The 70338-nt window shown below is 39.8% G+C and overlaps 8 protein-coding genes across 12 annotated transcripts in view; 2 read left to right on the top strand and 6 right to left on the bottom strand.

Annotated features, from left to right (window-relative positions):
• The window catches only part of LOC112185813, a 4866-nt gene extending 1552 nt beyond the window's left edge, over nt 1-3314 (bottom strand). Inside the window, exons 1-2 of the mRNA XM_024324123.2 lie at nt 3184-3314; nt 393-2908 (exon numbers count right to left, since the gene is read on the bottom strand). Of these exons, the coding sequence (XP_024179891.1) occupies nt 393-2866 (2474 nt within the window). The 5' untranslated portion in view covers nt 2867-2908; nt 3184-3314. The remainder of the gene's footprint in view (nt 1-392; nt 2909-3183) is intronic.
• Nucleotides 3315-5783: 2469 nt separating this feature from the next.
• LOC112185812 (G-type lectin S-receptor-like serine/threonine-protein kinase At2g19130) lies at nt 5784-8696 on the bottom strand. Its single transcript, XM_024324122.2, has one exon. The coding sequence runs from the start codon at nt 8450-8452 to the stop codon at nt 5927-5929; it is 2526 nt and encodes an 841-aa protein (XP_024179890.1). The 5' UTR covers nt 8453-8696; the 3' UTR covers nt 5784-5926.
• Nucleotides 8697-32629: 23933 nt separating this feature from the next.
• On the bottom strand, nt 32630-35394 carry LOC112191020 (G-type lectin S-receptor-like serine/threonine-protein kinase At2g19130). Its single transcript, XM_024330549.2, has one exon. The coding sequence runs from the start codon at nt 35297-35299 to the stop codon at nt 32795-32797; it is 2505 nt and encodes an 834-aa protein (XP_024186317.1). The 5' UTR covers nt 35300-35394; the 3' UTR covers nt 32630-32794.
• Nucleotides 35395-38858: 3464 nt separating this feature from the next.
• On the top strand, nt 38859-40188 carry LOC112183304 (universal stress protein PHOS32). Of its 2 annotated transcripts, none has more exons than XM_024321646.2 (2): nt 38859-39631; nt 39973-40188. In XM_024321646.2, exons 1-2 carry the CDS (start codon nt 38989-38991, stop codon nt 39981-39983), a joined length of 654 nt encoding a protein of 217 aa, XP_024177414.1. In that variant the 5' UTR covers nt 38859-38988; the 3' UTR covers nt 39984-40188. The 2 variants fall into 2 exon arrangements, with proteins under 2 accessions (XP_024177414.1, XP_024177413.1); XM_024321645.2 differs by having other exon boundaries at nt 38859-39643.
• Nucleotides 40189-40336: 148 nt separating this feature from the next.
• Nucleotides 40337-44379, bottom strand: LOC112183303 (probable serine/threonine-protein kinase DDB_G0278509). The gene is made up of 5 exons (XM_024321644.2): nt 43928-44379; nt 42875-43322; nt 41525-42761; nt 41234-41380; nt 40337-41154 (listed from the first exon to the last, which is right to left on the bottom strand). The coding sequence occupies exons 2-5, from the start codon at nt 42923-42925 to the stop codon at nt 40529-40531; spliced, it is 2061 nt and encodes a 686-aa protein (XP_024177412.1). The 5' UTR covers nt 42926-43322; nt 43928-44379; the 3' UTR covers nt 40337-40528.
• A 1753-nt stretch (nt 44380-46132) lies between these two features.
• LOC112183978 (frataxin, mitochondrial) lies at nt 46133-50397 on the top strand. 4 transcript variants are annotated; one of them, XM_040513136.1, is made up of 7 exons: nt 46133-46333; nt 47965-48258; nt 48524-48596; nt 48708-48770; nt 48863-48957; nt 49761-49810; nt 49980-50397. In XM_040513136.1, exons 2-7 carry the CDS (start codon nt 48038-48040, stop codon nt 50051-50053), a joined length of 576 nt encoding a protein of 191 aa, XP_040369070.1. In that variant the 5' UTR covers nt 46133-46333; nt 47965-48037; the 3' UTR covers nt 50054-50397. The 4 variants fall into 4 exon arrangements, with proteins under 4 accessions (XP_040369070.1, XP_040369068.1, XP_040369069.1 ...); XM_040513134.1 differs by lacking the exon at nt 49761-49810 and having other exon boundaries at nt 46141-46333; XM_040513135.1 differs by lacking the exon at nt 49761-49810 and having other exon boundaries at nt 46141-46333; nt 47961-48258.
• A 10475-nt stretch (nt 50398-60872) lies between these two features.
• On the bottom strand, nt 60873-61277 carry LOC112185053. Its single transcript, XM_024323264.1, has one exon. The coding sequence runs from the start codon at nt 61275-61277 to the stop codon at nt 60873-60875; it is 405 nt and encodes a 134-aa protein (XP_024179032.1).
• A 6696-nt stretch (nt 61278-67973) lies between these two features.
• LOC112189579 (zinc finger protein CONSTANS-LIKE 4) lies at nt 67974-69336 on the bottom strand. The gene is made up of 2 exons (XM_024328925.2): nt 68597-69336; nt 67974-68484 (listed from the first exon to the last, which is right to left on the bottom strand). The coding sequence occupies exons 1-2, from the start codon at nt 69101-69103 to the stop codon at nt 68224-68226; spliced, it is 768 nt and encodes a 255-aa protein (XP_024184693.1). The 5' UTR covers nt 69104-69336; the 3' UTR covers nt 67974-68223.
• Between the last annotated feature and the right edge of the window lie 1002 nt (nt 69337-70338).

Below are 70338 nucleotides of genomic sequence, written 5' to 3'. Positions count from 1 at the left end.
CATATATGCATCAACCTACTGCACGGTTGTTTTATTTTATTTAAGGTACAGTGAATCCCACTTAAATATCTTTAGACGTGACAATAGCGAACTTCTTTTTTCTTTTTCTTTTTTGACAAGGGAAAAAACAGAGAAACAGAGAAACAAAAAACCTAAAACCACCCCCCAGCCAAGAGCAAAACAAAAGCACAAGGAGGGGAAGAGGCACGTCATACATCAGAATAATAAGCAAAGGAAGAGGAGGCCGAACAACCCAATCAGGAGGGCAAGACCTCCGAAACAATCAATCTTAGTACATTGCTGTATAAATCTCCCTCTATCTATGACTTTATTTTGTGTGACATAACTAAAATAAGCAACATATCTTCTCATAAAGAGTTGCAAGGACATACTTGTTGTAAAAAGACCTCCGGTGGTGTGGCAGTTCAACCTCAAAAAACTCAAATATGAGCTCAGCATCAGAGGAGAAGACAGGTGAACAATCCACACTTTGAACACAACTTCCATCATGTAGGGCAACATCAAATGAACCAACCCGAATATGGTTGAGATGTACTGCTTCTGAAGAATTGGAAAATGATCTTTTGCAACCAGGGATGTGTGGTCCAAACAATTGAATAGCAGAAAGGGAAGGAACAAAATAGGCTTGGAATGACATTGAATCATTTGGAAGGCCAGTGAGGGTTTTAGGACAAACTGCCTTGACATCCAACCCATAATTCCCTGGTATCTCATACCAGTTCCAAACACTGTGAAGTGATACATTTGGTATCTGGTCCTTGGATAGTAAACTGTGAGATGGCTGAGTACCCAAGGAAACAGAATATTCTTTATGTACAGACGAAGAAGGAATAACAGGAACAGCGCAGTGGATGAATGTTTCAAACTCTGCAAGTGGACAACCCATTGCGAGCTGAACAGTTTCAGATGCTAATTGCATTTGGTAAGCAGCATTTAGAGCTTTCATTCCCATATTTGAACCAATTAGAAATTGGTCAGGGTCCTTTAGTCCTCTATTCTTTGCATCATAACCTTTTCTTTCTATTTTTTGACCTATTTCAGCAGTAGACTGATAAACCTCTGGATCATCATAAGAAATCAGTTGATTGCAGGATATTGCGTTTCCTCCCAGATGGCTATTATTTAACTCCCTGCTTAAATCTGGTAAGAGATTGAACTCATTGGAGATACTGGCAGATGAAATTCTGTCCACTGGCCTGAACTCTTTTGTACCAACAGCTGTCTGCTCCATAATATTTGCTCCAGAAGTATCTTTCTCAAGTTTATGATCAGTATGAAAGCATGGTATACCGTCCAAGGATACATGTACCAACTTACCAAACTCATGTTCCATGCTTGGTATCTTCCTGAATTTGTGTTGTTGAATACCATTCATCACTCCCTGAGTAGACATTTTAGAATACATGGAAGGTGAGGTTATACAGTGTCGATCACCATGACTTGCAATCTGCTTGCCATTTGTTCCTGCAGCATCTCTCTTGTAATCGTGCATATCAAAACAACCCATTGACAATTGTTTACACTTACCGTGTAACTCAGAGAAGACTGCTTCATAATTGCGGGGTCCTTTTTTCATATTGCAATTCACAGGCTTAATTGAATTAGGTGATCTTCCTACTAATTTTTCAGAGTCACTTTCCGAGCCTTCCGTTTGACTTTTTACTGAAACAAAAAGTGTCCCATTCAACCTCTGTGGAGAAGCAGCCCCCTGTGATGATTCATTCAATAGTCTTGGAGAGGTATCCCTTTTTCTATATCCATAAGCAGCATTTTTGTGTCCAGAGGAATTCGACGGATTAGGTGAGATGGCATCATTGGCTAATGAATTCCGCTCAGACCAAAAACGATTCTCTGCCAGGTTGACATCTTTCACACCATTTCTGTAACTTGGTTTCTTCCCCCAATTCACATGTCCTTCCCTAGCATTGTACTGCTTCCTGTTCCAACCAATATGCCTATTTTCTTTTCCATTGTTGTATCCAGATGAAATCAATGGATAAGGTAAGATACCATCATTAGCTAATGAGCTACGCTCAGCCGGAAAACGATTCTCTGCTGGGTTAATATCTTTCACACCATTTCTGTAACTTGGTTTCTTCCCCCAATTCACATGTCCTTCCCTGGCATTGTACTGCCTCCTGTTCCAACCAAAATGCCTATTTTCTTTTCCATTGTAAGTGCAACCTGTGTGGCTTCGATTATTGGAATCTTCAAGTTCAACCTGCTTGTTACACTGAACTACAACATCCTCAACAACACTAGTACTGCTTAATTCATCAGACCCTTGTTTGCTTATCTTTGAACAGTCATCAGAACTCTGCGTTCCAACTGATAAGCTGTACTGGGTATGATCAGGAGACGAAAGTTTCTTGGAAATGTGGACTGTTGAATCTTCGGAAACCTCATTCCCATGTGATACAGATGGAGAGGCTACACCACCACCACTGCTCTGAGATGACTTTCCAACCCTCTTCTTGTTCATCATCTTCTTCTTCTTTTTCTCAGCAATACTTCCATCAGGTATGCCGGAGCTCAAAGACAGAGGATCGGGTTCAGAATTCCGATGCTCATGTGTTGCAGGTGGAGAGGCTACACTAGCACTGCTCTTAGATGACTTTCCCACCCACTTCTTGCTTTTCTCAGCAAAATCTCCATCACAAAAACCAGTGCTTAAAGATAAAGGATTGGGTTCAGAATTCCAATACCCATATGACACAGACGGAGAGGCTACACTAGCACTGTTCTGAGATAACTTTTCTACCCACTTAGTGTTCATATTTCCATCACAAAACTTAGTGGTTAAAGACAAAAAATTGGGTTCAGTTTTCCCAGTTCTTTGGCTCATTTTCTGTTCCTTCGTATCGTTCAAACAAATCTACCCAAACACCTAGAGAAAACAAGAGAAAAGAACAATGTGGGTTCATGTAATTCTCAAGAAACCAGCTCAAGAAACTAGCATACAAGCAATTCAATCTCGTCTAAAGAAACCCTAGCATACCCAACTAGTAAGTTTGTCTCAATTTCAAGAAAAACCCAAATCTATCTGAGGGTAAAGTTCATACAAAGGCAGAAATGCATCAACAACTGAAGCTAAGAGGAGTGAGATGAAACCATTATCGAGTGCATTGCAAAAACATGAAGTAAATAATGGCAGAGAGGTACCTGAGCAAGATTGCAGAGCTTGAAGAACCAAGAATTAAGTGCCTTGGGGTTTTGGGTTTCTGGGGGTTCTGAGGTTCAGAGGGCTCCGCTTCTTGGTTTTATACTGTGATGAGCGAGTAGCACTGTACTAGTGTTCATGAGGCAGCCACGTGGACAGAGCTCTAACTTTCTAATTAAGTCACGTAATTATAGAGATTTTAATTTATACAAAACTCAATATTATTGAAGAATTACTGAAGTAAAGTTATTTTTGATTTTTTTTTTTCCTTTTAGGACCCACTTTGTTTTTATTTTTTATATTTCTTAAGGCTTCTAAATGCATTCTAAAAAAAAAAAAAAAGGCTTCCAAATGCCTTTAGGTTCTTGGTGGTTTGACCATTATTTGGGATGTTTTCGGATTCAATAGACTTCATCTCGAACTGATCATGTTTGCGTAGTGACACAATTTCTGGTGGTTTGACCTTTATTTGGCATGTTTTCAGGAATTCAATAGACTTTTTTTTTTTTAACAAAAAGATAATAAAAGAATTTCACTCCTACTCCAATGAGAATTCAATAGACTTCATCTCTAACTAGTCATGTTCGCATAATGATACAATTACTAACTATCTCTAAGTCAACAAGCATAGATTCAATAGTGTAATAATATTTATGCATCATAGAGCAACCGAGGGTTTTAAATGCACAAACAAAGTCACAAAGAGTATAGACTTAGAAATAAATAATAAATAATAATAATAAACCAATCTTTTAATTGAAATAAAATAAAAACCTGGATATATATATAATTTATAAAATGGTATTTTGTTTATTTTATAGTCGTATACTAAATCAGACTGGGACACCACAACTATATTGGAAAGGGAAAATCGTCCAAACAGTGTCTGAACTTTTCTAGACTATTAATTTTCATACCTATGTTTTAAAAAACATCAAAATGGTACCTGACGATTTAAACTCGACCTAATTTCCATACCTAGCAACAGTAAAATCGTTAATCCCGTTAACTTTTCAAGGGTATTTTCGTCCCTTCACTTGATTCCCAATGAATCCGGATTCTCTCCTTGGCAAAAATCTCCTTGTTTCTCCTTGACTTTAATTCTAGACCATTGATCTAACATCAAAGGGCTATCATATTAACACATCAGCGAAAAAAAAACTACGCCGTTGCCCAATTCTCTCCCTCCTCTCTCTCAATTCTCTTCTTCGACCAAAAAAATCTGCACTTCTTCGGCAGCCCAACCCATATCCTCTTCATCTTTGAGCTCTATAGTTATTTGTTATGAATAGGATTGGGAGTATATATTCATCAACTAAATTCACTGCAGCAAGGTGGAAATCGATTTGGTTGGAGGAAGGATGTTCTTCGACATCGATTGCAGCATTGAAATTCTGGATTACTGCTCTTAATTGATAGCGTCAAGCTTTTGGGCATAAACAAGGAAGTTGATACCAGAAGCATGAAAAAAATTCCATCCGGCCTGTGAACCCAGATCAAATTCTAATTAATCATGTAATCATCAATTTGGGAGGAAGCCAATTAGGACTAAAAAATAAATTAAAGAAGGGACCCATTAAAGAACAAAAAACTGAACAGATGGGGGATAGCCATCATCAATGGCAGAAAAGGTAGAACTTTTAGAGATCAAAAATGAGAGAGAGAGAGAGAGAGAGAGACGGTGAGAAATGATGAAGAGATGAAAAAGAGAGAGAAAATCATGATCATGATTGATATTACTTGCTAAAAGAAGATTAACCCAGATAAAATTGAAAGAGAGAGAAAACCCAGTTATTAAATTGGATAGAAATTGCAGATGAACCCAGATCCAATTGAGGGAGAGAGAGAGTTGTGAACAACTCTTCTTCTTACAACCACCATTCAGTTGAAAAAATTTCATCAGCACCAATTGTCAGTGCAAAAACTCCAAAACCAGTCCACCCAATTACAACATTATTAGCCACCATGCCCACCCATCAGTAGCCCAGATTCCAGCAATTAATATCCCCTACCAATCCAAATTCGATTAATTATCATCCTCATCTGCAGAAACCAAACTTGCATTCCCACCCACCGCTCAACCTCCGACCGCCAAAAGATAAACCCCGCAGCAGCAATTACCACCATCTGAGAAGAAAAGAAAACCAGTCAGTGCATCACCATCACTATGGCCCGTCCGACGAGGCGAGAAGCAACCGTCGTAGCGGAGGCGCTGCAGGACAACCTCGTACGTCCAGCTTCTCGGCATCTCCCACACCATTGCTCCTCACCATCTTCGACGAAATTAAGGGGTTAGCGTTAGGATTCAAGTGAAGGGACGAAAATGCCCTTGAAAAGTTAACGGGGTTAACAATTTTACTGTTGTTAGGTATGGAAATTAGGTCGAGTTTAAATCGTCAGGTACCATTTTGATGTTTTTTAAAATATGGGTATGAAAATTAATAGTCTGGAAAAGTTCAGACACTGTTTGGACGATTTTCCCTATTGGAAACTTTGATTTAGAGCCAAGCAATAATACAATATCATGTTAAACGCTCAAAAGAATACTACAATATCATATTCTTTATAAAAAAAAAATAATAATAATAATAATCATAAAAAGTAAAAATAAAACTTCAATATCATACAATAACTTTATTTTTGGTTGAAATATCATACTAATAAGTAATAACTAAACTATTGTTTAATTACATATATCTGACAATTACTTGCGGATCAAACCAAATGACCAAGAGGAAAAGGCCATTATGTGCTCGTTTGATGATCTTCAGATCTCTTGGAGATAGTTGAAGATGCAGCGCTCTTGGTCTGAGATGAAGCTGTTGATGTGTTATTGCTTGGTGCATGTGAGCTCTGGCTTGAAGATGACTCTGTGAAGAAAACTATGTCCTGGCTATCTCCAAAGAGTTGGAGTGATCTTGGAACTGAGGGCAAGTTCACATTCAAAACCCCCTCGAGAATCTGCACCACTTGACCCATTGATGGTCTATGAGCCTCATCATCTTGTACACACCAGCAAGCAACTCTAAGAACCCTCATGATCTCTTCCACATCACCGTTTCTCCCTAATTTCGGGTCCAATAGGCTCAGCACATCGCCTTCTTCGTTACTCGTGATCACGCCAGCAGCCCAACTTGGGAAGAATCTAACTTTGCCGTCTTCAGATGGCTCAGAGTTTCGTCTTCCTGATACAATTTCGAAGAGCATCATTCCGTAGCTGTAAACATCAGCTTTTGCTGTGACTGCCACTCCTGAAATCCACTCTGGTGCAAGATAGCCTCGTGTGCCTCTCATTGTGGTCAGGACTCGGCTGAACTCTCTTCCAACAAGCTTTGCCAGGCCAAAGTCTGCAACTTTGGGACAAAGTTCGGTATCTAGGAGAATGTTTTCTGGCTTTATGTCGCAATGTATGATACAATCTCTACATTTCTCATGAAGATAAGCCAACCCTCTTGCTGTCCCCAGAGCAATTTGGTATCTTGTATTCCACTCCAAAACATCGTTTGGACAATTGAAAAGGTGAGCATCCAGAGATCCATTAGGCATGTAATCATATACCAACAACCTCTTAGAACCTTCAGAGCAGAACCCACGAAGCCGAACAAGATTGACATGTTGGATTGTCCCAATTGTGCTGACTTCTGTTCTGAATTGCTTCTCTCCTTGGCTAACACTTTCGAGCTTCTTCACTGCTATGACTGATGAATCACGCATTGTGCCCTTGAAGACAGAACCAAAACCTCCTCCCCCCAATTTCTCCGAGAAGTTCTTTGTTACTTCTTGAAGATCTCTATACTCAAATGCCACCAATGAACCCTCCACTGATTTTCCAATCACTCTGTTTCTGTCTCTCAACACTGCAACCACAATAAGGCCTAAAAGAACTGCTATCCCAACAGCTGAGCCTACTGCAACACCGATAATCAATCCCTTTTTACTTTTTGGATCCTTAAACTCGGAAGCTGCAAGTCTGAGGTACAAAGTTTTTCCATTACCGTCATCTGCTGTGAGTTGTTGCAGATCCAAGAGATCTCCAGACCAAATTGAACATTTATTGTCGACATATGCATAAGCAGTGCAATTGCAATCATTGAAGCAAAAGGATTCACATTGCGAAGTACTCCCAACCTCCACAGATTGACCACCCACAGGCAATGACATGCTAGTCAGTTCTCGAAAACGGTCTTTCTTCAGTTTCTTTCCATTATCAGTAGTACCATTGGTACCATTCCCACAATTCAGCGTAGTCCGTCTGTTGCAGCCACCAGAATAATCCTGCAAATCCCAATTCATCTTCAATTTCGGCTCAAAACCATTCAAACAATTACAGAAGGGCAAAGAATTCTCATTGCAACTGCCAAATGCCCCACAATAAGCATAAACCTCACATTGTTTCCTTGGTTGAGACCAAAACAAGTTCCATCCCTGAGATTTCAACCAGGATCGTTGCTTAATCTGACCCGATACATCCATTATGAATCGAGATGTGATGCTAGGATCATAAACAGAATAGGTGAAGTAGCTCTCATTTTTGTTTTTAACATAGCTGAAGTTGTAGATATAGTTAAGCCTCATCTCAGGAACCAAACTGAAAATACGACTCTTTGGATCCCAAGCTCCACTAGTCCAATACCGAATAGACCTATTCCACAGTATGAAGTATGCATCGCTTCCATTCGGGTCAAGCTCAAGAGAGAAAAGACCCGGTGCAGGATCATCAGAATTCTTCCATGAAGTCAGGACTTGGGTTTGGTTTGTAACAGTGTTGAACCCAATTCTAGCTCCTGGTAGCCAAGTATGAGCTGGATAATCAAAACTTTGCCATAAAGGCAAAGATGAATCAGACCCAGCTCTTAGCACAAGGTTTCCATTATCTGAAAGAACTACATGTATAGAAGAAACTGAACTTGAACTGACATTTGTGGACCAAATTGGGGTTTTGGACTCATTAAACAGCACCAGATTACCATCTGAGATTCTCAACTCTGAAGAAAATCTATCAGAGACTGGCTGCACCCTATTGGCCACCCAGACTATGGTTTGCTCTGGTACTACTGTCTTGTAGTACCACATGCCTATGTAGTAGTTTGAAGTATTACCTGCCTTGAAGAAACCCAGCTCAAATTTCCCACCAGCTGAAACAATGGTTTGGTCACCAGAGAGAGACTGGTTTGCTGTGATGGTGTCAGCTCCAAAGCAGATACGGGACTTGAGGCATAGGCTTAAGAAAAGCAAGGAAAGCAAGAATTTTGGGTTTGTTTTGGTCTCCATGGCTGCAGAGAAATATTTGCAGGCGAGGTAGATATACTGGTATTTGGTCCCAGAACTCAAATTTAATGAGTGAATGAATGAAGAGAGACAAGACTAGAAAACCTCTACCCCATGTTTTGGTCATTTGCAAGAGTGGACGACTTGGCAGCTGAGTCGTGCAGCTGCCAAGTCCTCTATGACTAAAAGTCACATATGGGCCTTTTCTGTTTTCCCAAATCCCACTATAAACCTCCACTCTTTATGCAACAAAAAACGCCAAGCTTCATTCTTTATACAAGTAAATGTTTCTGATTGCTTGGGGTCAAGCATGGAATATGAACCAACGAATATTATTGGAATACATAGCAATGTGGTATGTGAATAATTTTGAAGCACTAGAAGATTTGTCGCCGCAAATGACCAAGTCAAATCCCCATTTGCATCGGCATTATATGGAAAAAAGGGTAAATATGAATCTAACATATGAGCAAAAATCTGGAAATTGGACCCACAACCAGGTTTTTCCTTAGAATTCTGCCGTATCGGATAGGCTACACACTTTCTTGGATTTTTGGCTTTTTCATGCTGATTTTTGTTGTTGAATGACAGATCAGGTAATTGGTATCCCTTTCTTTTGGGCCAGAATCTTCCACAATCCAAATAAAGAGGTCTTTGCAACGTGAAGATGGCGGTTCACCAATAATCATCAATGGAATCACACGGAACCAATCTGAGCCCTTCATCTGGTGTTTATAATGAATATTGAAACCATTATCGATTGCATTGCAAAAACGTGTGGTAAATAATTGCAGAGATGCACCTGAGCAAGATTGCAGAGCGTGCGCAGTGGGGGAGAGCATGCAGAGCCTTTGGGGTTTTTCGGTTTGGTGGGTTTTCTGGGGTTTTGAAGTTTAGGAGGCTCCGGTTCTTGGCTTTGGCTATGTTTGGTATGGCTGTTCCTTGAGAAAAAGCTGGCTTCTGCTTATTTCTGAGAATAAGTGGCTGAAAAGCAAAGCTGCTGAGTGTTTGGTAAACTGGCTTTTTATAAGGGCTGTCAGTGACAGAAGCAGTGGCAAAGTGTTTGGTAAATCAAACTGGCTTGTGCTTTTTATTTGTGGAATGACCGAATTGGACATGAGAGATTATTTTGCTTAATTAATTGTATATAAAACAATATTGTTCAAATGATCTTGTTATTCTTTTTAATCTTTATTATGTCCGTATTAATTTTTGTTAACTTTGAATTTTTATAAAGCATGGTGACTATTTGATTAATATTGGACAATATGATTTTAAATCATGGTGACTATATTATTATAAATCATAGTTTCTAGTTCACATCAAATGTTCACGTTATTACACGCATTCATCAAACTTTGAGTAATGCTATTTCTTATTGCTTCCATTTCTTGTGCACCGTGACCATGATATTCTTCTTCTACATCATCATCCATTTCTATCTCACCACTTGACCCATAACCTTCTCTTTCTTCACTGCGGAAAAAATGTCTATCACCATGTGCATGTATCCGTATATAATTATGAAGTGTCATGGTAGCAATGACAATCTTCACTTGCAGAACTGCGACAATAACAACAATTAGAACAACAATTAGAATCTTTGCAGAACTGCGAATTTAACAACTACGAAAATAACAACAATTAGAACAACAATCTAAATCTTTGCAGAACTGCGAATTTAACAACTACGAAAATAACAACAATTATCACAACAATTACAATAACAATTAGAACGAAGCAGAACTACAAATTTAACAACAATTTATAACAACAATCTGCGAATTTAACAACAATCTGCGAATTTAACAAGAACTACGAAAATAACAATAATTATAACAACAATTAGAACGAAGCAGAGGGAGACTGACTTGCTTGATTCGAAAAGAGGCCGAGATGCGTTCTGTGAGAGGGAGATCGAACAGAGGGAGACTGGTTGGGTTCTGTGAGAGGCCGAGATGCGTTCTGTGATTGGATGGGTTCTGTGAGAGGGAGATCGAACAGAGGGAGACCGAGCAGAGGAGATAGACCGAGCAGGGAGACCGACCGGAGACCGAGCGGAGGGAGATCGACCGGAGACCGAGTAGAGATCGAGCGGAGATCGAGACCGGAGACCGAGAAGAGGAGAGCGGAGATCGAGCAGAGGAGAGCGGAGATCGAGACCGGAGACCGAGCAGAGACCGAGCAGAGGAGAGCGGAGATCGAGCAGAGGAGAGCGGAGATCGAGACCAGAGAACGAGCAGAGATCGAGCGGAGATCGAGACCGGAGACCCAGCAGAGACCGAGCAGAGGAGATCGACCGGATGGAGATGGGAGATCGACCGGAGACCGAGCAAAGGGAGATCGACCGGATGGAGATGGGAGATCGACCGGAGACCGATGGGAGATCGAGCAGAGATTGGATGCGTTCTGTGATGGGTTATTTGAGAGAGATCGGATGGGATGCGTTCGAGCAGAGGGAGAAGGGAGATCGAGCAGAGGGGAGAGGGGAGATGGGAGAGAGCAGAGGGAGATGAGAGATGGGATCGAGAGACCGATGGAGATGGGTGGCATCGGCTGTAATTGTTTCAGCCAACGGAGGATAGAAAACGGGATTTTCAAAAATTCATTAATGAACAGTGTTACCGCTACAGTAACACCCGAGCTTCTGGCTTTTAAAAGCTGGGGGGAGCCAGCTTCTGCTTCTCGCCATAAGCTGGGGCAGCTTTTTTTAAAGCCTGAAAATAAGCTGGGTTACCAAACGCCAATAGCTCTTGTGCTTATAAGCAGGGGAGCAAAAAAGCCCCCCCAAACATAGCCTTTGTAGTGTAATGAGTGTACCACTGTACTAGTGTTCATAAGGCGATGTGTGTTTGCCACGTGGTTGAACGTTTTGTTCTAACTTTCTAATTTAGTTAAATAATGATACCGATTTTTTTATATACAAAACTCAATATTATTAAAGGAATTACTTCATATTTAAAAAAAAAAAAGGAATTACTTCATTTAAGTTATTTTTGTTTTTGGGAATCAAAAATACAGAGAAAATCGTTGTGTATTCTAATTGATAATAGGGGTCTCTTTATATAGAAGATTACAATACATAGAATCTAAATCATACAAGGAAAGATAATCTCTAGATTCTTCTAATTAAACCATATTACCACTAGGTCAAGTAACCTAGAGTTTGGGCTAAACACAAATTAGGGTTTTACTTGAACACTCCCCCTTGTGTTGCCCCAAACGCAGTGCTTCTCTCGTTGCCTAGTTAAAAGTCTTGCCGAGTAACAAAAATCCAGTGGGACAAAAATAACCTCGGTCAAAGGGGAAAAAGAGCACAACACACCCTTCACGTTTCGAGACCATACATGTAGACATGTCCCCCTGATTTCTGCATCTCCCCCTGATGATTACGGTCATGGGAGTTCAGGTAACTTCCGCAAACGATGCTACCAACATGTCTCTCGAAAGTGGAATTTAGGCAATGACTTAGTGAGCAAGTCTGCCACACTGTCCTAAGATTGAACCTAGTTCACTTTGATCTCGAGGAGAGTCTGTTGTTGCTGATTATGCTTAGTGTTATCGCTTTTGATGTAGCCTTACCTCATTTGTTCAAAACAAGCAGCATTATCCTAAATGCTCGTAGGCTCATCTGTGGTAGACTTCAAACCACAATTGTTCGAACATGCGTAATTATGGATCCAATCCACATACATTCACGAACCACTTCGTGAAGAGCAATGATCTCTGCATTGTTCGAAGATATAGCGACTAGAGTCTATTATGTAGACCTCCAAGATATCACGGTCTTTTCCCATGGTGAACACTTAACCGAATTGGGAATGACCTTTGTGTGGGTCAGAGAGATACACAGTATCAGCAAAACCTTCCAAAACACGTATATCGTTTTGGGGTGGGGATAGAGAATGCAGGCCAACGTTGGCGGAGTTTCTAGTGTGTGATGGGTCTGAATCCATCATTTTTCTGTAGGGATAGAACAAGCCCAAATCAATCATACATCTCAAGTACTGAAAAAATATCTTTTACACTAATCCAATGGTGTCGCGTTGGCGCAAAGCTATATCTAGCTAACAAGTTCATTACAAACGAGATGTCTGGTCTTGTGCATTTAGCTAAGTACAATAATGCGCTTATTGTACTCAAGTAAGACACTCCTGCCTCTAGCACATCTTCATTATCATCCTTTCAACGAAGAGGATCTTTTTCAGGATCAAGACTACGGACGATCATGGGGGTGCTTGAAGGCTTGACCTTGTCAAAATGCCTAAGCATCTATCGACACGATGCTCAAGTTCCAAACAGAGACATAATCGTGTTCTCCCATAATCATTCATCTCAAAATCGGATTTCAAGTGTTCAGCGGTTTCCCTTAACTCTTTAAGGGCTTCTAATGAAGATCATATCCAACATGAATAGCGATAGAATCCGAAACTTGTTATGGAAACGTGTGGGTGTGTCCATTCCCAATCAAGTAGTCACTTTAGTGAGCGTTCCAACCTTATTGTAAATGCGCTCCGTGTTCTAGAGTCACTTGACTTGGGTAAATGAAGTTCACCTTGAACCTTCATGTATATTCCGTATCTAAATCCCCATAGAGATACGTAGTGACCATATTTGTAAGCTGCATGTTCAGTTATTCTGAAACTACCAAACTGACAAGGTAGTGGAGTGAAATGACATCCATTACGAGAGAATACGTAGTAGATTCCAGGGCGTTTTGTGAGAAGCCTTGTGCCATAAGGCGAGATTGCCATCTCTTTTTCTCATCACGCTTTCTAACGAAGACCCATTAGTCAATAGGTTTTATGTTAGGAGGTGTTAGCATCACTGACTCAAAAACCTTCCTCTTCGTTTAGAAAATCCAACTTAACCTGGATCGCATCTTCCAATTTAGGCAAATTTCTCTACGTTGGCATTCATTCATCAACGGAGCGTGGTTCGATATCATCAGACTCAACAAACTCATGTGCAACGAAATGCTCAACTACATCATCAATTATGATGGAGTTTATATCCCACATCTCATGTACACAAGTGTAAGTTTCATAGAGCTCTATATTCTCAGGAATAGGTTCTGACGTTGAGGCGTCCCCCAACGATAACCATAACCCGGAAGATACTCATGAGACAGATTTTGAGTGTCGATGATCCAAGGATTGGTTTGTGCCAAGGTATCCTTCGAACCCATGGGCCTCGCACGGATCCTAGCTGGGGCCATGGCCTGTAATGCCAGAATGCCACTCTCTTTGGCGTTGGCACCATGCCTACCTCCTTGTAGAGTGACGCTACGTCCTTTCGTAGGGACGTCCTTCCTTGCAGGCATTTTTGCAGCATATTTGTGTGATCTCGTCACTTTAATAGGGATCGAGATGAGACATAGTGGGGATAGACCACGACAATTCCTGTCATTCCTGCTGAACTTTCATGTTCTTATCTCCCCCTAATGACATGAAGACTGTCTCATCAAAGAGACATATGCAAATCTAGCTGTAAGGAGATCGCCGTGCAAGGACATTAAGTGTAGGACGATTGTTGGAGTCTCAAATCCAACTGAGTTGCCCATTCTTCTGTAAGGACCTATCATAGTGTGCTGTGGCGGAGCAATTAGCACATAAATGGCTCACTCAAATGTGTGTAAGTACAAACTACTTGTACCCAATCACTAGCTGTAACGCAGAGATACATTGAGTGTTTGTAGGTCGTAGACGAATTAGCATAGCTGCATGCGATATTGCCTCACCCCAAGCTGATATAAGGAGAGTGGTGCGCATTACTAATGTACAGACTATCATCGTAGTCATTTCCGCGAGACCATTTGGGTGTGTACATGGGAATGTGATGTCCAACATCAGTCCCATTGCAATAACCATCGAAAGTTTTCGATGTAAACTCTCTAGTATTGTCAAGTCCAACTGACTGAATAGATGATCCAAGATGTGAGCCTGTTGTCATATGATATGTGCTAGGAGTGTAGTATAAGCAGCATTTACAGGTGGACAATGGCACCACACGTGACCAGCGTGTTTGCGTGTCAACCAACATTATGAGATATTTAAACGTCCGCAAGTTGATTGAATCAGTCCACAGAATCCCTACGGATTCTATGTAAGAACAGAATGAGTATTTTCATATCTTTTGCATAGGACGGTCTTAGTCCTAATTTCTCGAAGGAACAGGCTTTGCAAAATGAGCGAGAGGCCTTAGAAGCAACCAATGAGGATTTTGGTTGGGCCTGAGCGTCTGTAGCGCTTTTAGAAGCAAAATGTGTGATTACATCTCCCATCATGGCGTTGGAGCCATGAAAATTAGCATGTATGGCGTCATGGCCACTAGGAGGAACAACCATGGCGTTATGCTCATGGTTGGCGCCATTTATCGCGTCATCAGATTCTTGCTTCGTTTTGCTAAAAAAGATGGATGTCCGTGTGAAGTCTTCAGTAGACGGATCATCAAGTCATGACTAGGATGATCTATCCTGTCATGACAAAGCCAATATGTGTCTAAATCTAAGAGATCTTCTCTCATAACTTTATTGGATTTAATAGCTCGAATAGTGACATAGAGTCCACTAGAGAGACACATAAACTTATCTAAGATGCTCCTTTGTTCGCAATCATTAGAGGTATTGCAAAGGAACTCATTTCCGTTCTCTACATGTATTTTCGCATGGAATCCATTGGCTATTCATATGTGCGATTAGCCTAGGAGCGTATAGAGTTTCAATGACAGTAATTAAGCCAATATGTGTCTAAATCCAAGAGATCTTCTTTCATAACTTTATTGGATTTAATAGCTCGAATAGTGATATAGAGTCCACTAGAGAGATACATAAACTTCTCTAAGATGCTTCTTTGTTCTCAATCATTAGAGGTATTGCAAAGGAACTCATTTCCGTTCTCTACATGCATTTTCGCATGGAATATGTTGCCTATTCATAGGTGCGATTGGCCTAGGAGCGTAGAGAGTTTCAGTGACAGTAATTAAGGTGCCATTTTTGGCAAGTGGAACTTGGGCTATTCCATGTCCTTGAATTAATACTGATGGCCCAGCCATCGTACTCACAAAAGTAATATGCTCAGAAATAAAATTGAGTCATAATGAAAAGAACTCGAAATTTTATTCATAAGCCAACGGAGTACATCATTGTCTCTTAACCATTAGGAGAATCTAATCCAAATACTAGCGAATGCAAAACAAAGGTAGTCGTTTGACTTTTTTCGGTAACTCCAAAATAAATATGACCCGGTGAGTAGAAAGATATCGGTGGAGCAAAGCTCGCCTAAGTACCACTTATCTCAAAACCTTCTTAGACATCACACTCATTTTGGATGAGCCTATGTGAAGAAAAACTAAACCAATGACATTTACTACATAGTATGGCAATTGCCTATTACATTTCTTGGAAAATAAAGACTTGAACATAATTGGCGATCTATTGATCCCAGCCAAATTTATAGTCTTTAACCCTTCTACTAGATCATCTTCTTGATCTTCTTGTCCACATCGTGAGCTTCTCTTGCTTCACAATATGCTTTGTAGGCGGTGACAATTTCTTTACGAGCTTTACAAGTGTGTGCCCAATGATCAGACAGTCCACATCGAGAACATACATCTCTTTGCTCAAACTCCATTGATTAAGGCGCTTTGAAAGCGTCATTTAGATGTCTCTTAGTGTTGGTGGCGCCACCAACATGGCCAAAGGCGTTGCCTCCCTCTCTCTTTCCATGTTGACCTATTTGGTTATGTGTTCGCCTATATTGGCGGTTACCTTCCCAAGTAGAGCGATTATATGGACCAGAACGTCCAGAAGTATCCCTAAGGTTAGGGTTTCACTCTTGGCGCCTTCTCTTAGGGGCACGACTACAATTGGATTCCGGAATATGCTCTATTTCCACGAATCTCGAATTATAGTTCTTCACAAGGTTGTTGTCATGCTTTTCAGCGACATTCATAGCTCCAATGAGCTCATGAAACCTTGTGATCCGTCCTGCGGTAACATCGATTCGATAGTTCTTAGCAACCATCAATGCAGAGACGGGGAATGTAGAGAGAATCTTCTCAATCAACATCGCATTTGTGATATCTTTATCAAAGAATTCCATTAAGGATTTAATGTGAAGTGCTTCCGAGTTGTAGTCTGACGCGCTAAAAGCAAGCGCATAATTTAACCCTGAAAATATCGTTAGTAGTATAAGCAAATAGGGATCGTTCTATTCCGGGGATTGAGGGTACACCTGTCATTGTCAAACAATTAAACAATTAAAATTAAAACAAAGTATAATATTCACAAATATATTCACAACTATAAACATTATTTACGAAAAAAGGGAGGATTTTGTTTTTGGATTATAGAATTTGAAAATTAAAATAAATAAAATAAAGAAAATATAAAAACACATGTACAAGAATGAAACATAAGAAACAAAGATCAAAACCAATTCCATATGAATGAAATCCAATTACAATTCCTATAGTTGATTATCTAATGTCATGAGAAATAAGTTGACCATGTGAAACGTTAATAAGCAAACGATTTCCCATATTTTACTTTCCTTGAATAATTGATCTAACTGAAAGCACCTAAATCAATCCTATTGAACATGCAATCATAGTCTAGAAAGCTAGCTAATCAAGAACACATTCAATGCATGAAGAACAAAGAAATGATGTCAACCAAAGTGCACAACCTAGTATGAAAAAAGTTCATCTATTTGCAATCCTCCTTAATTGATTTCGACTTTTGTCCAAAGCCTTTACTGCTTATGAAATAGGTTCACAAAGCTATTAGGTGAATTGTTTACCTAATTCTAGCACCAATTACATGCATATATCCCAAGTTGGCCACCAAAGAACACATACATATAAGAGTTTTCTATAAACCAAAATCAATTAAGCAATCTCACATAAGCAACATAGAAATCAACACAAAGAAATTACAACTTTATTTCAAAACATATAAACGGGCTTTAAACTTTGCCCTTAACATTATTTGTTAACTAGAATTCATAGTCTTACAAAATCAAACAAAGAAAACAAGAGAAATGATATAATACACCTTGAAAGATGAATGATAAAGCCTTGAGACGAAGAACTTGAAGATCCTTGAAAGCAAGCAATCTTCTAGGGACGACACAAGGGTGGATGACGGTTAGGAAATTAATGTATTGCATGGCTTCTCTTTCTTTTGGCTTGAAAATGAAGAACAAGAAAACTAGAGAATGAAAAAGAAATATGGAGAGGAAATGGAGAGATAAAGAAGATGAAATGGATGAAGGAATGTGTGTCTTAGAATGAGAGGAGAAGGTGTTTATATAGGGAAGAAAAAGAAGAGTGAAATGATGAGTGGAAGAAAAATAATGAAAGTGGATCTAAGTTCACTTGTAAAATATGGAAAAGATAGAGAAATGATGAAATGAAAGCAAAGCATGAAGGTGCAGCAACATGGAAGTGATGATGATCTATTAAAGAGATTGTAGAAGAAAAATATATCCAAGGAAAAAGAGAAAAGCATCTAGCTTTCTTCATGTGGGTAGGAAACATGAACATGTGAATATTGAGCTGTTTTTAGGTCAGTTTCTGCCCCTTTATTCCTTCAATTATTTCTCCAACAAGACTTCATATTGGGCCTCCGATTTCTTCATATCAAATGTTCCTCTATGAGTGTAGATCATCCTGATCAATTTTCAGAGCTTCAATCCATGTGGTTGGGCCAGAAATTCTGCTGGACTCCTCACAGGTCTAGTTTTCCAGTTTTGCTTCTGCAGAAAATTGGACTAATTGTTTGAAGGCCTTCCACTTCTATCTGGATCTTGCACTCTTCATATGAAATGTTCCTTTGGGTGTCTAGAATGGATCTGGAAGGTTTCAGCTCATTTGAAGTTCATTTGGTCAGGCGGCCGCTCCTTCTTCTTTGCTTGGCTTGGTTTCTCCTAGCCGGAGTAGGAATATGTGCAAAATTGATCTTTTAGTACATTTCCATTTTTCTCCATCATTTCCAGGTAATTATGGACCTAACGCTCATTTCACCTTCATCTACTCCAATGTACCTAAAAATAGAAATTGAATTAAAAATCGATTCAGTTAAGGAATTAACTAAGTAAAATGTGAGGAATTAACTATTAAAATATCACATTAAAATGCTCCTATCATAGTCAAGAACTGACTTGAAATCACAGAAGCGGAGGCTATGCCATCTCACTTCTAGGTCAGGAATCAGGGAGTCACGGACTTTGCCAAATCTATCTTCGAGTGAGACCCACAGCCTTTTGGGGTCTTTTTCATTCATACACTCGTTCTGGAGCGAATCATCCATATGACGAGTCATTAGGATGATGGCTTTCGCCTTATTTGACTATAAGGCTGCTCTATTTGCTTCCAAAGCTTGAGCTTGCTCAACAATTAGCATGTCCTGGCTAGGCTCGAGAATCATATTCAATATTCCATCAGCCTTGAGATGCTGGCGGATATAACGAACCCACTTGTGATATTCAGAGTCAGTTGTTCCCAATGGAGCAAAGTCCAATTTGTTCAGGTTACTCATCCTGAAAGAGAACAAGAAAAAGGGTTAGTTTTGGAGCGGAAAAAGCTACCACGAAAACATATAAAATTTCTAAGCGTAGTCGCTTCCAAGAAATTAGGAATTTCTGAGCGTAGTCGCTTCCAAGAAATTCTATTCCAAGAGGGGTTGGATTAGATCGAAACAATGATGTTTGCGGTCGATCGTTTTTTCTCAACAAACTCTAAGTTTGGAAAACTCTACAAGCTCTAAGCTTGGAGTGAGCACGAACCCCCACAGTTCGGCTTAATTTGGTCTCCCCTATGATAAAGAAAGGGGGTAGAAGAAGAGAGGTTGCAAGTCCCGGAGAGAAAAGAATGAAAAACTTCAAAAATGGGAACTTTTAGTAAAGTTTACCTTGAAAAGTGGCCGGAAATTTTGACCAAAAGTTATTGTAGATGGTTGGAAAACTTTGCGGAAGTGGCCGGAAAAAGTGGTGGTCGGACGGTGGTCGCCAGTGGTCAGAGCTGAGCTTGTTGTGGCTGCAGGCGGAGATGGCAGAACCTTGCAGGGCTTGTGCGGAGCTGCTGCAGGGCTGATGCAGATGCTAGGCGGGGCTGTCGATAGGCTGTCAGTAGCTGTCGAGTGCATGCTGGGGATCTATCGACAGATGCTCGGCAGGTGTCAGCAGGAGCATGCACAGGTCTCGGCAGCAGGTGCGCAGGGGCTCGGCAGGTGTATCGGCATATCTCGGCAGGAGGTTCGCAGAGGCTGTTAGCAGATCTCGGCAGGTACTCGGCAGATGCAGGCACAAACTTCGGCAGATCTCGGCAGCTGCTCGGCAGATGAGCAGGGGCAGGCATAGGGGCTTCCGGTAGAGAGGCTAACCCGAGCGGTTCAGCCTATTCAGGCGACCGGTTCCAGTGGTTCCGTCACCGGTTCTGGGTTCCTTGAGGCTAGGGCTTCAATATGTAGGGCGGTGGATGTTGGAATTTGAGGGCTACAAAATTAGGGTTTCAGGGTTAGTGCTTCGTGCTGATAACGTGTTTTAGGGAATCATAAATAGAGAGAAAATCGTTGTGTATTCTCACTGATAATAGGGGTCTCTTTATATAGAGGATTACAATACATAGAGTCTGAATCATACAAGGAAAGATAATCTCTAGATTTTTCTAATTAAACCCTATTACCACTAGGTCAAGTAACATAGAGTTTGGGTTAAACACAAATTAGGGTTTTACTTGAACAATTTTGGATTTTTTTTCTTAGTTTTAGGACCCAGTTTATTTTTGTTTTTATATTTCATAAGGCTTCTAAATGCTTTAAAGTTCTCTGTGGTTTGACCAAAATTTGGGATGTTTTCAGATTTAGTAGACTTCGTCTGTAGTTGGTCATGTTTGTGTAGTGATTGTTTGCCTCAAAATCGTCTCGACCTAAATTAGAGGTCGAGGGACTTATGGTTCAATTGTCCTTATGGATTGCGCAGGCGTGCCAACTAGTAGGCGATTGGTCAAGCGAGGTTTTGATATGATTTGTGCTTGATCTGACTTCTTTCAAGTGACTGTGGGCAGAGGAAGGAACTGTCTCGGCCACTGGGTTCTCTTGCCTTTGTTACAAAGACTTTCGGCGTTTCCACCAACTTTTTTTTAAAAAAAAATTTTGACATAAGTTTGCGAGAAATAAAGTGCATGCAGAAAGTAAAAGAGCAATAATCTAAATGCGAGAATTTAAATTGCAGAAAATTTAAAGAGACTGAAAAGTCAATTGTAGGAAAGATATAGTGCATAAGGTAAAGAAAGCTAAAAATTTAACTAGGCTAGAGCAAGAATGAAAAGATATTGTAGAAAATTTTTCTTTTAATGACTATATTGTAGAGAATTTGATGTATTGAAATTAAGTTGTGTTGGTCGGGTACCTTTTACAAAGAGCTAGGAGAGTCATATTTATACAATTACAAACATAAGATTTAGGAAGAAAGAACAATTAAATTAAGTGATATATCAGTGTTAATGACCAAAATCAAGATATGCTCAATATTGCTTTATTCCTTAATCACACTATTATTACTTCTTTCTTGGGGCTCCATTATGCTTGATTTCTTTTTAATTCTGCAATATTGTTTCAATGCCTTCAAACTCAATAAAATTTCGGATTAATTATTCTGAGAAATAATTATCACCATTATCTCTTTTCCTTCCAATTTCTTTTCCAATATTTAGTACCTAACAAAATCTCATAAAATTAAATTTTATTGAGATACCATCAATAAAAATACCATAATTTCCTCATCTATCGGCCAAATATTTAGGGTCCGATTTTCCTACAAACAGTGATACAATTTCTAGTGTTTGACTATTATTTGGCGTGTTTTCGGATTCAGTAGATCGACTTCATCTTTAACTAGAAATGCTCGCGTAATGATACAATTCTAACTATCTATATGTTACGTCACTTATCTCAATTTACCGGTTTACTAGTCATTTGGATGGTAAATGGCAATTACTTTCGCTTTTTACTTTGTTTCGATACTTTTAGTGGCCTTAAAAGTTGACTTTTTATTCGGGTCAAAATTTGAGAAAATGTTCTTCATGAAAGTTGTAGAGGATGTTAAACTGAGCCCGTACATATATGGTATGTAAAAATCGGAGTTCGTATGTAAAACTTATAAACGAAAAATAGAAGTTATTGTTCATGATAGAATTCAGGCCTCATCAAAAAGCCCGCGGATCAAGTGGGCCGATGGAGGCCCGCCGGCCCGGAGGGCTTTTAGCCCGGCCCGGCCCGTCAAAAAACCCGCAAAAGCCCGCCTTGGTGGGCCGAGGGCCGGCCCGCCTAAAGCCCGCAAAAAACCCGGCCCGGCCCGTAGGCCCGGCCCGCCAAAGGCCCGCTAGGCCCGGCCCGTAAAAGCCCGCTAGGCCCGGCCCCGTAAAAGCCCGTAAAATATTATATATATATATATATATATATATATTTGTAGTTATGTGTGTGTGTGTTTATAAATATATACACACACACACACATAGATATATATATTTGTGTGTGTTTATATATATATATATATGTGTGTGTGTGTGTGTGTTTATATATATGTATATATATTTATATATGTGTGTGTGTTTATATATATGTATATATATATTTATATATGTGTGTGTGTTTATATATATAATATATATATAGAGATATATATATGTGTGTGTGTGTGTGTTTATATATATGTATATATATATTTATATATGTGTGTGTGTTTATATATATGTATATATATATTTATATATGTGTGTGTGTTTATATATATAATATATATATATAGAGATATATATATATATATATGTGTGTGTGTGTGTGTGTGTGACTGTGTGTGTGTTTATATAGAGGATATATATATAGAGATATATATATATATATATATATATATATGTGTGTGTGTGTGTGTGTTTGTTTATATATATAATATATATAGAGATATATATATATATATATATATATGTGTGTGTGTGTGTTTATATATATGTATATATATTTATATATGTGTGTGTTTATATATATAATATAATAATATATATAGAGATATATATATATATATATATATGTGTGTGTGTGTGTGTGGAAGTTCTTATACTTCTATTATGCTATATAGAATATTATGTGCATACACTACTACACAAAAGGCTTCACACGACGGTTTAAAACTGTCGTCTCACGTTTTGCATTTCCGTGGTCTATCGAGGCGTCGTCTGATAAAACGCTGTCAGACGACGGTTTTCAACCGTGGTATACCGATCATTGGGTCGACGGTTTGCAGCTAAATTCGTCGTCTGATAGACCGGCAGATCTGCCGACATGCTGTCGACATAAATATGTCGTGGTGTGACTTCTACTCATACCACAGTTTTTAGGATTCCAGCGTGGTGTGACTTCTACTCATACCACGGTTTGTAGGATTCTAGCGTTGTGTGACTTCTACTCATACCACGGTTTTTATTTTTAAGACGTTGTGTAAATTGTATACACACGACAGTTCTTCCAGCATAAAATGTGGTGTGATGACTTAAAAATTCAGTGCGTGCGCTTTCACACGACAAATATAACTCTAACCGTTGTCTTGTGACATTTGAGACGATGGTTTTTGCTTACTTGTTGTCTATGTGTGTATCCAACAATGATATCAGTAAGAACCATCGTCTGAATTGTAGAAATTTTGTTTGATTCCATCCTATAATCCTCATAATAAGCTGAAACCAAAAATTGACCAAATAAACAGTAATTTTCTCATAATAAACAGCTATTACTAGCGAGGTACCCCGAGCAATGCTGCGGTTTTGTTTGCTTGCTAAATTTCACATTCAATCTTAAGAAACGTTGAACATTTACATACTCTGAAACGGTGCACATTTACATATGCTTAATAGAGTTTTGCATTTATACTTGAAAGAAGATAAGGAGTGAGCATTTTGTGAAGTCTGCAGATCTGCTCTTGGTTAATACCCTTAAATTCTTCTTCAAACTCCTCTAGATATGCAGACTGCATAAAGGTACAAAATAGACAGCAATCTCGAGCCCACTATCCGTCTCTTCCTACCACATACAAAGGGAACAAAGATAACGTTACGTGCCATGGTGGGAAATGTAAAACCCAAAAAAAAAAAAAGAAGGAAGATTTCATATGTAAGTGTTTGCATTCTTATATAATTTAATGCTATTTGCTTGAACAAAAACAAAACAATGAAAGATAATATTGTTGTCAAGGTCTACCACCTCAAGAAAACTTGATACCAAGAACAAATGAGAAACAAAATTCACAGTTCAGAAAGGAATACCCCGAGCATTACTTCAATATGCCATATCCTCTTCCTTTATATTTGTGTACACTTTCCTGCAAATAAATTTGTGACCATTGTTAGCAATATACACAATAAATGACTCATTTTCCAAACAAATCGATCAAACAATATCCAAATTTTAACAATGATATTGCATAAACAAGGTTAAAAAACTTCAAACTCATTTTGGTCTTCTTTAAACGCAATTCCATAAGCTCTCATACTTCTAACAAATCCTATCTTGTAGAAATCAGGATATGCTGGCTCTAACTATAGGCATGCTAAATTATAAGGTGCACGGGACGATGGATCACATAAAAGAACTTTAGATAATGTTCACAAGCTTGAATCGAAAGTTTGAAACTGACCTTGGTTCAACAACCTGAGAGTGTAAACTTCCCAAGTAACTCAGATAGATATCTGCACAGAAAATTAATCACAACAATCAGTTATGCAAGAAACCAATCAAGCTCTCTTGTTTGACAAAAATCAACACTACTGCAACTAAGAAGCATCAGCAGTTCTTTGAAGGCATGAGCAGATGAAAAAGAGTCTAGCAATAGTGTCTAGCTGGTGAAGGTTGTATTAGATATTCATTACACGAAAAAAATTAATTATAGATTTTCAAGAGAGCATATTTTCAGCAGCAAGCAAATCGATATTTATTTTTCGTATAATGGATATAGAGATTGGTATACTTATGAGCCACGGGAGATTTCTCATGTTAATGCTCAATAAACTAAAGCACTCAAAACACCTTTAGAAGGAAATGGAGCAATTGTAACAACCTTGAGTCATGCCAAAATGAACGTTTATCCAATTGAGGAATGACCAAGGTCGCATTCATAATGTGTGCCACAACCACCATGTCTACAATCAAAAAATTTGAGAGCTGAGATATATGAATGTAACTAGACCAAAACGGATACAAAACTAAAAATACATAAGATAGGTGAAAACAGATGTAGAAGTATGGAACTTACAACAAACTATATATATTGCACAAGTATAGAAGAAATCCTAATTTATTTTATTTATTTGATTTGTGATACATATTCATATGATTCACAATTTACAACAGAAACTAGTAGCCAAAGACAGGGATAAGAGAAGAAAGAAAAATGCAAAAGAGTCAAAAACAGATCTATAAAATTAGATAGAAGAAAATTGTGCAAACAAAAGGAGTTCCAAACCTCAACAACATGACCATGGTTATTACACAAAAAGACAATGACCTACACCAAAATGCACCTGAGATGGCCTTTTTAAGTCTGAATCTGTGATGCATTTACAATATCCAACATTGAGAGACTGTAGTCTCGTCAAACCTGCACAATCATAACTCAAATGATTTAAGAACAAAATCAAGGTATATAGAAAAATTATGCAGCAGACTGTACACCTTAATTACGTCTGGAAACAAGATGAAACCATAACTGGCACTTGGAGAAGAATCTCACCCTTAAATGACTACAATTAACTACTCCTGCTTATACCTGCACAACAAACAAATTGGTCGAGTGCAATAAGCAAGCTGCAAATTCATCCTAACGTTGCGGCATCTTTGGACCAATTTCAATGCAAAAAGCTTAGACGAGGTGCCATCATTAAAAGCTAAAGAAGAAAACCGTTAGCGGTGGGGTTCTAAATTTATCTTTCATGTTTAAGCAAATGTCCTCAGTGTGGGAACAAATTCCACAAGTTGACATAGCACAAAGTTACCAAAAAATAAATAAATATATAAAAGAGTGCAGTGGTCATGTTCCACATTGAAGGAAGAGGTTTTATTGAACAAATGAACAAGATAAAAACCACAAACTAGTGGCTTCGAGTGCAGGAATACAAAATGAAAATCATATACCACAAACTCCCTATATTCATTGCATAACTAACCCAAAAGAGATTTGTGAATTGATCATTACAAATGGTCTCTATTTTTACCATATAAGCATTCAAGCACACACAAATTTGAAACAACCTGATCGGTTTCTTCCCATTAAACACAACATCAGGTCACAAAAAAGAGGTTTTTCCCGTTTGGTAGTTTCCATGATGTAATGCAACCACTGAATAGATACACATCTCCCTCACTGCAACCCAACAAATTCAATTACCATCAGCATAAAAATATCAACTTTTCATTCCCATATGCAAATTCAGCTATACATTCAATAACCTATTAGTACAAAAATCTCAACTTTTCAATTGCATATGCAAATTTAGCTACAAATTCAATGACCCATTAGAATAAAAAAGTCAAAATTTCATCAGCCTTTTCTAAATTCATCTAAAACGTAAGAACCCACAAATCATTAGAATGTACCTGCCATTTGAACCGGTCAGAACTCAGAACAACCTTGGGTAAGTTTATGTCTACTTCTGTAAACTACACTCTAGAAGTAGTAATCTTCTTGTGTGAACTCGCCATAGCAATAACTGGAGACCTTTGAAAACAATACTTGATTAAGTTCAAAGGAACAATCGCAATGGGGGACAAGGAGGCTTACTATTTGATGTCAGTAAGCACTTCTGCAATCAAGCCCAAAAGCCAAAATTGCACAAAGTCTGCTGAACTCTTACCCAATTCCTGCATACCAAAAAATGTTAATCATAATATCATATACCCAAAATCATTGACAACCCGAAACCAAGCTCAAAACCCCCAAATTTTTACCCAAAATCAAATGCCCAAACTTTGACACGAAATCAAACACCCAATTGAAGTTACCAGATTCGAGAGGACGAGAATTTATCATATTCGAAGACAAATCATGGATTGGTACCAAAGAGGTTTCGGAGGGGGTGGAGTCATGGTCAAGGGCTTCAGGGATTGGTACCAGACAGATCTCAGAGGTGGTGGAGTCGTGGTCAAGGGGCTCGGAGTTGGGGATTGGTACCTGAGAGATCTAGGAGGCAGCGGATTCGTGGCCAATGGCTTTGGAGTCGGGGATTGGGAAAGGGAGTGTCGGAGTAGCAGTGGAATTCTGGAAAGAGAGTTAATGCTACCACGAGAGTTGGGGATTGGTACCAGCGACTTGGGATTGAGGGATTCAGAGGCGGTGGATTTAGGGTTGACGGCTTTGGTGTCGGAGAGAGTCGGGCTCGGTGGAGTTTTGGAAAGATACTGCTGTGCTACCGGAGGCTCTGGGGAAGTCGAAATTGGAGCACTCATCTTGGGGTGGTGAAGATTTGGAGTGAATGCCGCCGTGTGCCTGTATCTAGGGCTGGTAGTGATGGAGTGCGTGTGTTATTGGGGGCTTTGTTTTTTAAATTTTTTTTCCTCTAACTTGGTCTAAACGTGTAGTGGTTTAGGACACATGGCTAGATAAGTCATTAGTTAATGCATGCATGTACAAGGCATCAGACCATGGTTTTTCACATATACGTTGTCTGAATGCCATTTTTAAAATTTTCAATTTGCCTCCTCTTGTTGCGCATGGGAGGGAAATGGAAGACAATGGAGGGAAATGTGAGAGGGAATGCCAGTGAACATGTTTTGGCTTGCAAATCTATCAATTCACACCACAGTTTTAAAGTAACCGTCGTATAAACACTACATGCTGAGGAAATTTAACTGGTGCCAATTGGTGCGAAACTTGCCGCCTCTATGACAATTTAACCTCACACCACGCTTCCATTTATAAACGTCTTCTGAAGCAATGCATAATTTCAGCATGAAAAACACCCGTTGGTTGAATTCATATTAGAAGACGGAAATTTTACAACCGTCGTCTCAATAATGAGAAATGATTCACACCACGAAAAACAGTATGGCGTCGTCTGAGAGGTGTCGTGTGATTCATTTTCTGTAGTAGTGATATATATATATTCTACATATCGGTAATCGGTTGACCAATTAGATCGGGTTCAAAACTATGGTGAAATTGACTAAATTTTTAACCCATGCATAATTTATTGTAATAAACTCATCCAACGGTCGGTTTTTCCATTTTCTTTGAATTGATAGGGGTTGCTCTTTGGAGTGTATGATATATAAATATAGGTTTATAAGAGTAACTAAGTTTGACCTAGTTGATCGAATTCGAAACAATAACGAAATTGGCTAGATTTTCTACAATCACCATAAAACATTACAATCTCTCCATCGAGCGGTTGGTTTCTCCGAATTCATTTTCTACTTCATGGTTGCTTTAGAATGAACCTAAACAATTTAAATGCAATGTATAAGTCATACAACTAAAGGAATAAAATTGGTATACACCAATGTGTTTGTAATTAAAATTAATTTTTTTTTATCTTATGTCCACGCACATCCATCGATGGAATATATACAAACGTGATGTGAAAAAATAAGCACGTTTCGCGGTTGCCACGCCATCGGTCAACCAATAAAACATATAAGTGACTACGGTTGACCAATCCGATCGGATTCGAAAATATGGTGAAATTGGTTAAATTTTTTACCACACTCATAATTTATTGTAATAAACTCATCCAACGGTCGGTTTTTTCATTTTCTTTGAATTGATAGGGGTTGCTCTTTGGAGTGTATGATATATAAATATAGGTTTATAAGAGTAACTACGTTTGACCTAGTTGATCGAATTCGAAACAATAACGAAATTGGCTAGATTTTCTACAATCACCATAAAACATTACAATATCTCCATCGAGCGGTTGGTTTCTCCGAATTCATTTTCTACTTCATGGTTGCTTTAGAATGAACCTAAACAATTTAAATGCAATGTATAAGTCATACAACTAAAGGAATAAAATTGGTATACACCAATGTGTTTGTAATTAAAATTAATTTTTTTATCTTATGTCCACGCACATCCATCGATGGAATATATACAAACGTGATGTGAAAAATAAGCACGTTTCGCGGTTGCCACGCCATCGGTCAACCAATAAAACATATAAGTGACTACGGTTGACTAATCCGATCGGATTCGAAAATATGGTGAAATTGGCTAAATTTTTTACCACACTCATAATTTATTGTAATAAACCCATCCAACGGTCGGTTTTTTCATTTTCTTTGAATTGATAGGGGTTGCTCTTTGGAGTGTATGATATATAAATATAGGTTTATAAGAGTAACTACGTTTGACCTAGTTGATCGAATTCGAAACAATAACGAAATTGGCTAGATTTTCTACAATCACCATAAAACATTACAATCTCTCCATCGAGCGGTTGGTTTCTCCGAATTCATTTTCTACTTCATGGTTGCTTTAGAATGAACCTAAACAATTTAAATGCAATGTATAAGTCATACAACTAAAGGAATAAAATTGGTATACACCAATGTGTTTGTAATTAAAATTAATTTTTTTTATCTTATGTCCACGCACATCCATCGATGGAATATATACAAACGTGATGTGAAAAAATAAGCACGTTTCACGGTTGCCACGCCATCGGTCAAACAATAAAACATATAAGTGACTACGGTTGACCAATCCGATCGGATTCTAAAATATGGTGAAATTGGCTAAATTTTTTATCATACTCATAATTTATTGTAATAAACCCATCCAACGGTCGGTTTTTCCATTTTCTTTGAATTGATAGGGGTTGCTCTTTGGAGTGTATGATATATAAATATAGGTTTATAAAAAATTAGTGTCTTTAAAAATTTATTTATCAATAAATTAGTATCTATATATAAATATAGATTTTTTGGGTACAATATAGTTATATAGATCTATTATCTTTGGTTGTATTTGATCATTATCCATTGAATTTCCAAAGCTTGATTAAAAAAAAACTTGTGTCTTTAAATATTTATTTATAAATAAAGCCCGCAAGGCCCGGCCCAAAAAAGCCCGCAAGGCCAAGCCCGGCCCGGCCCGAAAAAGCCCGCAAGGCCCGCTTTATATGGACGGGCTTGGATCCTTTGATTTTTAATAAAGCCCGGCCCGGCCCGGCCCGCAATTATTTAAAAATATGGCAAGGCCCGGCCCGGCCCGGCCCGAGCCCGCTATGAATGGGCCGGGCCGGGCCCGGCCCGGCCCGTTGACGACCCCTATGATAGATGGTATAAATTTGAATTTCTACAGTGCCCGGGTAACTTTTTCTTTCTCTATCTCCTTCCCTGCGTTCTCTCTCTCGCTCTCTCTCTTTCTCTCTCTCCCTCTCTCCTTCCGCGTGACTCTCTCTTTTCGGCCTCACCTCTGCAACTTCCTCCTCCGGCCACCTGGGAACTTGAGGAGGGCACCGTTCGACTCCTCTGCCCGTACCCAACCTCCCCACAGTGGTATATCAAGGCGTCTTGGCCGGAAAACGAAGACCCAAGGCCGAGAACACCACGGTGCTGATTTCGGTCAACGTCTCATTCTCCAATTTCCGGCCACCAAAACTAGCCAAACTTGGCCAATCAGAAGCGTCTTGGGACGCAGACTATCCTCCCCAAAGCTTTTGCCGAGAATCGATATGTGGAGGAAGAACTGACGGCTGGAAGCTACGGGTCACTATTCACGATTCAGATTCAAACTTCTCCTTAATTGTTGAGGTACTTCTAGTCCTTTTCTGGATTTGTTGTAGTTGCGAAAGTTGTTCATAAGGTTGAGACGAAGCTACTGCCAAAATTTGGTGACCATTGGAGCTGGTGGCGGTGGCGGCGCTTAGGGCAGCTTTTTAATTTCAATTTTTAGCCTATTAAATCCTATAAAGGTTGTACAGCTTATATATGAAGTTTGGTGAAAATTGGGGAAGTTTTGAATCGATTATAAATCTCTGGAAATTTAGGATTTCGATTATCGATTTACCAGAATCCGACCGTCGGATTTCTCTCAATTCTGCCCTAAAAACTTTGAATTAAAGAATTGGTGTTAATGATGAAGTTTTGGTTAAATCGGAGAAGAAATAGAAAAGTTGATTTTTGAGGATTTGATGTGGGAATCGTACTTAATTTCCGGATTGTTATTCAAGAATTGTGATTGTATACAGGGCGACGTACTGAGCTACTGCTCGACGTAGGAAATTGGTAGCATGGTCGCCTAAATAGTACTGTGAGTGGACCTTTGTTTTTAAATTAATTATGCATGCAGTATTATTATTATTTTCCAATTGAGATTTAAATTATGATTTGAATTATTGAGTTTTGATTTATTGAGATTTATATTTGAATTACGAGATTAGTACTGAAATTCCTTCCCGAGGGTTTTTAGTAGATTTTCGAGATAGTTATTTATGAGTTATTGAGTTGGGAAATGATTTTTGGGAAGTGATTGATTAAGAAAATATTGTAAGAATTATTGATTTCGAATATCGATTTATATGGTGATATACAAGTACGAATGATTTAGTAAATATTTGAGCATGATCGAATTATCGAGATTTCTTGAGTTTGGAGCTCCGCACTTATCAACTTTGAAGTTATATTGAGATTTCTTTCCGAAAGCATTTATTGATTTACCAAGGATTTATGCTTTCAAAGATTTATTGAGATATTGAGCATTGAGTTATCGGGATATTCTTAAGTTAGGCTTTCGGTGAATTATTGATGACTTATTGTATTAATATCGGATTTCTTTCCGAAAGCAATTATATTAAAGAGATTGATTCCAGTTCACTGAGGAGGTAAATAAGTCAGCACATGCATGTATTACCTGGTTGGTAATCCCCTCCAGGTAATAGTCTGGTCGGCAGTCCCCTCCAGACAATATTCTGGTCTGCAGTCCCCTCCAGATGACATGAGGTACTTAGTCGGTAGTCCCTTCTAACTACTTATGGTTAGTCGACAGTCCCTTCTAACTACCTATGGTTAGTCGACAGTCCCTTTTAACTACCTATGGTTAGTCGGCAGTCCCCTCTAACCATCATCTCCTTGTCCGATCGGCAGTCCCCTCCGATGTGTCACTGGTCAGAAGTCCCCTCCAGGTGTCATGAGATGACTAATCGGCAGTCCCCTTCAGTCATCGTCTATTTTGGGATATGATTTGAGATATAAGTAATTTAACGAGATGTTTGAAATATCATCATGTAATTGAGGGATTTGAGATTTTAAAGAGATTTCGAGATGTTCTATTTTACGTTATTGAGATTTCAGTAAAGATGATGATTAAGAGTGTTTTCAAGATTTTTTTACTGCATGCGAGGTTTTAGAGAATAACTTGGGGGAAAGCATTAAGTTTCACTTGTTCATTCGAAATTACCTATTTTTTTTGTCCACTCACTCTAACGATTTACAAATGCTTTTTCCCTGGGCCCTTCAATTTCAAATGCCCAGTTTGCAAGCCAGATTAGCTTGAGGTCGAGCATACATGGGGTTGAGGCATAGCTATCATAGTTTCCACATTATAAAAGTATCAGTCTTTTCTCTTGTATTCTATCATCTTGTACGCCCTGTACATTATATTGCTCTGATAACTCGTGAGATTAATATTCTTAAGTTCAGAATTGTTTGTGAAATGGAAGATGTAGTGATTTAGGGAGCAGAGTGGCTCCAGAAGAATAAGGGTGGATTATTTTAGAAGTGTAATTGTCTTTCTACAGGTTTTGGGTAGTCTACTTTTAGAGGAAGTTCCGCCAAATTTTTAGTAAAATTTCTTCTAAGATGGGCCCTGCAGGGTCACATCGGATTTCAAGGTAAAATCCAGGGTGGGTCCTGTCACTATAAGTCGATAAGCATAGATTCAACACATGCATCGTAAAGGAGCCGAGAGTTTTAAATACACAAACCAAGTCTAAAAGAGTCTAGTCTTAGAAATACAAAATAATAATAAACCTTTCTTTTAAATGAAATAAAATAATAACTTGGATATATATAATTTAGAAAATGGTATTTTCGTTTATGTAATGATCATATGCTAAATCAGACAGGGACACCACAACTATACAGGAAACTTTTATTTAGAGCTAAGCAATAATACAGTTTCATGTTAATTGCCCAAAAGAATACTACAATACCATACAATAACTAAACTATAAAACAGTTACATATAGACATATATCATACAATTACTTGAAGATCAAACCAAATGACCAGTAGGAAAAAACCATTACGTGCTCGTTTGATGATCTTCAGATCTCTTGGAGATAGTTGAAGATGCAGCGCTCTTAGTCTAAGATCGATGAAGTTGTTGATGTAGTATTGCTTGGTGCATGCGAGCTCTGGCTTGCAGATGACTCGGTGAAGAAAACTATGTGCTGGCTATCTCCAAAGAGTTGGAGAGATCTTGGAACTGAGGGCAAGTTCACATTCAAAACCCCCTCGAGAATCTGCACCACTTGACCCATTGATGGTCTATGAGCCCCATCATCTTGGACACACCAGCAAGCAACTCTAAGAACCCTCATGATCTCTTCCACATCACCATTTCTCCCTAATTTCGGGTCCAATAGGCTCAGCACATCGCCTTCTTCGTTACTCGTGATCACGCCAGCAGCCCGAGTTGGGAAGAATCTAACTTTGCCGTCTTCAGATGGCTCAGTGTTTCGTCTTCCTGATACAATTTCGAAGAGCATCATTCCGTAGCTGTAAACATCAGCTTTTGCTGTGACTGCCACTCCTGAAATCCACTCTGGTGCAAGATAGCCTGGCGTGCCTCTCATTGTGGTCAGGACTCGGCTGAATTCTCTTCCAACAAGCTTTGCCAGGCCAAAGTCTGCTACTTTGGGACAAAGTTCGGTATCTAGGAGAATGTTCTCTGGCTTTATGTCACAATGTATGATACAATCTCTACATTTCTCATGAAGATAAGCCAACCCTCTTGCTGTACCCAGAGCAATTTGGTATCTTGTATTCCACTCCAAAACATCGCTTGGACGATTGAAAAGGTGAGCATCCAGAGATCCATTAGGCATGTAATCATAGACCAACAACCTCTTGGTACCTTCAGAGCAGAACCCACGAAACCAAACAAGATTGACATGTTGGATTGTCCCAATTGTGCTGACTTCTGTTCTGAATTGCTTCTCTCCTTGGCTAACACTTTCGAGCTTCTTCACTGCTATGACTGATGAATCAGGCATTGTGCCCTTGAAGACAGAACCAAAACCTCCTCCCCCCAATTTCTCCGAGAAGTTCTTTGTTACTTCTTGAAGATCTCTATACTCAAATGCAACCAATGAACCCTCCACTGATTTTCCAATCACTCTATATCTGTTTCTCAACACTCTAAACACAATAAGCCCTAAAAGAACTGCTATCCCAACAGCTGAGCCTACTGCAACACCGATAATCAATCCCTTTTTACTTTTTGGATCCTTAAACTCGGAAGCTGCAAGTCTGAGGTACAAAGTTTTTCCATCACCGTCATCTGCTGTGAGTTGTCGCAGATTCAAGAGATCTCCAATCCATATTGAACATCCATTGCTATTATAAGCATAAGCAGTGCAAGAGCGGTTACTTAAGCAGATTGATTCACATTGCGCAGTACTCCCAGCCTCTACAGACACTTCACTGTCAGGCAAAGACATGCTAGGCATTTCTAGAAACCGGTCTTGCTTCCCATTGTTGGTAGTAGCATTAGCAAAATTCAGCACAGTCCGTCTTTTGCAGCCACCAGAATAAACCTGCGAATTCCAATCCACCTTCAATTTCGGCTCAAAACCATATAAACAATTACAGAAGGGCAAGGACGTCTCATTGCAACTGCCAAATGCCCCACAATAGGAATAAACCTGACATAGTTTCCTCGGCTGAGACCAAAACAAGTTCCATCCCTGAGGTTGCAACCAGGAAAATTGCTTAACCTGACCCGATACATCCATAATGAATCGAGATGTGATGCTAGAATCATAAAGAGAATAGGTGAAGTAGCTCTCATTTTTGGTTTTAACATAGCTGAAGTTGTAGATATAGGTTAGATGCATCTCAGGAACCATACTGAAAAAACCACTCTTTGCATCCCAAGCTCCACTAGTCCAATACTGCTTAGACATATTCCACAGTGAGAAATATGCATCACTTCCATTCGGGTCAAGCACTAGAGAGTAAATACCCGGTGCAGGATCCTCAAAATTCTTCCATGAAGTCAGGACTTGGGTTCGGTTTGTAACAGTGTTGAACCCAATTCTAGCTTCTGGTAGCCAAGTATGAGCTGGATAATCAAAACTTTGCCATAAAGGCAAAGATGAATTAGACCCAGCTCTTAGCACAAGGTTTCCATTATCTAAAAGAACTACATGTATAGAAGAGGCTGAACTTGAACTGACATCTGTGGACCAAATTGGGGTTTTGGACTCATTAAACAGCACCAAATTACCATCTGAGATTCTCAACTCTGAAGAAAATCTATCAGAGACTGGCCGCACCCTATTGGCCACCCAGACTATGGTTTGCTCCGGTAATGTTGTCTTGTAGTACCACATGCCTATGTAGTATTTTGAAGTATTGCCTGGTTTGAAGAAACCCAGTTCAAATTTCCCACCAGCTGAAACAATGGTTTGGCCACCAGAGAGAGACTGGTTTGCTGTGATGGTGTCAGCTCCAAAGCAGATACCGGACTTGAGCCTTAGGCTTAAGAAAAGCAAGGAAAGCAAGAATTTTGGGTTTGTTTTGGACTCCATGGCCGCAAAGAAATGTTTGCAGACAAGGTAGAGAACTAGAGATACTGGCATTTGGTACCAGAACTCAAATTTATTGAGTGAATGAATGAAGAGAAAGAGAGGACTACAAAACTTCTACCCCATGCTCTGGGCATTTGCAAGAGTGACTTGGCAGCCGTACAGGTCCCAACTCCCAAGTCCTTTAAGGCTAAGAGTCAAATATAAGATTTTTTTTTCAAAAGTCAAATCCCACTATAAACTGCATTCTTTATGCAACAGAAAACAACAAAGCTTCATTCTTTATGCTAGTAAATTTTTCTGAGATTCCATGGGGTCAACCATGGAATGTGAACCAATTCAGGAATAATACTGGAACGCATAGAAATGTGGTACGTGAACAATTTTGAAGCAGTAGAAGCTTTGTCACCGCAAATGACCAAGTCAAATCCCATTTACATTGGCATTATATGGTAAAAGGGTGATTTTGAGTCTAACATATGAGCAAAAATCTGGAAATTGGACCCACGACCAGATTTTTCCTTGGATTTCTGCCGTAGGGTATAGGCTATACTTTCTTGGATCTTTGTCTTGATGCTGATTTTTTTTGTTGAATGAGAGACTTGGTATCCCTTTCTCTCGGACCAAAATCTTTCACAATCCAAATACAGAGGTCTTTGCAACTTAAAGATGGCGATTCACCAATAATCGTCAATGGAATCACACGGAGGCAATCTGAACCTTTCATTTGGTGTTTACAATAAATATTGAAACCTACCTCAGTACTCATCATCGGTGCAATAACAAGGCTTACGTATGAGTATCAGTGGCGGAACCACGTTGGAGGCTGTTTGGGCTATAGCCCAACCCAAATTTATTCCTATGTTTTATATTTTATATGTGGTTCCCTCTACATGGAGCTGCAGTTGGTTCAGTTGGCTTAGTTACTGTATATTTCACTTTCCTAAGGCAAGTTCGATCCCCCACTTGCCCAATTTTTTGTATTCTCTGCCTCTTTTCTGGTTTTTTTTTTTTCTCACCCATTTTCTTCTCCATTTCTTCTTTGCTTACAATACCTTCTTCTCTTGTTTCTATTGTTCTTTCCCCTTTTTTTTTCTCCCTTCCTTCTTCTTGGTTACTATTTTCTTTCATTCTTTTGTAAATTTTCTATAAGTGTTTCTTTATAGAATTTTTGTAAATTCCTTGTTTAATTCTTAGTGTCTTAAAATTTTTAGAAACATTATTGACTAAAAAAAAGGAAAAATCTTATAAGCAACCTTCGATTAGCCCACCCCACTTTTATATCCTGGTTCCGCCACTGATGAGTATATGAAGGGAATAGGTATCATCGGGCCGGCGTGTGTGCCTATGTGAAGGTTCCATCATCTATTTTGTCTAGGTTCTTAAAAATTTGAGTCAAATGAATATATTATGATGTGCCCCTAAATGTGTTCATTACTTTACAATTGAGCAATGAGATGACCCGTCGTCTAGTGATTTACAACATCGATCATCAAGTCTAAAATATACAAACTTTAGGTAGAAGAATGAATTTTCCAGCTTACACAAATCTTACCCGTTTTGATAAGTATGCGTATAATAGACGTTATGTATAGAGAATTTCACTTTCGATTTTCCAAGACATTGGATCGGACCTCCATCTAAACCTAAGAAGCATCAAGTCAAAGCATAATGGAAGGGTTGGGTTGTTGTGGAAGTAATAATTCGATGTCAACATGATTGAGGAATAAGTTTATGGTTGTGGACAAGCCAAACGAAACATCAGGGTGTGCATGATGCAAGTGTTCGGACTTCGGAGCAACTGCTCCTCGTGCTTGCCACAACTCTAATGCTGGAAGTGAAATGAATAAGAAGATGAGTGGTGATTCGTTTTCTTTCTTTTTCGGAGGTTAGGATATCGATCACATCTGTAGTTTCACTGCAAAACTAAGATTATAACGGGAACGAATTTAGGGTTTAACAGAGCTGTCAAAAGAATTTTTTGCCCCAAAATTACCACTAAGATGCGTTGGTTTAAGAGAAAATTAGAGGGAGAAGGAGATATAATAACAAGTTTTCTCTTAAAATCATATCTTTGTACTAGTCCTCTAATGCGCCACCGCTCCATATACATGCATTATTAGCTCAAAACAGAAAGGGACTTATGTTGGCGAAGAAGATGATCATGGCTAATACATTGGACAATGAACTTTCGGATAATCAAGCGAATGTGGTGTCGATAAGACACTTAATAGTCGCATAGTGCTCAAACCAGTTCCTAAACTATTATAGCATCTACATTTTGCAGAGGAAGTGCATGCATGTTTAATTTCCAGTAAGACTGAATTAATATATTAGTGTTGTTGTCATTAGGTAGCCGTCTCTGTCATCCAACACAAAAATTGATTATGGTTGCCCTAGACATGGACATGAGGACCTTTACAGCTACAGCCCAGCTTAATTGCAATTGACAACTGATAGCAATATTACAGATCGAATGATACAGAGAGACTCACTGCATCAAGCTCCAACGAAAACCCTTCATGTCTTGATCCTCAAGCATGACTCACAACACAGATCGAGTCACAGACAAAGGCAGCCCTCAAAAGTCTGTCTCTAACTTATTGTACACATGTACCATTCCCATTACTCAACTTCCCTTTCCACGAGTAATTTGATCAATAATAGCTCGACAGAAAGTAGAATTGTCTTACGTAGTGACTCATGATGTTACGTAGTTGAAGGTATGCTTATTAGAGTCTCGAGCTTTTTATTTTATCGGATTTCTACTCTCTGTATTCAAGAAACGATATTTGTCGGGATAAATTATTAGCATCTTTAACAATACTAGTTAGTTTTTAGTTAAATTTTAATCAAAATAGCTAAAATGATATTTTAGCTAGCCATTTTAGAAATACTTCTACATCAGTTATCTCTATTTTAATTAAATTTAAATTTATATTATTTATTGAATGAAGAAAAAGTAGTTTAAATATATTTTTAAATTACATAGAATGACTTTAGAATGATGTTTTAAATCAACAAAAATAATAGAAAACCTCATATCGATTCTATATTCAGGAGTAAGATAGCAAAACGTTAAAATAGATAGTTACTTAGGAGTCTGGTGTAGATGCTAAAATTGATATAAAAAAAAACACTATACATATTCTTCAAAATAGTCAAGTAACCAAGATAGAGAATTTGCTAAAGTGACATCTTTTTGTCGTGCACCTAGTTTCTTGGACCTTATTCCTAGAGTAGCAATATAGCATTATGTAGGTAGCTTTAGAGCTCCCTAAGCAATGATGTAATGCCCTCCACAAGAAGTCATTTTGTATTGTTATTTACTTTTACGTTTAATAGAAATTTTTTTTTTTTAATCAAATCATTAAGTTAAAAGTAACGACTACTCATTCGACTCCTACTTACAAATCAAAGACAACTCTCTCAAAAAAAAAAAAAAACAATAGAAATGGGAATTCGAGGAGAGATAAACAAAAGAATTTATTTAATATGGGCTTCAGCAACAGCTGTAATCTCTAATGTCTCATGGTCATCCGAGCAAAAGTTTTCTTAAATAAGCCAATAAGGAAACAATAAATCATAGAGCTTGTGGTATTTTCCAATAACAGACACGTCATTGTGCGCGCCTCTATAAACCTCCTTCATCTATTCATCCCCGGCTTGACCCAAAACAGTGAAATACCACCGAGTCCCCATTTGCTCCCAATCCCGCCAAGGACAGATCCGTAATTTCCGCCATGAACCCTCCCGCCGTACCCAGCCAACCCTCCTCCCCTCTCTTCCCGCTCTCGCCCAGTCCCCACCGCAAGGTCGCGATCGCCGTCGATTTAAGCGACGAGAGCGCCTACGCCGTCCGGTGGGCGGCCGAGCAGTACCTCCGACCCGGCGACGCCGTCGTCCTCCTCCACGTGCGCCCCACCAGCGTCCTCTACGGCGCCGACTGGGGCTGGGTCCCCGTCGACTACAGCCTCCCCGTCGCCGGCGACAAGAAATCGGAGGACGACTTCGACGCGTTGACCACGGCCAAGGCGACGGAGCTGGCTCGGCCGCTCGTGGAGGCCGGAATCGAGTTCAAAATCCACATAGTGAAGGATCGCGACATGAAGGAGAGGCTGTGCTTGGAGGTGGAGAGGCTCGGGCTCAGCGCCGTCATTATGGGCAGCCGAGGGTTCGGCGCCGCCTCCAAGAGGAGCCTCAAGATGGTGAGGCTCGGAAGCGTGTCGGATTACTGTGTGCAACACTGTGTGTGTCCGGTCGTGGTGGTGAGGTGTCCTGATGACGTGGAGCGGAGGTTTGGCGGCAGTGGTGGTGGTAGTGAAGCGGCGGAGGACGACGTTCTGCTTCCGGTGCCGGAGGAGGACCAGGAGGACAATGAGGACGGTGAGCCTCGAGGTTTGGCTCTCTCTCTGATTTAATTGCAATTGCTTTGAATTGTGAAATTTTCAATACGTTGTGGCACATATGAGGAGTTTGATAAATACAAATGATTTAAATCTCAGCATTATCGGAATCATATGAGTCCAGTTTTGCTATGGTGTTCTCCGTCACCCACTCACTCACTCATTGTTTCTCTCTGGCTCCATGTGTGTGTTTGATTCCATATTGTGTATGCATCTAGTCCCTTTAGGTTCATATGTGACATTCTTCTCGATGATATGCTATGCCTCTTGATGATATAGCCGGCTGAAACTTGATGCGGTTTTTCTTGTTTGATGTTGCAGAAATAAACTGAGGCAGCCAGGATAGATATTGTACAAGTTGAAGCTTTGCAAAGGAAATTTTAAGATTGTGTATAGTTGTTTCCCGTTGGTGGGATTATGCCTTGTAAATTTGGATGATGGAATTTATAAGTGTAGGATTTTATATCACCCTGAAGTTTCATCTTTTGTAACAAGAATTTTCAGTGTTATGGAAGCAAGCATTGCTCCTTTCTGTGATTTCACCTGTACAGTTGATAATCCTCATGTTAGAGAAAGAGCGGTGAAATATGTGTATCTCATCCACGTTTTGTTAAGTTTCTGAGTGATGGCTAAAATAAAAATATAGAGAACATACTTTTTTAAAAATCAAATTGTAGACAAATAATTTCACTGTTTCAGTAGGAACATGCCCACAAAAGAGACAGAATGCTTGCAAAAGCAAATTCAACAATGTGCCAAAACCAATAGGGTGTTCAGAAAGCATAGAAATATAAAATACCACAAGCAATACAAAAATGCAAAGATAGAAATCCAACTAGAATAGGGATTGTTAGAAAGAGCATGCATCGAAATAATCTCACATAGCTGCCATAGTTCCCTCACTCCGACTCCTGCGCATTGAGAGGTCCTGTTTGAGGTTCATAAGCTTATTGCCAATATCAAAATAGTGATGTCGAGTATGGCTTGCTGTTGGCTTAGTTCCACTTGGAGGGAGGTGTCCGTGCCTTCCCCTGGACTTCTTCAGTGGCAGTACTGATTGATTTGCATGACCGTGCGTTGATGAAGATGATGCCCTGTGAGCAGATACGCCATGAGTACTCTTTCTGGTCGCCTTGTGATCAGGTCTAAGGCCACGATCAAACTGGTGGGTACTTCCTAACCGTACTGACCTATCTGCAGAATCCTTCAGAGTGCTAGACTTAATTGGTTGACGGTTGTAGTAAGCCATGTGGGGAAGAAGTCCTTGCAAATATTTCTTCAAGTGATCATCTCCAACATTCTTCTGGGCAGGATTTCCTTCCAAGCTGATGGCTTGCAAGGAGTTGTAGTTAGCTGCAAGTTGGCCAAGGCATTTTGCTGTTGAGATTTTGTTAAATCGCAGATCCAGAACAGCCAGCTTTAAGAGGCGATGAAGACCCTCCACCTCACTAATTTTGTTTCCAGCCAAGTACAACTCCTTTAGAGAGGAACAAGAAGCCAGGCCTTCAAACACAAACAGAATTAATAAAAAGAACTATCCAAGAGAAATAATAAACCAAAGATGCTTAAAATATATATCTACCATGCCCAATTCTCAAAATCCTGTTGTAGCTCAGGTCCAGTACGCGAAGTCTAGTGAGTTCACGCAATCCTTCAATATTGGCAATATTGTTTTTTGACAGATTCAACATATGAAGTCCTCGAGGAAGCGCACCAGCGGTTACCCTCACTGCAGTGAGTGTGCAAAAATAGAATGCTAATTAGAACTTTGAATTGATGAACTGTGAAGAAACAAGAAACACCAAGTACAATATAGAGGAGAAAAAGAAAATATTTGAACGATACAGATGAAACTACTGTAAGAGATGCAAACCTATGGCATTTCCCGACAGATTAAGCACCCTCAGATTCACAAATGCACTAAGGAATGGGATCACTGCCAATCCATGATTTGCCAACTGAGCTGTGGTCGAAGCTGCACTCAAAGCAGATATATATCTTTTAGCAGCTTCCATGCCAGGAGTGACCTTAACATCCGTCTTAGCAGCAGTCACACTATTTATATCACTGGAATCTCTCTTCACCTGGTCATTAGATTGGGACGACTCATTTGTTTCTTCCAACATACTGCTGTACTGAAGACCACTCACCCACTCCTCAATACGCTTAATCTTGAAATCCCTGCTAGGCAATTCATCCCAACGGCGAACTGAGGATTCTCCTTGGAGGTTTTTCCCTCTGTTTGCCTCATCTGATTCTGGCATTATCCAGTCCTTTGCTAAACCAGAGTAGTTACACGAATCATAACCGTCATCAATGGAGTTTTCACGACTATGGTTCTCAGGTCTAGCTATGATATCATCCCTTCTTTGTTCTTGCATTACCTGTGTCCCAAGCTCATTAACTGAAATCTCTTTTCGCCTCATACCTAAGACATGCAGGTCCTGGGAAGATCTCGATGAGTGAATTGCTAAATGATTCATATGAGAGTGGCCCTTGATAGTTGGAGTAGAATCACTGATGTTTGGTAAAGAACATGATTTGACAAGCCCTTGTTGGGCCTGAGGCATATGGACACCAGAGTCAACACCGCACTCACCAGACACTGCAGTATCAGAATTTTCTTGGCCTTCCTTTTCTGAATGTAAGGGTTCTCCAACTGAAAAAATTGATTCAACATTGACAGCTTCAGAGCTCTGACACTGTTCAGGTGGGCTTACTCCTCTGCTTCCATTTGATACCCCAGATCTATTGTTCTCATTAGAACCATCAGAATATCCTTGATCTGTGTCATCCTCAGCATGAATGTTAACAGATACCCTCCCCTCCAGGTTTAATGCACTTCCCAGCGACCGACTCTTTATAATGCGCCCTGTCTGACTGACCTTGATGTCACTTTCATCAATGAAGTTGCTTTCATTGTCATCTGATTTCCGAACAGGCTGAAGAGACAATACATGCTTTAAATTTCTACTAGTTTGAGACAATCCTTCTGCCTGTGATGTTTTTAAGCTTGTTTCTCCAGACGAATCCTTCAAATTCAAAGCTGGATTTTTAGAAGAATCTTGTAGTGACTTCTGCATCGCTTCGACAGAGGGTTGAAAACTTTTCTGTTTTAAAAAAAGACTCCAAAGTCAAGATAAGCCATTATTTATGAAACTCATCATAAATTCATAATAAATCAGAAGTTTCAAGGAATAGAAATGATGATTATTCCACTAACCTTAGGCTTTGGGGAATAGATGTGAGCTTGGAAACACGAAAACCTAACCATTAGAGGCAATAAGAGAACTACATCAACACGCCAACTACCTTCGATTACACTGGAAAACTATCAACAGCAAACTACTGTGCTCATAATTGTCTGGAAGCTGGTATCAACAATATGATCTCGCTACATGCACCGAAAAACTAGCACCAAGCTTCCAAGGGTTATACCACGGCTGGCCTTAGCCATAATCAAGCGACAATCCCACTGAAACACGGCACAATCTCCATATGTGTGATGATCTTGATCTCCTTAAAACACAAAGCAAGACCACTCTCTCATTATCGCCCCACACCCTCCTAGAGGTGCGAGAGGAACTCAAACTTTTTGCAGCTGCCAGACTGGAAGAAAATCTTTGTCAATTAGGAGAACCCCAATTGAAACATGCGTTTGATATCCTGGCCTGATTGAATTAAGAAAAAGCAAAAGATAAGGTAAATGTGACACCCAGCAAAAGAATACAGACATATCAAATATTGCATATGAATTCATTACCTCACACAAGTTTCCATATGAATTCATTACCTCACACAAGCATCTCTCATACACAGTAAAAGTATAAAGTGCGGCTAAATATTATTTTCCTTGGAACAACAACAACAACTCCCATTAAAGAGAGAGCCAAATTTCAAATTTGTCCACAAAGAGACAACAGCAAATGGATCAATTTACACTTTTGGTGCAATAAATCAATCAAAAGCAGTAATTAAAAAAACAAAAATAACTTTCATCTGAATTCAATTTCAATGGAATACATATAGCCACTATGCATTAAAATTGGCTCATTGAGATGCCTAAATGGGACAGACAAAATAAAATATTCCAGCTTAGGCAAACATTAATTGTTTTTGATTGGTCATACCCAGAAACAGTAAATCAACATTGGAATTAGTGACAATCAATCACAACCCATTGCAGGAAACAACACAGACAACCAAGAACACGAATTCGGCATCAAAGAGTCAAAACCCAGAAACCAAAAACGCACAGAAAGCGAAAAGATCTGACCTTTTCTTAGCCAGATTGTTATAGAGGACTTGCTCTATAAACCTTGAAAAGAAACACCCCGTTTTTCTTGTTCTTCTTCTGCAGCAGAAAGTCAGAGACAAAGATATGAACTTTTTTTTTTCTTTTTCTAATGCTGTTTACATAATAACAAACATGGGTTGGTTTTGAATAAACGGCGTGAGGTAAAGGGCTGAGCTTTGACGCTAACCCTAAGCTCCTTGCTGCGATTTATAGACCCGACCGAATCAACGGTACTGATTTTTCTTTTCTTTTTCTGAATTTTTATTGGATTGAGGTAGCAAACAAGGACGGGAGATTATTAAAAAAAGAAAGAAAAAAGAAGAAGATGAAAATAGGGGATAGGACATAAAGAAACCGAGTGAATTGGATTCTTGTTCATAAATTTGTGGTCTGGATAAGAATTTGTGCTTTGTTTCCAAACCTCTTCTTTTGATCTTTTCTTTAATAAACGAGTGAGAGAATTTTGCGTCCACAAAAAACACTGTCCTCGTCTTGCACCATACGTAAAGCTCTTCTTTGGGCGCCTCAATTTTTTTTTTTTTTTTTCTAATTTCTTACTTAGAATAATTCCTTTAGGTTAATAACGTTGTTCAGCTTTTTGCGTAGTTTTGTTTTTTAAGGAGTAGTTACTAGAATGATGCCTAGCCTTTTTGAGTGGTGCCAGCTGCTGGGCCAAGATTGCTTCTTTGTTATGAGTTATGACATGACTAATTAAGGTTCTAACCAATAAAGTTTTTTTTTAATCATAAAAAAACCAAAAAAGGTTGAATTTTACATATATAAATAAAATTCTAAATATACTAAACAACTGTTCATAAGGATGTTAAATGATCGTCTTGCTCTTTTTTTGGGGGGTAATTACCGGGTGCCACTGTGAGTTTGCCTTGAGACAATGGTCGTCGTCGTTTTACTCTGTTCTCTTTGACGCTCCAGAGGGGACTGGGAATTGCTATTGTTTCTTTTGTTGTTTGATTGGGTTTTTGGTTGTTGTTTGATTGGGTCTTGAATTGATATTAGTTTTTTACGTTTTAGAGGTTTGGTTTATCTTTGACTTTGGTATTCGAGTGATTGATTGGAAGGGTTGCAAGGTATGCTTTTTGTTAGATGGTGGTTGATTTTTTATGAAATTCTAGCCATGTAGATTCCGTGCTTCCACACAGCTCCAAACCAATTAGTGTTTGAAACGCAGCCAGCGAAGTTTCTTAATGAATATGATTAAGCAGATCGTTACTTTTGGGTGTCCACTATTTGATTCGAAAGTTTGGTTTTTCTGAGGAATTTGTATTTGATTGATTGAACTGCTTCTCTTATTCTTTTCTGTGTTGGAAGTGTAGTAGCTACCTATGTCTTTCTCCACCTCGAAGGTAAGTTGTTTATTTGAGAGGTTTGGATGATACCTGCATTGCCTTGAGTTTCTTTTTGGGTTTGGAGCTTGTTGTTAAATTGTCTGATAGATAGATAGTCTAGTACACCCATTTCGATCAGCTTCTCGCTTGTCAATTTTAGAGAGAGATAGAAACTGTGGGGTGGAGAGAGAGCAAAGATATACATATATGTTGTGTGTGACTTTGGTCCAGCTCCATGCTTATATTTACAGGAGAAGAGAAACTCTAGGTGCCCTATTATAATTACGCACTATGATTATGCAGTTGCTTTTACTGATGGAGATTGATTATGCAGTTTGATTTGCAAATGTAAGATTTATGGATTGGAAGTTCAAAAGAGTGGAAAGTTGGAACCTTTTTAATTATTAACTGAAATCAAAGTTATTCTGGTTGTGATATTGTCTGCTCTGCAATTTTCTCCGTCACCATGCTATTTTTAGATTACTTCAGTCTAAATAGTTTCAGAATCGCAAAATTCTTGGATTAGAAGTTGAAAACAGTTCAGGCTCTCTTTTTTTCTTTTTTTATTTCCATACTTTATTTCATAATGTCTACAATGCAATGTACATAAACACTTAATATATAATATATAATGTAGCAATCTAATAAAAACAATGTTTCTAAATTCAGTTGGATTGAATCAATCGATATCGCTTATATTCCCGCGCCGCATCATTGGGGCACACTTTCTAGTAGTTAACTGTTCATAATAATCACTGTTCATTCTGAGGGAAAAGACTATTTTGCCCTTATTTGAATTTTTTTTACGGCTGTGTTTTTCCCCTCTCTTCCTCGTGTTGTGCTCTCTCTTTTCTTCCTTCTGCCTCCTTCACTCCCTCAGACTCAGATAAGTAGCTCCTCAACTGCGGCTCTTCAATCTCACAGGACTAGGAACCCGTCGTAATCAGGAAGAAGGCACCCAACGCCGCCGCCAAGAAGTACGAGAAAGCCGTCAACGCTGCTCGCCGTGCCGGTGCCGAGATCGAAACCGTCGAGAAAGGTCTATCTTCTTCCCCTCTCTCTTTCTTTTGTTTCTAGGTCTTGATTTATTGTTTTTCACTATTTCTGAAGCTAAAGTATGGATAAAATCCTGGAAATTATTATCTGAAACCACCTCAAATCAAACAAGAAGCCATCCAATTTCTCTCTCAAATCTTCTGCATATTTTATTGAACACATTTTATTTTTTTTATTTTTTATAATTCTGTTTATGTTGTAAATATTATTATCTGTGTGGCTGTCCACGTAAATACTTATTAGTTATTAGTTATGTATTTTGATGTAAACCCTACCTCTATATAAATGAGGCTAATGAGACTGAATGAGAGCACTTCTACTTATGTCCAAACTATTCTCTCTTCATCTTCTTCCTATTTTATAACAGTTTAGTATTTCTCTGATTTTTGGTGTCCATGATTTGTGTTATCCATATATTTTTATAAGAAGTAGCAATGGGGTCTGTTTTTTTCTATCTGGGTCTTTTTTTATCTAGGTTTTAAGGGCATCTTTATTGGGTTTTAGGCATCTGGGTATTCACCTTCAAGTTAAAGTTGGAATCTTTATTGGGATTACAGTAGCTTTGTTTAGGATTTTGAATTGAAATGGCTCGGTTGGTTCTGCCATGCAACAGTTTGGCTTTTGTGAGGACTAGTGTTGAGTTGGTATGCTTCTACAATTCTGGAAGGGTATCTGGTGCTCACTGCTCAGTTTGTTATAAACTGATTTGAGAAATGTAGATGAACACATTGCAGTTAGTGAGCACCTGTTGGAGTAAATAAAGGGAAAATTAGTTTTTATTGAGTTGATGTCAGGTGTGTATTTAGCGGTGATACAAGATTATGACTAATACTGCTGGAGTTTTTTTGTGATTTATATATGCATGATAGTCGACGTGTTTTATCAATTGCTTTTGAGTAGCGCATATATATATATGTATATATTATCAAGATCACACGGTTTTTTAAAGACTTGTTAGGTCTAGAGATTAATCCGTGTCGGGGATCATGTCAGAATGCTTTCCTTCTTAGCCATCAAGAATTCATTGGGATTTAACTTCAGCGTCGGCGGGATCTGAACCCGGGTGTGGGGGTTTCACACCTGGAGGCTCTTTTAGTAGCATATATTCTTGAATTGTATTTGAGTGTCACTCTATTAAATATCGATGAATTCAATCAATTGACAAGTGACAACAGATGATCGTACAATAAGCCCAATGAAAGTGAATTCATTGATAGTATAAAGAAAAGAAAACAAGTTGATAAGTCACCTTTTAACACTTCCCTCGTTTTTAATTTTTGATGTATCATTTAAATCTTGTGTTCAAGAACCCAATTATTAGGCTAGGTTACCACTTCAATTGGAGTATGAATTCAAAATCTTAATAACAAACATTATTGAAAGCAAAAAAAGGCTAGTAATCTCCATTCCTCAAATCTTTTGTTAAAGACTTAAAGGTCAAGTAGTCTTTTGAGCATGATTGGTGACATAAATTAGATGGACAATTATGGAGCTGTACCCAATAATTAAAATCATTAAAAATAAAACTCATAACGCTGTTAATAGTGGGGATTCACAAGAAAAATGTGATTAAACAAAAAAGTGATTTGAACCATTGGGCTTCTTTCAAGACAGCATGTAGGTGAGCCCATAAATCGGCCCATCAACATCTTCAACAAGCTTAGAGAGAAGCTCTTCACTGACGGCCATGGCTTCAAGGTTGCTTCCGCTGAGAAGGCTCTCGAGGCTTCTTCTTCTCAAGCCTCCATCTTCGAATTTCCGAACAAGCTCCTCTCTTCTTCTAGAAGCTTCGAGGTCTCTTCACCTCTCTGATACTAGCCATGGACCTCTCCATTGGATTGCTTCCAGAAGCTTCTGTTCTTCTCCCCCTTTGAATCTCAACGAAGGCCCCGCCGCTATCGATTACAGGTACTCCCAATTCTTCATACTGTTACAAAAGAAATCATCTTTCTGATATTTAAAGTTGAATTGGTTTGATTTTCATTGTGGGAAAAAAATTTACATAAAAGTTGCTTCCTTTATCTTTTTTTTGATGTAGAATTTGTTTGTTTTAGTTGTTAATGTGTTACAATGTTATTTGACATCTTTGATTTTAAGGTGGAAGTGAAGTTTGGTTCAATTGTTGTGTTGTTAGACTTCAACTGGATGTTGATAATAGTTAATGTGAATACAGTTCTGTACTGCAGGAGGATGAATTTCATAAGCTAGCTGATTCTACAATACATGACCTGCAAGAGAAATTCGAGGTGGATTTTGCCTTTTTTTTTTTCTTCATGAATTTACATGATCTGTATATGTCGATTAGGCTTTGGAGGAATTCGAGTTTCAAATTGTTGTTTGCTCTTTACTAATAATAGGGCCTACTTGGACAGGAATATGGAGATAGTGTTCAAGTTGATGGCTTTGACATAGACTATGGGGTGAGAATGGATGAACATTAATGCTTGGAATTTGATTAATAGATGATGAAAGTCATGTGGATTTTGTAAGTAATTGGGTTTGTATGTGGCAGAATGAGGTATTGACCTTAAAGCTTGGGGATTTGGGCACCTATGTTTTGAACAAACAAACACCAAATAGGCAAATTTGGTTGTCTTCCCCAGTGAGGTAAGCTTTTGTGCCATCACTTATTGGTTTCTGATATCTTTGTGTGATCACATGTCAATGGTTAACATACAAGATTTGTATTTCACTTATGTGAGTCCATATGTCGGCTCTTCTAAAATGTCTATAAAAGATTCAAATTGGAAACTATCCATTTTGTTTTTCCATTGTTTAGATTGCATGTCGACTTACTGTCTGTCTCTGTATGAGCAGTTTAGTGATCTAACGTTCTAAAATGAGTATTATATCGCATTTCAATGGTTAATAAACAAGATTTGTATGTCACTTTTGTGAGTTCATATGTCGGCTCTTCAAAAATGTCTATACTTGTTATAAATTGGAAACTATCCATTTTATCATAATAGAAAAGCAAAGTTTGATGCCTAATGTTAGGAACTTGGCTGATCATATATTGATATAGACCCAATAATAGTTGATAAGATGAAATAAGTGTTGAGAGACACGATGTACAGGTGGTTTGATAATATTTTAAAGGAGGAATTGAGTTTTAGGGAGAAGCCCTGATTGGCATAAAGTTGAAAGAGCCAAAGAGGAGCATTTAATCATTTCATTTATTTGGATGATGAGTGAGATGAGCTGGAATCTGCATGTTTGGATAATTTGACATGCATTGCACATGACTAGACTAACATCATGCATGCCCAATTTTCTTGGTAGGTCTTTGATGCATAACATGTTATAACATGTTTGCAACCAGGTGGGCATTGAACTTCTTTCTAGGAAGCTATCTAGATTTCTAGTGGCTTTTGAGTCTAGTTTCTAATCTCGGTATATCTTTGATGTAGAATGTCATGGAGCATAAATATGGTCTGCCATGTAATAACCATCTTGACAAGTACTTGTTACTGTCTTTGGTGAAGATATTGTGCTCTTCCTATCTGCATCTATGTTATTTACACTTTTGGGGTATTCATTATCAGGATGATGAGATCCACAATAATTTCCTTGCACAACTTTTTAACTTGCTCGTTGGTTTTGCTGAAAGCTTCATGTTGTTCATGCAGTGGTCCTTTTAGATTCGATTGGGATCGGGATGCTGAAGCTTGGATTTACAGGAGGACGAAAGTTAAGTTATTGACACTTCTAGAAAGTGAGATGGAGCAATTGTGTGGTGAAGCCATCAGCCTTTCATAAACCCTGCAAAAGTGCAGTGAGATATTAAAGTTTCTGTTGGAATTTTCTGTAATGTGTATGTTAGTAAGATCAGTTATTTCCATTTTTTTAGATTTGTATCATTTGTGATGGTTATCTTTCCATGAATAAAGTACGAGAATGAGAGCTGGAATGGTAGAATATATACATTGCCGGTGAACATGGATTTAGTCAGAAACTGAATAGTAGACATGGATGTTGTAGATCGCAAGTGGGGTGTCAAATCTCTTTTCATAATGGCCGGAATAAGAAACGAGGAAATTCGAATTAGTTTTATGTAGTTTCATTGATTTTGTTCTGAATTAGGAACCTAATTCAATCACGTTGTTACCTGTTTCTTCAAACACAAGATAAGAATAGGAGTTCCTAATCTTTTCATAATTTCCAATCCAATCAAATCAACTCTACCAAACGTGGCCATAAACTATATAACCGCATTCAGTCAGCCGCCGCCTTCTTCCCACCTGTTAAGCCTGAATTGAAATAGAGAGATATCATGATGCGGAAGACGACGACTAAGGGAGATCAAGGCCTTTACAAAATTTGAAGGGTTTTTAATTGGCGTGAGGGCTCATCGGGGTAAATATGATGGTGGCCGCATATGTGCTTGGGAGGTGACAACTGGCAGTGATTTCTGTGATTGTTCTCTTCAATGTACAGATAATGGGACACATGTTAATGTGTTATGGTGTTTTGAGTTGCCATCTCAACCAACATTGATGGCAATCAAATGAAAGATTAAGAACACTATAATTGCATATTGAATAAACACAACATTCATATCATTACAAAATAGAGGGCAGCATATATATAAATATGTCCCATGAGCCATCATAACTTGCAGAAGGACTCGTACCAGTAGATGATGAAAAGGAGGCCATTGCTTAAAACAAGAACTTTTGTGATCCTGTCTTTTTACTTGCAACTATCTATGGGGCTAGATTTCTGAAAGCTCCTATCTTGAGAGGTCACAGGGACCTTGTATTTATAGTGATCATTGTCAATAGAGTCCTCCCCATAAGAGGCATATGAATTCTATCGAAACTAATCTACTACAATTAATCTGATGGTTATTACTTGGTTTCCAAGATATTTAGATCTCCTATTATGAAGTGTGATTCTTATCACAACATAATTATACAAGGACTAGGAAATGTGTTCTATCTCGGATTGTTTATTTTTGCGATCTATGATAAGTTACCAATCATAATGCAAATTGTATTTATGTTCAAATACATCAAATCCTTTCCATAGAAATCGAGGCTCGGGAGTCGGGAATTTCTGTATTTCGAATGTCATAATTCTTGTCTGTTGGCTTTTACTGTGTGCTATCATTTGGAGAAGATCGAGTCGCATTGTATTATCTGACCACTACTTTCTTTAGAGGAAGAAAACTAATTGGCTTGAATAATATGCCCGAACCATAATAAGCTGTCTGCATCTGCATCTTCAGAATTGATTCATTTTTTTTCATTTTATTAACTATGAGGTAGGGTATAGGATACTTCTTCATTGTCGGTATAAGATATATCCTATGAAGTTATATGTATCATACAAAATATATCCTGGTTGGTTGATCACCTCAGAACTTCATGGCATATGTATGTTCCTCACATGTTCTGTTTGGCTCTAAAAACCAGTATGGGTGCAAACCGTCTCTTTTAAGCGTGTGCACAGAAGTGCCAGCACCGTGGGGTGCAGTCGTCGGAGAATTCCTTGACCTGACTTCTTGATCAAATGATGTGGACGAGGAGAGCACCAACCTCGTCACAAGGTTCTTTTCTCTGTCTTTCGGAAAAGGACTTCTTGCCTTACGGGTAAGGGCTTTGGTTGTGATCTCTTCGCGTCACCAAATCGATACTCAACGTTGTAGGTTGAGCAGAGCAATCACTGGGAAGTTGGAGAAAGCACGGGTTTTGCTAAAGCGTGACTTTAGCTTCGCTGGGTTGCGAGGGCGTTACCCTTACTTCGCTAGTCGAGATAGTCTCGGAGGTAGTGGTACTGGCAGTCGGCTCTTGGGGAGACTGGGGCTGGAAGTACGGTCGCCAGGTTGGTTTGGCGGCACTGACAGTAGGCTCTTGAGGGGACTGGGACTGGAGTGTGGTCACTGGTAAGAGAGGTTGCTCCGAGGAGACTTGGATAATCGTAGAGATTAATTGGTTGATTGGCTGTCCTTTGCTGTGTCGTTTTTAGCCTCTATATATAGGCTGCTGCAGATTCTCCTTCCAAATTTGAATGAAATATTATATTTTAAGCCACAGTTATTGGCCTTTGAATCAAATCAAAACTCTTAATAGTTTTGATAACATAATAATTATCCGCCTCTGTCATAGCTAGAGTATAGGCAGAGATTAATTGCCTCTTAGAGTCTTGGACGTAATCTTCCTCTTCCTCTTCATGGTTAGAGAGTTCCTCGTTAACTATTTCCAAGGTCACGATTCAATCATAGGCCTCTTTTTCCACCATATACGAGGATAATCTCTCGTACAAAGAGTGGAAGGCCTCTATCCCTTCCTCTGGAAGGTCGTAATCCATTAATTATTTAAAGGCTTGGGCATAGCGTGGCCAGACCTTCCTTCACTAGCGTAAGCCCCCACTGTGCCAATTCAGAGGCCGTCACCCCTGTGGGGCGGCCTTTGTCATCAATGCCACTGACTTGTAATGGATTGATTAGCTCCAAGTAGTACCTAGCATCTACGTAATTTGCAGAAACAGAGAACGGGCGAGGATCAGCCTTAATCAACTCAGCCTTGTTTGTAACCTTGTTCCACACAATCAATTCCTGGTGAAAAGTTGACGGGACACAATAGCTCCGGTGAATCCAGTCTCTGCCTAGAATGGCGCTATACGCTGCGTAGTAGTCTGTCATAAAGAAAGCATATACCCCTTCCGCCAGGCCAACCTTGATACGCAGGAATAATAAGCCCAAAGTCTTCATTACAGTCCCCGCGAAGTTCTTAAGCGTGAGGGACGTAGACTAAATCCTCTCTTTCTTAATTCCGAGCAAGTGCATAGTCCTTGTAGTAATGACATTAACTGCCGCTCCTGTTTTGACCATGATCTTGCTGACTTTGGTGTTGCCAATTTCTGCTGTGATATATAAAGGTCTCATGTGCTGGACCATAACAGGTGTTGGTCTTGTAAAGCTCATGACGGACTCTATAGGGTCGGCATCCTCTGTTTTCAAGAACACAGCCTCTTCCACAGGTGTCACGGCTGCTGAGGTAATCTTCAAAGGCTGTTCGCTACTTTCTTCAGCTTCCATACACTCCTGCGCCGCAACCGGTAGCGCATACCTCGCAGGAAGGACATAAACCATGTTGCAGGAGGTATCTAACATTTCTGTCTCGTCCATCTCCTCATCCAGGTTGATTTTAGGCTCATCAATTGGTATGTCAGTGTTGAATTGTTTGACCAATGAAGCAACTAACGACTCCTCTATGAGGCCTTTTACCTGGCACTGCTTGTGCTCCTGAGTCGTGGCAATCTGCTTTGGTGAGTCCGACCTGTGTTCTTCCTTTGGGTTCTCCTTTGGGGGTGCCACCACCAGACTTTGAACCTTTTTAGGTCTCCACTATAATGCATCAACAGTGTTGTCCTTGCCCCCCAATCTCCCAAAAACAGAGGGTTTGGCTTCTAGCTCCTCTCGAAACAACCTGCCCCTGACACGGGGTCGCCTAGTGGGTGAGCTTTCCTTCCTGGCTGGTGGAGGTGTTCTTTCTTTGGTGATCCTGCAGAAAACACTAGGCTTAGAAGCCCCTGACTCTAAGTGTGCTTAGTTCTGAAAATTGCTGGGAGTCACTAATGGCTTAGCGGCTAGCGCCTCCATCTCCTTCTGATATTGCTCAGGTGATTTAACTAGTTGCGAAGGTTTAATCAAGCCTTGATCGAGAGCTTCTAGTGTCCGCTTGGCTTCTCCGAACCTTCGCTGCAGGTTCCTTTTCTTGGAAGGGCTAATCTCTACCGCTTCCCCTTCTCTCTGGTATACCATTTTCCTTCCTTGATGGAAGACGTTGAAGCAGGTGGAATGTACATTTTGGTCAAGACATCTTTGTGCTCATTCCTAGCCCTGTCATCTTGCTTCTGTTCTGCTGCAGCTGCTTTCAGTTTCTTGAACAAGTTGGAGTCCCTTAGGGATGACAGTGACTCTATCCTGTCTCTTGCTCTTGGGCTCGACGGTTGATAGTTTTGTGACGGTGAGGCCCACTTGATTGGCGGGAAAGAGCCGAAATGAAATGTCTGCTCAATTTCTTCATGCGATGCTTGGATGCCACATTCTTCCTTGCATCGTGAGCAAATAACCATTGGTGAGGCTTTGCCGACCGGTTTAGCTTTCTCCTTTGCAGGGGTCTCGTCCCATTCTGTCCTCTATTTTCAGCCCTTTGTAGTCAGATCAAGGTTGGCTTTCTTTGGTTCTTCTTGGCCCAGTTCACATCAATCATGTTGATCTCGATGTCCAGAAAAGGTTCAGGTCCACTAGTGCTGCGGCGGTCGTCGGAGCTTCCACCTGCAAACTACTATTATTGAGCCATACCTGAATTTGGTCATTTAGCTTCACACAGTCAGCTGTGTTATGGTTCCACAGATTGTGAAATTTGCAGTACTTCTTTCCTTTCAGCTGATCTGGATGAGGAAAATGTCTGAAGTCTGTCTTCACCATCTTCGCGGCGATCATCTCATCTAGAATCTCATGTGCCTTATTGGCATCATATGTATACGTCGCAAACTCAAGTTTGGTAAAGGCCACAGACTTGAGTTTGACAGGTTCCTTAGATATCTTCAATTGCTTGAGGGTTGAGCTCTTCCTCCTTGTCAGTTCAAATGCGGAGACCTCATTCTCCTCTTCATCATCTTCTTCCTAGCAAACTTCTTCCCCCCTGATGATGGTAGTATGGATCATAGGAAGTTGGCTGGAAGTGCAAAGCAGCCACTGTATGATGCTTTCCTGGTACATATGTCCCTTTGGACTCATTTTTCCTAGCATCAGTCTCTCTGAGGAGATTCTCAAAGCTACTGACCTCTGTGATAAGCTCTCCCATTGACTGGATCATGTTGCCATGTTGCTTCTTTCGTTGGCGAGGCTCCAATCCTTTGATTGCCAATTTAACCAACTCTCTCTTAGGCAATATCATGCTCAATTTAGCCTTTTGGATTTGGAAGTGTTGGAGATAAGAGACAGCGGACTCGGTGGGCTTGTTGGGCCATCTGGGTGAGAGAGGCCAAGTCAACCTCAGGCTCAATAGCTCCAAAAGTCTCTTGAAAGAGCTTCTCCATGGCTGGCCAATCAACCACTGACCTTGGCCGCAGTTTAGAAAACCATCTAAAAGCCACGCCAGATAGAGAAGTGCCAAAGATCCTGCATTTGTGGATGTCATCATTCTGGTATTGGCCGCACTGCACCTTAAACCTGGCCAGATGAGTTGCCGTGTCCTCAGTATCCTCTCCTGAAAAGGTAGAGAATATAATATTTTTGTAGCCTCTGGGAAAAGGCGCGAGCATTATATACGGCGGGAAAGGTCCCTCATAAACCCCATCTAGGTGGGCCCTGGGATTAGCCAGCCTGATCATCTCCTCAATCTCTTCACGTCTCACATAGCCCAGAAGAAGGAAGGTATCGCCACTTTCTGGCGAGCATTCTGCAGAGATGTAGCCTGGCTAGTGGCTGCTGTGCCTTCCCCTAGATGAATTGTTAAGGGAATAGTGGATGGCTGCAATGTCATAGCTGGTACGGCAACATCTTTTACCAAGGCCGTTATTTTGATCGGAGTACCAGTCTAGTCAATACCATAATAATTCCCTGGAAGCTCTTCATAGACATTCTCCTCCCCGTCACTGTCGTATTGTGTAAATGCAGCAGGATCAGGGGGAGTGCTTTCCCCTGTTTTTTGAGTTTTACTCTTTTGCGCAGGAGTTAGAGTGGCCTTATTACCACCAATTACCAGGGCTTTGTCCTTGCTTTTTGTTGTTGAGGCAGAGGCGGCTGCAGCTGGTGTAACTGTATTGCCGCTAGTCTTCTCCCGAGCATTAGGAGGTATGTATTTGCCAGTAGCTGAAGGTTGCCCGAGTGGGCCCAGAATTGCGTTAGGATCCCCTAAAGCTTTGTTCAGCACTTCCTTCGCCTGGTCCAACTCAACTCTCTACATGGCGACTTGGGTCGCGAGATTGGATCATTCGTTGCGAAGCACTGCCAATTCTGACGCAGTATGTTTAGCTTGGTTCGCGATGTCAGCAGAGATACGTTTGCTCTGAGTGGTCTGGCCAGTCATCATATCCACAAGCTCCTTGTGGTTTTCCTGGCTTTTCTTGTACTTATCTTGCCACTGTCCCTGCGTCTATCGCGAACTTGCTTCAATATTTCGCAGTGATATCGAAACCTCATCAAGCCCTCGGCGCTCTTCCGCGAGGGCCTTTTCCATCCTCTCATTATATGCAGCATTATTCCGCTGAAAGATGGCGAGTCGCTCCTCAATGCTCACATTCGCCGGGGCGATAATGGGCACAAAGGAATCAAGTGTCCCCTCACTCGCAGCCACTTGGGCAGTGTTGGCCGCACCGCCAGCCTCATTAGGCTGGACAGGAGGATTATTATTGCCCTCAGTAGCGGGCTGTGGAGTTCCACCCTGTTCTGTTGACATGTATGGTGATAGTGGGTTGAGTGAGAACTTCTATGTTACCTGTTCGTCGGAAAGACCACGACAGTCGGCACGAGAGTGCGGCCTATAACTGGAGGTCTTATGGTTTGGGCAGTTAACGTAGACCTTTTGGTACGGGTTTGCGCTTGATTTCCCAATGGTTGCAATCACAAAGAAACGCTAAAGGTCCCATTGGGCGTGCCAATATGTTTGGCTCCAAAACCAGTATGGGTGCAAACTGTCTCTTTTGAGCGTGTGTGTAGGTGTGCCAGCACCATAGGGTGCAGTCGTTGAAGAATCCCTTGACCTGACTTCTTGATCAAACACCGTGGACGAGGAGAGCACCAACCTCGCCACCAGGTTCTTCTCTATGCCTTTCGGATAAAGGACTTCTTGCCTTACGGATAAGGACTTTGGTTGTGATCTCTTAGCGACACCGAATCGATACTCAACGTTGTGGGTTGAGCAGAGCAATCACTGGGAAGTTTGGAGAAAGCACGGGTTTTGCTAAATGGTGACTTTAGCTTCGCTGGGTTGCGAGGGCGTTACCCTTGCTTCGCTGGGTTGCAACTAGGTTGCAGGTAGGTTTGCTCCGGAAAGGCTTTGATTATCTGTATGATTAGTTGATTGAAGAGTTGTGTGTAATTCGTCCTTGAAACCTGGTATTTATACCTAGGGTTTCGACTGTCCCTTGCCATAGAAAGATTATTGATTGAAGTTTCCTATTCAATCTCCGCTACTTGATTCCAATAAGGGCTCGTTTTCCTTATGGATCACGGAATGGAAGAAGCTGTAACCCAAACCCACGTAGGCTTATTTTTTGGCCGCAAGTATCGGCCCGGTGTGCTAAATCCCCTAAGGGATCTTGCCAAAAATATTTTTGGGCTCAAACAGGTTCAAAGTCATTACCTGGTTGGTACACTGACGTTCTTCTGCCAATGTTGTTGGCATTTTGTTAGATTTGGAATCACGTTTGGTTTAGGCCCATTGGTCTGGCGTTCTATTATGAGTAGTCTAATCGTACATGACTCTGCATTTGTATTGTTGATACTAGTAAAGTTGGTTCCGATTTAAAGAAATATAATTTAATAAGAACTTTGAATATGCCAATAGTAATGATTTTCCTTTATTTTGCTGTCCTCTTTTATTGCAAAAGTAATATATCAACCAAAGATACAGATATTTTCAAATAAAATTCAAGTATATAATGAAGTAGCACATAATCAAAGAAAAACTAGTTTTTTTTGCTTAACATCAATGCTTTTTTTTCTTTCTCCGTGAGGATCGAGCTTGCCCCAGATCATGGCACATAGTGAAAGCTGACGAGCAATAATTGGAAGGTTCAAAATCGAGAAATTTTCGAGCCTCGATTTCTACAGAGAGAGCTTGATTGCCATCAAGTTTTGTTGAGATGGAAGCTTGAAACACTATTACCTGTGTGGCATTATACATACGGTTATAAGAGTCATCCTCGATACAATTCACCAACCACAGTCGGCCACCATCACATTTACCCAAGAAAGCCATCTCTCCTATAGAAGATATCTCACGTAGCACTTGATACGACTCAAGGTTGGGGATTCCATTTGAATCCAACTTATAAGCAACGACCTTATTCATATACGATGTCACGGCAATTAAAAATCCCTCAAATTCTGTGAAAGCCAAGAATCTCTCTGTAACACCATTATGGATTGTCTTCGCATCCTCCCATTTCTCTTCAAGAGTGTCAAAAATGAATGAAATGTCTGGTCCGGCACTGATATAGAGTATGTGGCTGCAGACGCAGTAGTCAGACACTCGGGGATCAGTATTAGGCAAATAAGTGGGGTGAGGAAGGTCTTTCCAGGATTGGTGAACCGTATCAAAAACCCTAAAATGGGATAGATCTTCTTCAAGTACATAGATTTTCTCCTCAAGGCTGAACACTATAATGTAAGGGAAATCAATCTTGGGTGGAACCAATCTGGAAATCAGACCCTCGCAGAGACGGAAGGGTGGACTCGTAGCTGGATCAAAGGAATATACATTGGGGTTCGATGAATATACATTGGGGTTCCATATACCACCCCACATATAAACTTTGGAACCAACAACTACTGGTTTCATCAAGGTGGGAATTGTCCTACGAGGCCAGCCTGGATAATAATCATGCACAAGTTCACACTTTGGCCTCCTTTTGCAGAATTCCCTAATGTTTAGACGGCATACTCGATTGCGCATATTCAAGTACAAAAACCACTCTTTGTTGTTGGGCTGTTTTGAGGAGACGGAGGTACACATTTGCTTGCTAATATTAAGACGGCATAGTCCATCCCATGTCTTCTTCACGTTTGAAAAGCACTCCTTGTTGATCAGCATCTTCGTCTTCCACATAATCACTCCGTTCTTTCAAATCAAGCTTCACTGAAACGCTGTGTTGTGTAGAAGTAGCACGCAGGGAGAAGGCTGGCGGCTGCAGGCTAGAGTTTATCTTTTAGTTTCTCAGTGAATAATATGGGAAAACCCTGTTTTTTTTTTTTTTTTTCCAATCTATTTATTCTGAGAGCACGATTTTAGGGCTTAATTCTCATAGATTGCCTTCATAATCACGTTAATGGAAATTCGATACAAACTCGTTGAAGAAATGAAGGCAGTTCAGTGAATTCACCTTTCTTGATTATCCAAGAAAACAGAACGTACAAATACTTTTGGATATATATAAGCATGTTCAAGTAAACCCTAATTTGTGTTTGGCCCAAACTCTAGGTTACTTGATCTAGTGGTAATAGGGTTAAATTAGAAGGATCTAGATTCCTATTCAATGTACGATTACTTTCCTTGTATGATTGAGATTCTATGCATTGTAATCCTCTATATAAAGAGACCCTATTATCAATGAGAATACACAGCGATTTCCTCTCAATTTTAGTTTCTCTACAACACGTTATCAGCACGAGGCCCTAGCCCTAAAACAAATAGTCAAACCCTGATTCAAAAAACTAAAAACCTTGAATCCGAATACAAAACCTTGAAGCCTTTTCTGCCTCCACCTCACACATTGAAGAACTCGATTCCAGGAATCCAGAACCGGCGGCAGCACCCCAAGAACCGGCCGGAAACCTACTAAACCGGCCACCGGAAGCTCCATACATCTCGCACCAAATATTCCACCGGATCACCATCTTCCGGACCTCCAATTTCCACCAAATTTTGATAGCAGAAGCCCACTGATCTAAAGTTTCAGGAATCGGAAGAAAAAGTTCAAAATCACATGGTCATCACTAAGTTAATACAACGGCACCCAAAGAATTTTTTAATTGCTTTTCACTTGTTGGATTGAATATACTCAGATGCCAATGGAGAATTGCTTGTCATTGAGGACTTGACCAAAACAATACTCAGATGCAAATTGTTGAGATTTGTGAACTACTGATGATGAAATTGGAGCGAAACAAGATAACACATGCATCATAGGAGTTCTTGAGGAATATTTTAGCAGTTTTCACTTGCTCTTATTTGTCCATATCATTTGGACAATTAATACATTTTTGAAACTAGATTGATAGGAAGGCTCGATCCCATGCATACTAAATTAATTGAGAATCATTTCATTTCATGATATCCATCTGCGGTAGACCTGAAAATGAAAAAAAGAAAAACTGCAGATTTTTCTTAATTCCAACGATGTTTCTTTATTGTTAATATAAATATCTCTTTTGGTAATTTAATTTACCCATAAAATGTGATGGTGGGTGTATGAAAAAAGGATGTGTATTTAGTATTTAGAGGTGTGTGAATAAAATTTCTCAAAGTCATTTTTGGTTGCCAATTTTAAATAAGTCTACATCAATTCTCTCTCTCTCTCTCTCTCTCTCTCTCTCTGTTTTTTTTTTTTGAAAATGAATTTCATTGAATCAATTAACGATTACAATCGTTTCGAATTGCATCCCTTATAAATTCGGGAGTTATGACAAACCAAGTTTGACTATCAATATTTCTTAATGCATGAGAAGCAAATCCATGAGCTATTGTATTTGCTTCCCTTGGTACATAATTAATTCTATAACCACCATGATTTTGCAGTACTAGTCTGATCTCATTAAGCAATATACTCATTGTAGATAAGTCCGGTTAAGTTGAATGCAAAGCTTGAACCAATAAAGAGCAATCAGATTCAAACAGTACCAGCTCATGCTGTAATGCCACTGCCAAATTGATCCCTTCCTTTAACGCCATCAATTCTGCATGGAAAGGCGACGTTACTAAAGGGAGAAGTCTAACAGCACCAACTTGAAAATCACCATTAACATCTCGGATCACAATTCCAGCACCCCCCCCCTTTCTTGTTGCCTGCTGGAATGCACCATCACAATTAACCTTCACCCAATTCTCTTGTGGTCTTTTCCATTTCACCAATTGTCTCCTAATCTCCGTTGGCTGCACATTTACTTTTTTGAATTCCTCATACCAACCAATAGTGAGCAACACAGCCTCAGATGCATGCTGTCTCTTATGTTCCCATAATTGACTGTTCATGTTTTTCCAAATCCCCCATAAAAGCATCAAACACCTAGCTATCTACTCCTTTGTCAAACTATTGATTGCACCCAAAAACCAATCTATAAAATTGTCACCCGGCCCAGTAGGCAGCTGTAAACCAGCTCTATGCCAAACCTCCTGTGCATATGGACAATCAACAAAAACATGCAAGTTGTTTTCCAAAGTATGAAGACACAATAAACACCCCATCTCTCCATTATAGCCTTTAGTACTCAATCCCACCCGTGTAGGAAGAATATTAACCGCTGTCTTCCATGCATGTAGAGCTACCTTGCTAGGTACTTTAACATCCCATATTGCCTTCCACACTGCCTTATAAGAATCAACAGGTGGTGAGGGGGCTAAAATTAAACCCAAAGCCAAATCACGAGCAACAAAGTATGCACTATTTGTAGTAAAGAAACCCTTCTTATGAAAATGCCAAATTTGTCTATCACTCTGTACATGCCTTGTCAATGGAATGCTCAATATCAAATCAATATCAGTTTGGGTAAAGTACCTGGCAAGTAGATTTACATCCCAACTCCAAGTAATTGGGTCAATAAGCTCCTCAACAAAACAGGGAGCATCATACGGACGAGGTGAAGACGGCCCTCTGGGGTACACATCTGGAATCCAATTATGATTCCATATCTCAATACGCTCACCATTCCCAACCTGCCATCTAAGGCCCTGTACTAACACCTGCCTAGCTTCCACATTGCTCCTCCATGAAAATGAGGGTGTATCCCCTAAACCAGCTGTGAGATACTCACCATTAGGAAAATAAATAGCTTTATACAATCTAGCTATCAATGAATTTGGATTCTGTAGCAACCGCCAACTTTGTTTAGCCAACATAGCCTTATTAAACCAATGCAAGTTCTTAAAGCCCATACCACCCTCCTTGTTAGGAACACATAACCGTTCCCAAGATCTCCAGTGAATTTTACTTTTCTCCTTTGAATCCCCCTACCAGAAACCGGCACATAACTGATGCATATCATCACAGAGACCCAAAGGGAGCATATAGCAGTTCATCACATATATTGGAACAGTTTGAGCAACAGCTTTAATTAGAATTTCTTTACCTGCACCGCTTAATAATTTGGCTCTCCAGTTGACGACTTTCTTTGTAAGTTTCTCTTTCAAGTAAGCAAATGCAACTGTCTTTGATCTTCCAACATGGGTAGGCAAGCCAAGATATTTCTCATGTTTATCCACCCTTTGCACCCCAAGGATATCTGCCAGATACAATTGCTTGTCCATACTAACATTCTTACTAAAAGCGACATTGCTTTTCTGTAGATTTACTCTCTGCCCAGAAGCTATCTCGTAGGCATATAAAATATTTCTGAATTGCTGACATTCCTCTTCAGTTGCAGCGCCAAACAAAAAACTATCATCTGCAAACAATAAATGATGCAAAATCGGTGCAGTAGGAGTAACCTTGAATCCATTGCTGCTATGCAAAAAACTCAATCAGAGAAGACAACCCTTCAGCACATAAGATAAATAGATAAGGTGACAACAGATCACCTTGTCTAATACCCCTAGATGGTCGAACATAACCCCGGACTTCTCCATTCTCTAAGTAGGAATAGCTTACTGTTTGAATACTAGCCATCACTAGATCCACCCACTCTTCTGCAAACCCTAATTTTAAAAGGATTTGTCTCAAAAAATTCCACTCTAGCCTATCATACGCTTTACTAATGTCAAGTTTTAGAGAGAAATACTCCTCCTCGCTTCTGTTCTTATGCAGAAAATGAGCCACCTCAGTGGCCACTAAAGTATTATCAGAGATCAATCGGCTTGGTACAAATACACTCTGTAGTGGAGATATAACGTCTCCCAAAATCTTCTTCAATCTATTGGCCAACACTTTAGAGCAAATTCAGTATACCACATTACATAGTGCAATAGGCCTTAACTCAGTCATATCTTTCGGGTCCTTCACCTTGGGAATAAGGGTGACATGAGTAAAGTTCACCTCTTTGATAAGATTTCTAGAAACCAGAAAAGAACGTACTGCCCTACAGACATCACTACCTACAATGTCCCAATACTTCTGGAAGAAGAAAGGAGACATGTCGTTCGGACCTGGGGCCTTGGAAGGATGCATCTGAAATAATGCTGTCCGAATTTCATCATCTGTATACGTTGCCAATAATTGCTGATTCATCTCAAATGTAACTTTGGGATGAACAGTATTCAAAATCAATTCCAAAGCTGCCGCATTTGTGCCTTATGTAGAGAACAAGTGACGATAATACTGAGTCACTACATTCTCAATATCATCTGGTTCCATTACCCAAGCTCCATCTGCATACTTCAACCTCTTGATCATATTCTGTTGTCTCCTGTTTGATGCTCTTTTATGAAAATAAGTTGTATTCCTATCTCCCTCTTTCAACCACATTGCCTTGGATCGTTGACTCCAATTAGTTTCCTCCTCTGTCAACATCTCCTGTAACCTGCCATTTAATTCCTGCTTCTCAACATTCATCGCAGCATCAAAGGGGGCTTGTAACAGTTCATCCAGCCTTGCCCTAATAGCTCGCATCTTCGTCTGTCGAAAGAGAAACGTATTACGCTGCCATGTAGCCAACTGCTTCCCTGTTTTCTTAATTTGCTGACAAACCTTTTGCATAGGGTCCCCTTCAGTAGCCCCCTGCCATCCATTCTGAACCACAGCCTCACAATCACTATGCCGTGCCCAAAACTATTCAAATCGAAATCTATGCCTCTTCCGACTTGTCTGCGTTACAGAGTCGTTACAAATATCAATCAAGAGTGGACTATGATCAGAGGAACTCGGGTGGAGGTGTGTAGTGCGTGAATGCCTGAACAAATTGCGCAACTCCACGTTCCACAGACTGTGGTCTAACCGTTCCTTCGTCTGATGATCAGACCATGTATACGTGCTGCCATAAAACCCCATATCAATCAGAGAACAATCTCTAATGGCCTCTCGAAAAGCTAGCATCTGCCCAAGCCTCCTAACCCCGCCGCCAGACTTCTCATTGCCATCCACAATCTTGTTGAAATCACTGCACAGCAGCCACGGTAGATTTATCTCCGCTGCCAACCGCCGCATCAGAGCCCAAGTCGCCCTTCTATCTCTAGTTTGAGTGAAACCATATATACCAGTAAGCCTCCATTGATCAGGTGAGCCTCTTACCCCTACAGTCACGTCGACATGCCGTATGGAATAGTTTCTCACGTTGACTGGAACATCATTCTGCCATAACAGTGCCACACCCCTCGAACCATTCCCTTTGGGATACCCCAAACACTGGTCAAACCCGACCTTGATTCTCAAAGTTTCCAGTTGCCTTTTATCACAGAGAGTCTCGGAGAGGAAGAGAATGCGGGGTTTCTCTTGCCTGATTAAATCGATCAACGCTCTGCGTCAATAGTAGTCTGCAATGCCTCTGCAATTCCAGGCGAGAACGCGGTAAGCCATCACTGCCTTGTGTGCCACTGTCGTGGCAATACTCAGAGCACCATCGCGACTTTGCTAGGGTTTACTTGAGAATTTGGTGGGAGATTAGATCAATTCTCTTTATTTTAGATAGTTTTGAATTTATATTATTAATTAAATAATGAAAAAACAGTTTAAATCTATTTATAAATTATAAACAGCAACTTAAAAAGACTTTTATAAATTAACAAAAATAATAGTGACTCTCATCTCGTTTTTTATATTTGAGAGCGAGATAGATTAAAAGTTAAAAAATGAAGAGTCATTTAAGAGTCTGATGTAGCTGTTAAAATTGATAAAAACTAAACATATTCTTCAAAATAACAAATGAGTCAAAATTAAAAATACTCTAAAATTAGAACTGTTTTTTTGCCATTTGGTATTGTGGATGAGTTTAGAGCCTCCTTGTCCATTTGTTTAATCAGATGTTTTTAGTTAGTTAGATGCTTCCTGTCAATTTAATAGAAGAGGGATTGCTTCCTGAGGCTGATATTTATAAATGTTTTAAACATGAAAATCAGACTAATAATTGAGCAAGCCAGAATTGTTTAGTGGCCACAAAAACAGTTGCTGGAAGTTTCTGGACAGCCAAAAAAGGAAAGAGTTGGGAAGCAATCTAATTTTCAGTTCTAGTGTCATCAAAAAATCTAATTCAGTTCTAGGGTGTAATTAGTCCACCTCATGACATGAGAATAGCAATTATTCGCAAACAGCCTTACGTTCTGTGGTTGGTTTGGTTTGTACCCATTCAATGGTTTATACCTTTACCAATTTGTGCGGCCAGAAACAAGTAAAAGTTTAGATGAACCTCCATCGTTCATGGTGGAATAAATCACTTTCACCAAAAGGATTAAAGATTTAAGAAAGAGAAGGCCGCCCCTCCTTCATTTGCAGTATTAATGCGGGTTTTATAGTTCAAAGAGCGTAATTTTATTCTCCAAGTAACAGAAAGAATAGTCTCTGTCTTTCTGTGAGGAATATCCTTCCCGTTGTAAAATAAGAGCACATGGCTTTGCCCATTTACAAGGACTCCATTTTATGTTCAAACATCACATGCTGGCGGATGTGGTCACCATTGAAGGTACTCGAGATATTATGTCTGGGTGGATGGATAGGACTAGTAGTTTCTCGATCAGCTTTATAGCAGGCCAAATACAATATTACCTTAATCAAAGTGTTTTGGAGGAAACTTTTGTACAACTTTCCATGATTTATGAAATTCACAATCAACAAAACAAAAACTTTGTGAAATAATAGCAAATTCACTTTTACAAAAAGATTACAAATTTCTTGATTGGAGTATTAGGTTGTAATACTTTGTGGTTGAGACTAAACTCTTTTAGTATTGGAGTGTAATATGATGTTAAAGTGAGTCATGCAAATTTATGTAAATAAAGAAAATAATCATACTATACGACATTCTAATTGAAGTAAAAATTCATGTCTCGATACTCCTAACTCTCTAAGAATGAAATTTTGATTTCTATTAGAGATAGAAAGAATCGAATTTATCATTAAAATGTAAAATTATAGAATATAACTGGAAAAAAAAAAAAAATTATATTAACCCAGCTTAACAGTGACCGAAAGACATATCAATTTGGTCAGTTTCCCACTGGTGTTGGTAAGAATGTTTACAGGAATCAACTCGTGTCACTCCCAGTCCCACCATTGAGAAAAAAGAAAAGAAAGTAAGAAGTCTCTATTGTCACTGTCATGAAGTCATGCTTCAAAAGCAATGGTCATCAAAATCCTAAGAAGATCAACACAGACCTGTCCTCTGAGAGTCTGAGACGTTGTCCTCCCAATGGTTCATAAATCTCAGAACCACACCACCACAAGACCCATTCTCTCCCCCAAAAACCACACTGACAAATTCTCCACCACAAAGGAAGGAAAAAAAAAAAAAAAACCAAACCACTACCTGCTTCTTGCCCTCCCTCCTTTACTTTCTCTGCAGCCTCTAGCTGCTGCCACCACCACTTTTTTTCACCCAAAGGTTCCTTCTTCATAACAACTCTTAAAAGACTCACCTGCAATTTTAAAAGAGGAATACTCATTGGATTAATACCATTGGCTGAGACAGCATGTGGTTCTCTGCCTAGAGCAACTCTCAACCACAATATCTATACTCAATAGGTTTTTAATCATATTTGTGTGAATATTATAGTACTAATCTTGAATATACAGTACTAATATTTGATTATGATTTCATATAATAGAGGCTTTCCCGGTTTCAATAAAGTTGAATCTTCCATATAACGCCAGCCTTCCCTTGATGTGATTGCCGGCCATACAATAAACCAGTACTAGTCCATTCATTATCCTCATTAATCAACTTTGGTTAAGCTCATGAGCTTAGATATTTTGTTGATGAAACAATAAAGAATGAAATTCACAGTTATCTACATCCAACCATTTTGAATTGGAATCCTCAAACCACGCAATGCTAACTACCAAATAAAGAAAAATATGAGAAGCAACCGATTTTGAGTCCAACCTATTAACAAACAAAGTCATTACTTGTGCGTGGCTATACAAGCTTAAGCTAAACAAGTATTGTTATATCATTCATCCACGTTAGTCACATAGTTCGGATGCTTAGGTTTAAACCAGCCTGGCAGTCTCTTCCAGAAAATATCTTGAGAGCGACTCAAAATGATCCGATCCACCAATTACAATTTGCGAGAACCAAAACTCAATCCTAACACTCTTTTGAGTTTCACCTATTACAAAACAAGAGGCTGCCACACCAATTTGTATATGCGTTGGCATGTGATTTGCCGCACCATTCTGACTCTAAGCTTCTAGGGGTGACGAAAAGACACCCATTTGCTTTGGAAGCAATCAATTACATGCCCCTACTATGGACGGAAACGTGTGGCAGCTTGGAAATTTGGAAATGTGAATTGGTCACGCTGGTTTCTGAGACGTTGGTATGGATTGCGACATGATGCATCCTTTCAATCACAATGCAAGGATCAACCGACAGATCACCACCTACACCTCTCTCACTGTGTGAGAGCTCAGAGGTCCCCCTGCCCTTAAGGTTGGCCATGGCGTTTTCTGACACCTGCCATTTTCTGAAGAAAGGCCATCACTCCACCTCCATCAACTGGAAGCTTTTCCAAATCTGAACCTCCTTCCTTTCCTTTCCTTTCCTTTCTAGGGCTTTTGCACCGCACAATATTTCTACTACTATTTAGTTACCGACACAGTAAAAGATAATTTCTCTAATTAATTTACTTTCACCGTCTCAATTTACAGAAGGAAATATCCAAACAAACACGGAGATTCCATTTGATCCATATGTAGAATCAGAATTACACTCGGCGGTTAAAAAAATAAGAAAAATCAAAGAAATCGTCTGACTAGTATATAGATTTAAACAAATGGTCAAATGTGGATCAGGCGGTTTGTTAGGTAAAAAGAAAATATCTTCAAAATTACGCTACCTCATATCGGAGGGATACGAGGCTCTGAGGAGTCAAGATCGACGGCTTCGCTGAGTCTACGGCCATTTTGCCGGAGATTTCTCCTCGTCGACTCTATAGCGGGCGAGAAACGCGGACCCGACCCGTTTAGATCCACTCTCCGGTCTTTTGAAGGTCTTCTGCAGTCAATCAAAGTGGCTCCGGAGTCGGTCTCTGACCGACCGGAATGGGCGGTGCCAGCTGTTTCACCCCTCAGTCGGGCGGCTAAACGGCGGAGATCGTCCTGTGATACAAATTTGCACAAATCTTAGCCGTTGAGGAAGAAAAACCAGACGGAAATGCGTAATTTTCAGACCAGAAATCAGATAAAATAATGAAAAAGAAAGAGTATGTACCAGAGAGCGAAGATCGGAAGCATTATCTCTGGTTCGCTTCAACGAAACCACGCCGAATGATCGGCGACCATATCTACCGTCATTGTTAACCTCGTCGCTGCTGGTAGAGCTCGCAGCTGGCGGAGGAGGCGTCGAACCCCACGGCACCACCTGATTATCTCCGTCCTCATCAAAATCAATATCGCCGTCGTCATCATCGTAATCGGAGTCATCGAGGTCGTCATCATCCGTAGCATCATCATTGCCAGCCTGGCTCTCTTCCTCGTCGTCTCTGCTTTCATTTCTCGCCACACAGCGCTCGCAAACGGAAAAAGTATGGCCGAGTTTCTCGCCGGAGGCCTTCCAGGCAGTCGGCGCGTGGCACGCGTGGCAGAGGAGCGTCCTGGAGTGCCTGGCCACCAGGAAATTGGCGCCGTGAACCTTGAAATCGCAGTCCCAGCAGAGAATCGCCTGGTCCGATTCGCAGTAGGTCCGCGCAGTTAGGTGACAAAGCTCGCAGTTCTTCATCTCCGGCAAAAGGACTCAGAATAAAATTTTAGTAGGTCTAATGGTTTTCTTCTCAGTTTCTCTCTCTCTGTAATTTGGCTCGGAATAAAATTTTCTCTCTCTTCTCTTCTCTTCAAATGCGGGAATGGGTGGAAAAAACAGAGGAAAGCCAGCTTGCTGTTACTTATAGAAACCCACTCTGCGCTTCCGCCGTAAATGACGATTTTACCATTTTCCAGTTAAATGCTCTTCACACATCAACTGCTCTTGAGAATTTAATAACACATTGTTTCCAAGGAGAATATACTTTGCTTTCGAAACGAAAATGACGAGGGTAGTTTGGTCATTTTGGATTTACTGTATGGGTATTAACGATGCGTGAGAGCGCAGCCAGGAGGGGGGGGGGTCCGAGGGGTCGAAGGGTTTTCGAAAACGAGGACCAGAGGCGGAGGGTGTGGTGGTTCGCGGTGCCAGGTGTCGGCGTGTGAGGGAGCAAGAGCTTGTGTGGTCGAAATGTGGAGCTGGAGGGGCCCTTCGGTCATTTTGACTGTTTTTGCCCCCTTGGTTGGTGCAGGATATTTTAATGCTGACATGGCCGGTCCACGCGGCAGACGTCGTGCAGGAGATTCTGTTGGGCTTATGTGGCGCAGTTTGGGCCAACGAACCACGTGGGTCTGCACCTGCCTTGATTCTTCGAACTATTAAATTACGGGAACGGTGGTGGGTCCTTCTGCGGCGATTTTCAGCCCTGCATTTCGGGGCTCCGAATATATCCCCAATTTTTCTATCGGCTGCCGTGGATCGATTTAAAGATATGGTTAAGATCCTGGAGCCCACGCGCTCAAAGCCACTCGCCAGTTGTCAGCCGTCGGTCTATCCAATTTATTTATTTTTTTAATTTTTTTTCACTCACGCAATATTTTTAAGGGAAAATCTTCTAAACAGTGTCTGAACTTTTCCAGACTATTAATTTTCATACCTATACTTTGAAAAATATCAAAATGGTACCTGATGATTTAAGCCCGACCCAATATTCATACCTAGGAACAGTAAAACGGTTGACTCCGTTGAACAGTACCAGAAAAGTATGTCAATAACTACCGTTGGGTTCAAATATTGCCCCCCAGACCTCGAAGTCAAAGGTCTTCGTCTTACCTCAGTTGAGAGCCGCAGAACTCAGCTACCTACCTCAGTTTTCTATCAGGAGAAAAAATTGAACTCGGGTTCTTTACTCCTAACAGAAGCTCTGGTACTAG

This window comes from Rosa chinensis, chromosome 2 (assembly GCF_002994745.2).
Source record: "Rosa chinensis cultivar Old Blush chromosome 2, RchiOBHm-V2, whole genome shotgun sequence".
NCBI classification, from domain to species: Eukaryota; Viridiplantae; Streptophyta; class Magnoliopsida; order Rosales; family Rosaceae; genus Rosa; species Rosa chinensis.
The sequence above is the reverse complement of the archived record's forward strand: the minus strand, read 5'-3'. Positions and strand labels throughout refer to the sequence as shown.

Bases quoted from the DNA above. Each gene is read 5' to 3' on its own strand.
- LOC112185053 (XM_024323264.1), bottom strand. From the start codon at position 61,277: ATGAACAGTCAATTATGGGAACATAAGAGACAGCATGCATCTGAGGCT.
- LOC112183978 (XM_040513134.1), top strand. From the start codon at position 48,038: ATGGCTTCAAGGTTGCTTCCGCTGAGAAGGCTCTCGAGGCTTCTTCTT. The intron at 48,259-48,523 runs GTACTCCCAATT...ATGTGAATACAG, and splicing joins CCCGCCGCTATCGATTACAG to TTCTGTACTGCAGGAGGATG. The intron at 48,597-48,707 runs GTGGATTTTGCC...TACTAATAATAG, and splicing joins ACCTGCAAGAGAAATTCGAG to GGCCTACTTGGACAGGAATA.
- LOC112183303 (XM_024321644.2), bottom strand. From the start codon at position 42,925: ATGGTTAGGTTTTCGTGTTTCCAAGCTCACATCTATTCCCCAAAGCCT. The intron at 42,762-42,874 runs GTTAGTGGAATA...TTTTTAAAACAG, and splicing joins TCTATTCCCCAAAGCCTAAG to AAAAGTTTTCAACCCTCTGT. The intron at 41,155-41,233 runs GTAGATATATAT...TTGTGTTTGAAG, and splicing joins GATTTTGAGAATTGGGCATG to GCCTGGCTTCTTGTTCCTCT.
- LOC112189579 (XM_024328925.2), bottom strand. From the start codon at position 69,103: ATGAAGAACTGCGAGCTTTGTCACCTAACTGCGCGGACCTACTGCGAA. The intron at 68,485-68,596 runs GTACATACTCTT...TTTGTATCACAG, and splicing joins CTTCCGATCTTCGCTCTCTG to GACGATCTCCGCCGTTTAGC.
- LOC112183304 (XM_024321645.2), top strand. From the start codon at position 38,989: ATGAACCCTCCCGCCGTACCCAGCCAACCCTCCTCCCCTCTCTTCCCG.
- LOC112185812 (XM_024324122.2), bottom strand. From the start codon at position 8,452: ATGGAGACCAAAACAAACCCAAAATTCTTGCTTTCCTTGCTTTTCTTA.
- LOC112191020 (XM_024330549.2), bottom strand. From the start codon at position 35,299: ATGCCAGTATCTCTAGTTCTCTACCTTGTCTGCAAACATTTCTTTGCG.